General features: G+C 48.2%; 1 protein-coding gene across 4 annotated transcripts; it reads right to left on the reverse strand.

Annotated features, from left to right (window-relative positions):
• Window positions 1-615: 615 nt before the first annotated feature.
• IGF2BP1 (insulin like growth factor 2 mRNA binding protein 1) lies at window positions 616-48,591 on the reverse strand (the record flags this gene model as incomplete). Of its 4 annotated transcripts, none has more annotated exons than XM_080713528.1 (15): window positions 616-708; window positions 3,986-4,099; window positions 4,440-4,571; window positions 5,305-5,379; window positions 6,563-6,679; window positions 7,035-7,157; window positions 8,653-8,788; window positions 9,419-9,541; window positions 10,528-10,662; window positions 11,367-11,648; window positions 14,488-14,551; window positions 16,777-16,828; window positions 17,189-17,237; window positions 47,336-47,396; window positions 48,417-48,591. In XM_080713528.1, 15 exons carry the CDS (start codon window positions 48,589-48,591, stop codon window positions 616-618), a joined length of 1,731 nt encoding a protein of 576 aa, XP_080569654.1. The 4 variants fall into 4 exon arrangements, with proteins under 4 accessions (XP_080569654.1, XP_080569653.1, XP_080569655.1 ...); XM_080713527.1 differs by having other exon boundaries at window positions 6,563-6,682; XM_080713529.1 differs by lacking the exon at window positions 5,305-5,379.
• Window positions 48,592-71,117: the final 22,526 nt, after the last annotated feature.

The following is a 71,117-nucleotide window of genomic DNA, read 5'->3' on the forward strand; positions in this document are numbered from 1 at the left end:
TCCTTTTAAACGTGGATTACTACATATTCCATCATCTTTTCCCCCGCCTCTCCCTTCTCTTTATCCTTGCTGTTTCTATGGTCTGATTAGGGAGAGTGGAATTAAACTATAGATGAGGAGGGGTCTTCTCCAGTCAATACAGTAAACAAGGCAATACGTTAGTTCTCATTTTTCTCCAGTAGCAGTAAAGATAGAAAGAGTGGTGTCAGAGGCATGAGAACAGAGGCATTTTTAATCAATAAATCAAGTAGCGGGGAAGAAGGGGAGAGAGAACCTGGGGTCAAAGAAACAAACCTTGGAAGGTTTTTAAAAACCCGAAGGAAATTTTACTTCTCTTCCCCACTAGGGTCTGACCCACCCTCTTGGTAGGGTCTGGAGAACTTCCTCAAACAATCCACGTTTAAAAAAGCGCCCTGAGCTAGATTTCAAGGTTGGGCCGATTGGTCCAGGTCCGGGAGATCAGGGTTCCTCACTGCAACATCTCAAGCAGGTGGGCAAACCTGATCTCCAGCCCCGCCCGGGGTCCCCGATTCCCACTCATTCTCAGGTCTGCAGGGAGAGCCAGCTCTTGGCTCTGCCCGCTGTCCTGGAGTCCACGGGGCTGGAAGGGGCTGATCACTTCCTCCGTGCTTGCGCCTGGTTGCTCTGCCCCTTCTGGTACTGCTGCTTAACTTGGGCCAGGATGTCTCGAATCTTCCGCTGAGCCATCTGCAGGAGCAAGAATATGGGAGTGAAGACCTCCAGAGAGAGGGTCCAGAGGCAGGTGCAGAGAGAATGGCCCCCTGGGAAGACTGAGGGTCTGGGTGGCCCTGAATTTCTGTCTCTTCTGTGCCCACGTAGGAGCGGCACTGGGGGCTTTCTACCTCTGAGCTATATCCTCAGCCCTATTTTTCCTTCCTTATTTGAAATAGGGTCTCGCTACGTTGATCAAAGTCTCACCAGTTGCTGAAGCTGTCTTTGACCCTGCAATCCTCCTGTCTCAGCCTCCCCGACACTGGAATTACAAGCATCACCATGCCTGGGTCCACACAGGCTCCCTGAGCATCCACTGGGTAATACCTCAAGTAAGTGGGCTGGAGGTGGGCAGGGGAGCCCGGAAAGGAAGGAGGAATAGCATACACCCATTCATCAGAACTTTGTGTGGTACTGGGAAGGTTAAACCCTAGAGTGATCTACCCCTTAGCTACACCCCAGTCCAGTTTTAATTATTATTATTATTATTATTATTTTTTGCGGGCCTGGGGATGGAACCCCGGGGGCATTTGACCTCTGAGCTACACCCCCTGCCCTATTTTTTATTCTGAAACAGGGTCTCACTGAGTTGCAGAGGGCCTCACTGAGTAGCTGAGGCTGTCCGTGAACCGCGATCCTCCTGTCTCAGCCTCCTGAATGCTGGGATTACAAGTGTGCGCCACCACGCCCGGCTTCCAGTTTTATTTATTTTTTAATTTTTTTGGTGGTACTGGGGTTCCTCGAAACCCTTCTACCTCCGGGCTACGCTCCCAGACGCATTATTTCTTTATATATACTTTTTTATTTGGAAACAGGGTCTCTTAAGCGAGCACGGCTGGCTTCAAACCTGCGCAATCCTCCTGTCTCCGCCTCCCAAGTGAGGGGATTACAAGTGTGCGCCACCACGCCCTGCATCCAGTTTTATTTTGAAACAGGGTCTTGCTTACTTGTTGAGACTGGCCTGGAACCTTCGATTCTCTTACCTCTGTCTCATGAGTACTGAAATTACAGGCATGTGCTGCTGCTCCTCCTCAGATTTTTTTGTGTATAGCACTAGAGATTAAACTTGGGGCATTCTACCTCTGAGCTACATCCCCAGCCCAATTTCACTTATTTATTTATTTATTTATTTATTTATTTATTGGTAGTACTGTGGGGGTGGAACCCAGGGGCTTTCTACCTCTGGGCTACATCCCCAGCCCAATTTCATTTATTTATTTATTTATTTATTTATTTATTTATTTATTTATTGGTAGTACTGTGGGGGTGGAACCCAGGGGCATTCTACCTCTGACCTACATCCCCAGCCCAATTTCATTTATTTATTTATTTATTTATTTATTTATTGGTAGTACTGTGGGGGTGGAACTCAGGGGCTTTCTACCTCTGGGCTACACCCCAGCCCTATTTTATAATTTATTTGGAAACAGGGTGTCACTGAGAGCCTAAGTAGCTGAGGCTGGCTCTGAACCTATGCGATCCTCCTGTCTCAGCCTCCCAAGTGCTAGGATTACATGCGTGCGCCACCACGCCCGACTTCATTTTTTATTTTGAAACAGGGTCTTGTTAGGTTTCTGAGAGTCTCGTTAAGCTGCTGAGGCTGGTCTCAAACCTGGATCCCCGTCTCAGCCTCCCAAGTACTGAGACTGCAGGCGCATGCCGTGCCCAGCCTGCCTCAATTTAAAACTTGATAAAGTGACACCTATGTCACTGAACCCGAAACGGAACTCCCAGGACTTCCGGGCAAATGTATATTCCATGCTGTCCCAGAGTCACAAATGAGGAGACCCCCTCACAAATCCAACATGCACAGTACTAAAGAAAGGGGGATTAAGCGCTCAAATGTGGCTGAACAAAAACATGGTTAAATCAGAAACACCGTGAAACAAAAGAAATGCCAAAGGATACTCGCTTTTAACTCTTTATAATAGTTTCTTCACCAAGAATAAAGTTTTATAAGGGGTATCAACTACAAAACATGGGATTTGTGTCAGACATTTATTGGAATATCTCTTCCTTTCCACAACTGAGTGCTTGGTTAAAGAGAAAGCTGGGCTAAGTTGGAGAAACAATGCGGAGATTAGTGTTTATGAGTTAGGACTCCATCCGCCCTGCCTTGAGGGCTTACGTGGCTTTTCCTATAATACCCATTCAGATCAACTGAAACCACTTCAATAGTTATTCAAACTGGGTATGGTGGCTCACACCTACGATCCTGGTATTTGGGGGGCTGAGACAGAGGACTGCAGGTTAGAGGATAGCCTCATCTTAGTTTTAAGAAAATTCCACTAATTGATTCCTTGACTTGTTGAGGCTCAGCAAAAATTGATCCTTGTGTTCCAGGCCTGAGTCTGCCCCGATGCTGGATGGGGCAGGGCGGAAGATGAGTTCTAGGGAGAGGGGAGGGAACAGTCATTCTGGGGTGACTACGTTTGAAATCACACTCCAGGCAAGGTGCTACTACTGTGGTTATTATTCTATGAACAAAACTGGGCACTAGATATACTCACAGACTTCCTCTCATAGCCAGTGCAGAAAAAGGATTAGAGTGGAATTAAGGGCAGACACTTGGGAAACCATTAATATATAATGTGTAGCATATATAACAGGTGTCACCCAGGCATGGTGGTGCGCACCTATAATCCCAATACTTGGGATTACAGCCGAGACAGGAAGATTGCAGTTTGAGGCCAGTCTCAGCAACCTCCCAAGACCCATGGCAACTTAGCTGTGAGACCCTGTTTCAAAATAAAAAATAAAAGCTAGGCTTAGTCCCGATACTTGGGAGGCTGAGAAAGGAGGATTGCAGGTTTGAAAAAAATCTCAGCAAGCAATGCAACTGTCATCAACCTGGGGAGACCCTGCTAGGGTTGTAGCTTGGGGGTAGAATGCAAAAATACAAAAAATAAATAAGTAAATAAGGCAGGGGATGTATCTTGGAGGTAAAATGCCCTTGGGGTTCAGCCTCAATACCACAAAAATATAAATAATTAAGTCTAATAGTTGATTATAATATACATGTCACATGAAACTTGGCAAATTGGTTTTCCTATAGAGTCCAAAAAGGAATAAACACCTCTATAAACACCTGTGTATCTCCCACCCTTGCACCCAAAAGAGGGCTGACTCAGCCACCAGTAGGCCGATCTGGTGAGGCCACAGGACCTGCGCCCGTCACATAGGTCAACCTCTGGAGTTTCCCGTGAGCCCCCATGGCATTCCTGAGATCGAGGGCGGGCTGGACTGTATGTACCTGGCTGGCGTAGAAATGCCCGATGATTTTAACAATGACTTGATCGTTCTCATCTGGGGTCTGGTCTCTTGGCACAACCACTTCAGCTGCTGTTAGGTTCTGCAACTCGTTCACCTGGAGGGGCCAGAGAGGAGCTCAGGGTGCTACTGAGAAGACACAGCCGGGGACCGGGGTGTGTAGAGGCAGAAGTGCTGGCCTAGCACGCACAAGGCCTCAGATCCATCCCTAGCACCCAGGGGAAAATATAAATAAAAGCGCGGGTGGGACTGGAATAAGGGGCAGCAAGTGGGTGATGAGGGGGAAGAGCCAGGCGCTGAGCTTGGCGAATAGAATCAAGTCAACGGGCAAACAGGCCGCCCAGCACTTGAGCACAGGAGGGAGCAGGAGACCAGAACGGAGCTGTTGGGCTTGGACACCGAGGCCCAGAGCCTCGGCCCCAGCCCTTGGGGCTCACCGTTTTGCCGCCTTTGCCGATGACCCGGCCGGCGGCTGAAGCCGGCACACGGATGTGGGTCTCCAGCTTTACTTCCTCCTTGGGGCCAAAGAAGTTCTCCTCTTTGAGTTTGCCGTAAATCCTTCCCTGAGCCTGGGAAGAGAAGGTCACTGTTCAGCGGGCCACAAAGGGCAAGAGTGGCAAACACCATGTACCGCCCGCCCCTCCATCCAACCCATCCTTTCCTGGCCTACAGGCACAGCCCACCCAAGAACATCGCCTGCGGCAGGTGGCGTGAAAGGCCCAGCTGAGCGGCCTGTCAACAGCCCCCCCCCCCCGGCTCCTCTGCAGCCCCGGGGACCTTGGGAGCCTATGAGGAGTTAGGAGTAACTGAGTAACCACTTCCCAGAGGAACAGAGATCAGCTACAGGCCTGTGGGGACTGGGATGCTAGCCACCAAGGCCCTGAATGCCCTCATGCAGAAGGCAGCACTGTCCACACTCCCCAAGGGTCTAGAGAAAGCCCTCCCAGCTCTCTACGTCCACTTGGTCAGGTTAAGCTGTGACCCCTGGGCATCTGACCAGAGGTTCAAGAACCTAAGGATGTGGTGGGGCTGTGAAGGTCAGAAGGGAATCTGGGATCGAATGCAAAGACCTCCAGCTCCGTTCTTTCCCCTCTTGCTGTGTGGACCGTCGGGAAGCGAAGAGGGGAATGGCCGTCAACAGAAATTAAGTTCGATGCCACTTTGAAAGCAGCTTTGTAGCTGGGGACCCTGCAGAAAAGGCTGAAAGATGTGACAGGCGTCTGACAGGTAACAGAAGCTGTCTGGGAAGTTCCCAGCTTGAAAAAATTAACCAGCCTGAAAAAAAACAATACTGATGGAAACCTTGAATTGGGCCTCTGGGGGTCCGGTGATGATGACCATTCGAACTTTGGAGTCCGGTGTTTCGGGCGGAGCAATCTACAAAGCAAACAGCTGGTCAATGAGGGCCTGGCACTCCAAACCCTTCCACCGCACGCACTCCCACCGCCTAGTCTGAGGACAGGGGAGGAAAGAACAAAGACCCCAAAGCCCGAGTCACAGCCGTTGAGGGCACAGGTGGTCACAGGTGGTCGGAGACGGCTGCATTTCCTCAGTAGGGCCTCTGGCACCTCCCCACACCTGATCCTGGGGGGCAGGGAGTCTGCACTTCTCTTGGAGATCACAGCTTTCCCAAAGCTTTTGTGTGCTTGGGGAGTGGGGGGCGCTGACTGAGGATTGAACCTGGAGGCGTTCCACCTCGAGCTCGCCCCCAGCCCTATTTTTTCTTTATTTTGCAACAGGGTCTCACTAAGTTGTGGAGGGCCTAAGTAGCTGAGGCTGACCCCCAATCCTTCTATCTCAGCCTCCCAAGTACTGGGATGACAGGGTGTGCCTCCACGCCTGACTTCTTTGGAGATAAATAAAACACTTGGATTTAGGTTGGTGAAATTTAGTGGTACCTTTGATAAGAGGATGTGAAAGCTCTACCTGACGGGGCTGGGGTGCTTGTGTGGGGCCGTGGCAAGACCCAGTGCCCCGGAGGGAAGGAGCCAAAAGCTTGAGTGTGATGTAGGCTTCTACACAATTTTTTTTTTTTTTTTTGGTGTTACTGGGGTTCCTGGAAGCCCTTCTACCTAAGGGCTACACTCCCAGACCTATTTTATATTCTTTTTTTCTTTGGAAACAGGGTCTCTTAAGCCAGCGCAGCTGGCTTCGAACCTGCAAGATACTCCTGTCTCCACCTCCCAAGCACGGGGATTACAAGCATTCACCACCACGCCTGTCTACACAAGTTTTGATGGATGTGATGAGCAAACTGGACCCGGGGGAAGCAGAAGACAACTGAAGCTCACTGCATGTTCCTGCGGGGACTAGGGGTGAGGAGCCAGCCACACACGCAGATCAGGTGGGGCTGGGGCTGGAATCCAAAGCGTCTGATGCAGGACCCTAGCTCTTTCCACACTGCAGTCCTGCCTCCTACTCAAACCCATGAGCACTGTGGGCCACAGAGGGCCTAGTAAGCTGTGAGTTAGGGAAGGCCCTGAACTCAGAGACAGAATCCTCCAAAGCACATGGAAATCTGGAGCAAAGGCCCCAGGAGGTAGAAAAGCCCCAGAGTCACCTTGATGGAGGCGCTGGCGAACCTCGAGAGCTGCTTGATGTGCTGGCCCTTCTTGCCGATGATGGCTCCCACTGCCTGGGCGGGAATGAACACCTGGACCATCTCCTGTTCTGGAGCCTGCTGCGGAACACAGGACTCCTTAACCAAGGCCCAAGGCCCAAGACCCTTCCACTCGCCCGCCTTGCGGCCTTCAAGAAGGTACCAGCACCCAAAGGTGCCCTTGCAGGCCCTTTAGTTCCTCAGCTCAGGAAGGCTAAAGTGAGGAGGCCCCACAAGAGAGCAAGGGCCGCCAGCTCCCAGACAGCAGGCCCTGCGGTTAGCGTCTGCAGTCAGAGCCATGGGCCAGGAGCAACGCAGAGGGCCGTCCAAGATCCCTTCCCTCTGAGCACTGGACTCCTATGGGGAGTTGGGTTCCTCCAGGGAGGTCACTCACGAGACTAAGGGTCCCCTTGTGGTACAACCTTCCACTTACCATAAAGGAGCTGTAGGGAGCGGCCCCCGTGACGCTGCTGGGAGGCGGTGGGACAGCGCTGGACGAGGCTGGGAAGAGACCTACCGCAGCGAGGTTGAGGCCGGGGATCAGGTGAGATTGCAGCTGGAGAAGAAAGGCGAGGACGCATTCAGCTCTACCGGACAGGGCTGGGGCACTTGGTGTGTGGCCCTGGCAGAAGGCCGAATGCACCCGGAGGAAGGGGGCCAAAGCTTGAGTATGAGAGCAGGCTTCTGCACAAAAGCCTGTCTGACCTTAGCTTTTTTTTTTTTTTTTTTTTTTTTTGCAGTACTGAGGATGGAATCCAGTGAAATTCTGCCTTTGAGCTACACCCCCAGCCTTATTCTGTATTCTTTATTTTGAAACAGGATCTCACTGAGTTGCAAAGGGCCTCACTAAGTAGCTGAGGCTGTCCAAGAACCGCAATCCTCCTGTCTCAGCTTTCCAAATGCTGGGATTACAAGCGTGCGCTACCATACCCGGCTGACTGATGTGATGGGCAAACTGGACCAAGAGCTGGCACTTCCAACCAGAAAGAGCCAACGGGCTGTGGATGGCAGAGCCCCTGCCCCTGGCTGTTCTCTTTCACTCTAGTGAAGACAGAACAGACTCAGCCAGGGAATGTGAGGCCCTCGTTGAGAGCAGGAGGCCGAGCTCCGCTTGACTGAGGTTCTGGTCCTTTTGGGATACACACACACACACACACACACACACACACACACACACACCACTCTTACTCTCCTTAAAAAAAAAAAAGATGAAAATTACAGACCCTCTCTCCACTAAAGCGCACATCATCATAAACTTTACAGGATGGTCACATTGATGTGAAAAGGGAGAATCATTTAGAAGCTCACAGCTCTCAAGCCTCAGATTGAATGTCAATTCTAGGAGTCTACGAAACCCACCACTGGACCCCCACCGCCATTTCAGAGCCAGATGAAAAGCCCAGGTGATTAAATGTGGTTCTTGAGCCAGAAGCACTGGTGCACGCCTGTTATCCCACTTGCAAGCCTCAGACACAGAAGATTGCAGGTTCAAGGCCAGCCTTGGCAATTTAGGGAGACCCTATTTCAAAACTAAAAATAAGCCGGGCGTGGTGGCACACGGCGTGGTGGCACACGCTTGTAATCCCCGCTCTTAAGAAGTGGAGACAGAAGGATCGCACAGGTTCAGAGCCAGCCTCGCTGGCTTAAGAGACCCTGTTTCCAAATAAAAAATAGGTCTGGGAGTATAGCCCGGAGGTAGAAAGGCTTCCAGGAACCCCAGTACCAAAAAAAAAAAAAAAACCACTAAAAATAAAAAGGGCTGGGATAGTGTAGCTTAGAGGTAGAATACCCTTGGCTCAATCCCTAGTACCATCAAAAAAACAGCCCATTTCTGGGGCTGAGGTGTTAGTCAGTGATAGAATGCTTCCGTAGGCTCCATGGAGCCATGGGTTTGAGCCGCAGCATTGCAAAAACAAAACATTCCAGGAGTTGATGTCCAAAATCACAGAGCGCTGCTCCGAGGCCAGGGCAGCACAGGCACAGGTGCCCAGCCGCCTGGCCTCGGTGGCAGTCTCTCAGGGAAGGGTGCACAGAAGGGCGGGGAGACTCACGCTCATGGCGGCCACGTCATTCTCATAGGCCTCGCGGACTTTCTTCATGATCTCCTGCTCCGCCCTGCAGCAGTTCTCGATGGCCCCCTTCACAGTGATGGTTCTCTCTGGGTTGTACAGGGTGAGGTCCTGCAGCCTGGTAAAAGAGCAGAGCCATGGAATGCTTTTACTGGCAGCCCAAAAGCAGGCCCTGGCTGGGAGCGAGGCCCAGAAACCACCGAGTGCCGGGTCCCCCATTTCTACATCTATGGGCTATCTGTCTATCTTCTGGCAAATGACTCTCTCCAGCCTTCAGGGGGAGGTGCAAGGAGACGGGAATGCCCAGCCAACAGCCCTCCCCCTGGACAGCTGGTCACCAGCAAACGGGGAGGAGGCTTATGCCTAAGGGTCCTCAATGGCTCAAAGGAACAGGCTAGTCTCTGCTGACAGGCAGGCTGCCTGCGCACAAGCTGGCCCAACCCTTTACTGGTTTTTTAGAGCCAGGCAGACATCACATCCGTGAGATGTGCAGCAAGAGCGTAACGTGGAGGGAATCGCAGAGGCTGCCCCCGCCCCCCAGGACATGTGACAGTGGGGACGAGAGACCTCCAGCCGGTTCTCAAGTAAGGAAAGTGCACTTTGCCCATTTTGTATTATTTTTATGAGAAACAGCACCCAACATAAAGGGAAGATATTGAGGCTCAAAGGTGAAATGGCGCCGCCCCAGGAACCATGCAGGGAGCTCACGCCCCCATAAGCAGGGCCCCCCGGCAGTGGCCTTCCTTACGAGGAAATGGTGATTTTCGTCTCTGTGTCCTGCTCCACCTTCTTCAGGTTACGCCCTTCCTTGCCGATGAGACGCCCCACGAAGTTATTGTGGGCCAGGATCTTGAGGGGGACCTCGTCAGCCCTGGGGAGAAAGGAGGGGAAGAGCTCCTTTCAATGGCGGCCACTGTGCCACCCCCGGCATGGGGTTCCGAGGACAAACCACAGGATAAAAGGGTTAGAAGATCCTAAAAACTAGCAGGTCAATGATTGCTTATGAATAGAGAAATGAGGGGAGGGGAGACAGCGGAGGAGCAAGCACACTGGGAGGAAGGCTTTATCGTAACAGCGATCCCAGTTTCATTGGGCACTGTGTGTGTGTGTATACCCAGCACTATACCTGGCTTATGTATACTTTTAACATACACATACGTATATAAAACTCATAAAACGGTTTACTTTTAAAATGCGTGTAAGCCAGGCGTGGTGGCACAAGCTTGTAATTCTAGCATTTGGGAGACTGAGACAAGAGGATCCAGGCTTACAGCCTGCCTCGGGTACTTAGGGAGGCCCTTTGCAACTCAGTGAGACCCTGTTGCAAAATAAAGAATTAAAAATAAATAAATAGGACCGGATGTGGTGGTGCACACTCCCAGCATTTGGGAGGCTGAGACAGGAGAATAGAGGTAATCTTAGACAGCCTCAGCTAATAGTGAGGCCCTTTGCAACTCAGTGAGACCCTGTTTCAAAATAAATAAAAAATAGGGCTGGAAGTGGAGCTCAGAGGTAGAATGCCCCTGGGTTCCATCCTCAGTACCCAAAAATAATAAAATAGTAATAATAATAATAATAAACTAGGGCCAGGAGTATAACTCGAAGATAGAATGCCCCAGGCATGATGGCATACACCTATAATCCCAGTACTTAGGAAGGCTGAGACAGGAGGAGCAGAGGTACAAGGCCAGCCGCAGCAACTTAAAGACACTTTAGCAATTCAACAAGACCCTGTTTCACACATAATATGCAATAAACTCAGGCTTGGGGTGTAACCCAGAGCTAAAGAGCCTCTGGTCCGCTCACCCAGCGGCACCACAAGAGCAGCAGCCCGCGGGCCCCGCGGCGCATCCTTACGTTTTGGTATCCTTTGCCTCCTTGTGCATGATCTCCAAGATCATCTTACAGGCGGAGGAGCAGCCTTCAGGGGTCGAGTGGACGCTGATGGCCTTCTCAGCTGCGCCCGCGTTCTCCTTTCTATGCACGTCAATCCTGAGGACCAAGAGGACAAAGCCAGTTAGTCGTCCCCGGGGACAGTGCTGGCCTCCCGACCTCTCATTGGTCAAAGGCAGAACCGCTCTTCTTGGAAAGAGGCTAGTGCCGGGCAGTGCAGAGAAGGCAGGGTGGGGTGTGGCCAGGCTGTCACTCTGGCTCAGTTTTTGGCAATGGTGGCTGAGGCCTGGAAGGTCCTCTACCACAGATGGGGTGTGGGGTGGTCACCACGTCAATGCGCTACAGCTGCACTTTCCCTCCAATCCTACGTAACAACTAAACAAACAATAATAATGTGACCGGTTCTTTTCCACAGGGCACACTGGTCAGCTACGAATGAGAAAAGGGGTGGGCATGCTGGAACGAGACAGTCATGACCTCAGACAGAAGGCCCTGACGCTGGCCCGCACTACATGGCTGCTAAGCATTCTTGAAGGCAACTGGATCCAAGATGGAGTTGGGTTGTTACTTTCTATGGAGTTTATGGAATCATAGCACCCTTCTTACTAATGACAATAATGGTGCACCCCAGGTACTTCTCCCAACTGTATCTGCCCACCCCTTCCCAGGAGGTGGGAACTGGAAGCAGCGACCCCAGAATATCCAAGCAACATTTCCGAAGAGGAAAACAATGTTGACACCCACAGGGTGCTCCCAGGAGGCAGCTTCCTCCACCCGGCTCGCTCCCCAAAGCCAGGACTCACTTGGACTGGGTCTGTTTGGTGATGTTGCGGATGGTGGCGCCTTCCTTGCCGATGATGGCGCCCACATACTGGGTGGGCACTAGGAGCCGGAGGGGGATGTCTACCTGCTGCTGCTTGGCTGGCGCCCCTGCGGCCACAGGCGAGCCCTGGCGGGGCTGACCCCGGGAGCCAAAACCCCCTCGGCGCCCGTTTTCCGGGCCCTGAGCTATCTGCTCGTCCGGAATGTAGGAAACCTTCAGGGCGTGATTCTCCAGCTGGTGACCATTCAGCTTCATGATGGCTCTGGGGACAGAGGGAGAGTCCAGGGTCACTCCAATCTATACCAATCACATCAGGTGTTCTCCTGGTGCAAAGCACTCTACCGATTTACAGGTTGGACCACCACCTACCAACTAGAGAACCTTCCAGTCCCACGGTATAAGACAAAAAAGAAAAAAATATAGTGATTCCTATGGTTGCAATTTCCTTTCACAAAGGAAATTGGCTTCCGGTCCAATGGGGTGCTCCTGGGCTGAAGAAGAGCACCAAGGCGTACATCTAGAAGAAGCCACAGGCTCGCGGAAGGCAGCACAGACCCCAAGTGCTCCAGGGAGCAGACTCGCGCTTTCTGGCCGGGGACTCGCACCGAGGGGCCTGAAGCCCAACACTACTAGAATATGATTTGTAGATGATGAGGCCAAGAGATTGGCGTTTATGTTTGAAAATTCAAATGTGTGAATCCTGCCCTGAAATATCTTACAGAGATGTGAAGCAAAGATGCTCTGCAGAGTTAGTGAACGCCGCTAGCCTGTGTAGTAAGCGCTTCATGACCTTGTCTAGACCTAAGTCTCATCAGCCGCAAAGAGGGAAGTAGAGGGAAGTCGAGGCCTGCCTTGCACATCTGACTGGCAGCTACGACGTGTGGGTCTGTGGCTCTAAATGAGTTGGACTGTGTGCGCATTAGTACAAGGTCAGTGTCCAAATCCACCTATTTGCACGTGGACGTCGAATTGCCTGGCACCATTTGTTGTAAAGAATACTTCTAGAAGGGCACAGACAGGCTTATTATCACAGTAGTTGGGAGGCTGAGACAAGAGGATGGCCAGCCTCAGCTTAATGAGACTGTTTGAAAAATATAGAATAAAAAATAAGCCGGACGTAGTGGCGCACGCTTGTAATCCCAGCATACGGGAGGCTGAGAAAGGAGGATCTCGGGGTTCGCGGACAGCCTCAGCTATTTATGAGGCCCTCCGCAACTTAGTGAGACCCTGTTTCAAAATAAAGAATATAGGGCAGGGGGTGTAGTTCGGAGGTCGAATCCCTGTGGGCTCCATCCCCAGACCCGCAAAAAAAATAAATAAATAAAAATTAAAAATAGGCTGGGAATGTAGCTTAGAGGTAAAATGCCCCTTGGTTCAACCCCCAGTACTGCCAATTAATAAATAAAGATTACTCAAGGGCCGGGCGTGGCGGTGCACACTTATAATCCCCGCACTTGGGAGGCAGAGACAGGAGGATCACGCAGATTCGAAGCCAGCGGTGCTGGCATAAGAAACCCTGTTTCCGCCAGGCGTGGTGGCGCACGCTTGTAATCCCTGCGCTTGGGAGGCAGAGACAGGAGGATCGCGCAGGTTCAAAGCCAGCCGCGCGCGCTGGCTTAGGAGACCCTGTTCCCAAATAGGTCTGGGAATGTAGCCCGGAGGTAGAAGGGCTTCCAGGAACCCCAGTACCACCAAAAAAAAAAAAAAAAAAAAAAAAACCTTGTTTCCAAATAAAAATATAAAATAGGTCTGGGAGTGTAGCCCGGAGGTAGAAGGACTTCCAGGAACCTCAGTACCACACACACACACGCGCGCGCGCGCGTGCGTGCACGCGCGTTTACTCAATGTCCACAGAGGCCATAGGAACGTCTATAAAGTCCTGAGCCCAGCCCAGGAGGAGGCAACAAGTCAAAACAGCAAGAAAACTATCCAAGGAAGCCGGGCAGGGTGACACACACTGGAAATCCCAGCGCTTGGGAGGCTGAGACAGGAGGATTGAGGTTCCCAGACAACCTCAGCTACTCAGAGAGATCTTTACCAACTCGGTGAAACCTTGTTTCAAAATAAGGAATAAAAAATAGGGCTGGGAGCTGGGCATAATCTCAGCACTTGGGAGGCTGAGACAGGAGGATCGCACAGGTTCAGTCAGGCTCTCAGCAACTCAGTTGAGACCCCGTTTCCAAATAAAGTATAAAATAGGTCTGGGAGTATAGCCCGGAGGTAGAAAAGCCCCTGGATTCCACCCCCAGTACCACCAAAAAAAAAAAAAAGGAAAAGGAAAAAAGAAAACCATTCAAGGCAAAGCCCTGTTACTGGGTCCAATACAGATATAAACAGACAGTGCCCAAAATGTGTGGCCTGTCTGTGATCAGTGGGTCAGAGGCACAAGTGCTCAGCCAAATGGCTAAGGAGCTAGAAACTGTGGTTGTGGCAGGACTAAAAGGACCCACATCAAAGCTTCCACAGGGCAGGAAATGCAGTGAGGTCTCTGGCTGGCATCACATTTAAAGAATCCTTTTTGAAGCCCTCTGTTCCCCTCAGTTGTCACTAGGTGGCGCCATCAACACAAAAAAGGACCCTGCATCTCTGGGGCAATCAAAGCACTTTTCTCCCCATCTTCCCACCTTCCCCTGGGGAGAGCTTGAATCCCTTCCTCTCCTGTATTTTTGCTATCAATATTCTGCAGAATTTTTAAGCCTTTGGGATTCCTGAAATACAAGAAATGAAAGATATACACTCTAGCCGGGCATGGTGGTGCACGCTTGTAATCCCAGCATTCGGGAGGCTGAGACCGGAGGATCGTGGTCAGCCTCAGCTACTTAGTGAGGCCCTCTGCAACTCAGTGAGACCCGGTTTCAAAATAAAGAATAAAAAATAGGGCAGGGGGTGTAGCCCGGAGGTCGAATGTCCCTGGGTTCCATCCCCAGACCCACAAAAAAATAAAAATTTTTAAATAAAGATAAACACTTTGCTAAGGCCAACATCAGAACCCAGCATGCATAACCCTCACCCTCACTCCACCCATCATTCTGTCCACCCACAGGAGCCCAGATCCCAAGGCCCCACACAGAGACTCCCAGCGCCGCTTGCAGGACACTCACTGCCTGGTCTGCTCCCGGTTTGAATAGGTGACGTTCACCACAGCTGTTTCGCTCTCGGTGTTCACTGCAAAGACAGAAGGCCCATGTCAGCGTGGGGAGATCTGCAGCCCCACCAGTGAAACCACAACCCCAGCTTTCCTGAGTTCTGAGTCAAGAAAGCATCCAGTTAACTGCCCTGAATTTACTCGAGAGAGTAGAAAGAAAAGTCAAGGGCGTAGCTCCCCTATAGCCAAACACAGGTTTACACACCTAGCCCAGAGGCGCCCTTAGAAAGCTACTTGCTATTGGCTGGGTGGTGCATAACAGTAATCTCAGAATTTAGGAGGCTGAGACTGGAGATTCCCAAGTTCTAGGAAAGCCTCAGCAAGAAGTGAGCCGCTCATCAACCCAGTGAGACTGTTTCAAAATAAAAATAGAAGCCGGGAGTGGTGGCGCACACCTGTAATCCCAGCATAATAAATAGGGCAGGGAGGTGTAGCTCGGAGGTAAAATGCCTCTGGGTTCCATCCCCACACCCGCAAAAAAAAAAAAAAAAAAAAAAAAAAAAGGGTGGGAGCAGGGCGTGGTGGCCCAAATTTGTAATCCCAGAATTCTTGTAATCCCAGCATTCCGAAGGCTGAGACAGGAGGATCACACAGGTTCGAAGCCAGCCTCAGCTACTTAGTGAGGCTCTCAGCAGCTCTCAGCAATTTAGTTGAGACCCTGTTTCCAAATAAAGTATAAAATAGGTCTGGGAGTATAGCCCGGAGGTAGAAAACCCCTGGGTTCCACCCCCAGTACCACAAAAAAAAGAGGTAAAGAAAATGTGATTGACATAGGTACATAATATATTCATACAATGAAATACTATTCAGCCATTAAAAGAATAAAATCCTAGCCTGGCGTGGGGGCAAAAGCTTGTAATCCTAGTGCTTGGGAGGATAGCAAGTTTAAGGCCTCAGCCATTAGAACATTTCAAAAATAAAGATAAAAAATAGGGTTAGGGGTACAGCTCAGAGGTAGAATGTTCCAGGGTTCAATCCCCAGCTCCATAGAAAAATAAAAGAACTAAATCCTGTCATTTGTGATTACGTGGATTAAACTAGAGATTATGTTCAGTGAAACAAGCCAGTTAACAGAAAAAGTAGGTGATTGTTGTATGGGAAATATACAAAAGCTGACAAAGAGATAAAGTTGAAAATGGAACAGTGGTTAACAAAGGCTGGAGAGAACAGGGGAAGAAAGAATATGGAGAAAGGTTATCAAATTATACTAGATTGAGCCCTGCGTGACAGTACAGGCCTAAAATCCCACTACTTGGGAGGCTGAGACCAGAGGATCACAGTTTCGAAGCCAGCCTCAGCTACTTAGTGAGGCCCTCAGCAACTTAGTGAGACCCTGTTTCAATATAAAAACTAAAACTAGGGTTGGGGTGTAGTTCAAAGGCAGAATGTCCCTAGATCTGATTCCCAATGCCATGAGAAAAAAAAAAAAAAAAAAAAGGACAAGAAAAAATCAGAGGCCACCAGCCTCAACAATTTAGCAAAATAAAAATTACAAGCTAGGCGTGGTGGCACACGCTTATAATCCCAGCATTTGGGAGGCTGAGACCAGAGGATCATGGTTCACAGACAGCCTCAACTACTTAGTGAAGCCCTTAACAAATCAGTGAGACCCTGTTTCAAAATAAATAATAAAAGCCGGGCGTGGTGGCACACACCTGTAATCCCAGCATTCGATAGGCTGAGACGGAGGATCACAATTCGCCGACAGCCTCAGCTACTTAGTGAGGCCCTCCGCAACTCAGTGAGACCCTGTTTCAAAATATATAATAAAAAATAGGGCAGGGGGTATAGCTCGGAGGTCAAACACCCCCTGGGTTCCATCCCCAGGCAAGAAAGAAAGAAAGAAAGAAAGAAAGAAAGAAAGAAAGAAAGAAGAAGGAAGGAAGGAAGGAAGGAAGGAAGGAAGGAAGGAAATAGGGCTGTGAACAGCTTCAGCAAGTTAGCAAGACTCTTAGCAATTTAGTGAAACCCTATTTCTAAATAAAAAATAAATAAGGCTGAGGGGGGATCCAGCTTGGAGGTATAGTACCCCTGGATTCAATCCCAGCACTCCCCAAAAAGAATTAAAATTGCAGGATATCTATTTCTACCTCAGTTGGTCCCCAAGGGCCTGGGACTCCAGGCTGGGAAGAGAAACAAGCGCTCTGGGAATGACAGAGCCCAGAGCGGGCCGCGGGCCGGGCCCCTGAGCATTCTGCCTAGAATCTGCTGGTGAGCCCCCAGCCCGCACCCCGCCCAGCCTCACCTTGCTCACAGTTCTCTACCGTGCCATACTGAGCCAGCAGGCTGTCCAGCACCTGTTAGCACAGAGAAGAGAGAAGTGAGTGGCCCGAGAGCATCCCAGCACACGGCCCCTCGCAGCACAGCTCCAGAGGACCGGAGGGCAGGGAGCCTGCGACCCAGTGTCCGCGGGATCGCAACTGAGCCCCGGGTCGAGGGCCTGCTTAACAGCCCATTTGGCTGGTGGGTTCCTGTGACTTCTAGGCCCTGGGACACACTCTTCCCACCCCTTCCGGCCTTTCACCATGGGGACGCCCAAAAGGTGGAGTCCTGGATGAAGGAGGAGACTCAACCAGCCCAGGCATTTCTGCCAACTGCCCAGCCTCCACCATCCCACCCACCCACCGAGAGGCAACCTTCTTCCCCCAAGTACTTACTTCCCACCGGAGCTGAGGTGGGATATTTCGGATCTGGATTTTCCGACTCCTGAAAACAAAGGAGAGGTGAGATATTGAGAGCGCCCTGGAAGCATCACAGCCCTGCGACTGGCAGTGTTGACCCTCATCCCCGTTCTGGCATCTTCACCGCACCAGTAAGCGTTTAGGAGGAGGGCGTGGTCTCGCAGCCCATCATCCCAAGGCTGAGACCGGAGGACAGCAGGTTTGGGGCCAAAGGCCAACAAATTAGTGAGACCTTGTTTCCAAATAAAAAGTAAAACAGGGCTGGGGGTGTGGCTCGGAGGTAGAAAGCCCCCGAGTTCAATCCCTAGTACCCAATAAATAAGTAACTTTTTTTTTAGTAATGGAGGTTTGGAGTCAGAGTGCTTCATATCGGAGACCGCAGAGCCAAACGTTCCGAGCGGCGGGCAGCCCGATCCCCTTCAAAAGTAACCACTGTTTAGTCTCGATTTAAACTTCCTCACTTTTATTCAATCAGCATCTGTTACCACAACTATGTTCCAGACACTTGAGTACAAAGCTAAGTAAGACATTAATTGTAAATTAATCTAGCAAGTATTTAATTGGCACTTCTTGCTGTACATGCTTCCAGACGCTGGAAGCGCAGCAGTGAACAAAACCCGCCTGGCCCGGGGGTGCCCACCCCGCACTAGGGGAACAATATATGCCAACAAGTTACAAAGTGAGAGTGCGCTTAAGCCTTGGCACAGATATGGATTTAAACCACTTATTACCACTGATCTTGAAAAGATTATTTAACTTTGCTGAGGCCCCGTTCCCTCCCTCCACAAAGCAGGGATAATACCTATTCACAGGTGGTAGGTGGTGTTAGATAATATTCATAAAGAGCTTAGCAAAAGGCTCCAAGCACTTAAAGTGTAACACTAGCTGCATCTGTGAATATGAAGGCAGGAGCGTGCCACCACTGCCACCCGAGCGCCGCGCCGTCCTCCTCCCCGGTAACTGCACTGTCTCCTGCCCAGCTCCAAATGCCTCTTGGGAATGGAATTTTCTAGCCGGGCGTGGTGGCGCACACTTGTAATCCCAGCATTCAGGAAGCTGAGACCAGAGGATCGCAGTTCACGGACAGCCTCAGCTACTTAGTGAAGCCCCCTGCAACTTAGTAAGACCCTGTTTCAAAATAAAAAATAGGGCAGGGGGTGTAGCTCAGAGGTCAAAAGGTTCTGGGTTCCATCCCCAGAGGAGCATGAAAAAGGATTTTTCCCTGAGGAAGGCTCCCAGGTTCAGGGTTGACTTCCGTAGCAATGGCTCCCCTCTCAAATCAATACCCTAATCCCTGAGTTGAAGACATTTAAATTGATTTGATGTGTTAGTCAATTGTCATTTAGGTCTCGGTACATCCTCTATCAAACTCTTTATTTTTGGTGGTACTGAGGTTATAAACCCAGGGGCTTTTCTACCTCTGGGCTATACTCCCAGACCTTTAAAAAAAAAAAAAAACTTTATTTGGAAACATGGTCTCACTAAGTAGCTGAGGCGGATTTCGAACCTATGAGATCCTTGTCTCCGCCACCCAAGCGCCTCCCAAGCGTGTGCCACCACGCCCAGCCAAACTCTTCTGGACAAGGCCCAGCAAAATTCTAAAGTCTAGTGACAGGAACGAAAACTGGACTAGAGAGCCCCCGTGGTGGCCCCAGGCCTGGTGAAGCACAACTGTAATCCCAGTACCTGGAGGGCTGAGACAGGAGGATCGTAGGTTTGAGGATAACCTCGGCAACTTAGCAAAGACTCTCAGCAACCTAGTAAAACCCTGTTTGAAAACAAAACATAAAAAGGGGATGGGGTTGTAGCTTGGAGTTCCTAGAAGGCCCCTGGGTTCAATCCCCAGTGCCGCCGCCACCACCAAAAAAAAAGTCCATGTCTACCTGGGCTGCCCTTGGCCAGCTCACCCACATCACCACAGCAACCTTCAGTATCCCCAGGTATAAAAAGGTAAAGAGCCTGGGATGGTGGCGCACACCTGTAATCCCAGTATTTGGGCGGCCAAGACGGGAGGATTTCCATTTTGGGTGTAATCCAGGGGTAGAAGACAGGAGTTCCACTCCCAGTACCACCAAACAAAGAAAAAGGGTCTCTAAGACCCCTCGGGCTCTGCCACTCTGGGTGTGGAGTCATCAGAAGAAAGATCTTTTCAAAGGATGATATCTTGGGGAGAGGTGGGAGTGTTGAAGAGAACCTTTGTGACAGTCTACTTGGATTGGTTTGGGAACTAGACCTCAGGAGATCAGATTACCCAAAACAGAATAAAACCGATGGGAAATCAAAATCAATCCAGTTCAAATCAAAATCAATCTATCAGGCCGCCCTGTGATTCCGCCCTGTGATCCCATTCGAAGGCCAGGAAGAGGCTCCACACCTATCCTGCTCACTGATCGACCCAACTCAATGGGTCACCAAGGGGACGCTACCATTTTCAAACCACTGGAGCCTCGGGCCAAAAAGAAACTATTCCACCACTGGAAAAGTTGCAGGGATGACGCAGACCCTGACACCTCCCTCACAGGAACCCTTCAAGATGAAGGGCAGGCAGCCAGGGCTGCGACTGGGCATTCAGGCCAATAAGGACCTGCAGCAACCCTGCTGCAGGAGCCCTGGCTGAAGCATGCTCTTTCAAGAGAGCCCCTTACTCTAATCTAAGGTCAAAGGTCAAAACTTCCATTTTCCAAACTGTTTGGGGGGGGGGTGCTTTCTTTTTCTTTTCCGGGAGGGGAAGGGGAGAGGAGTGGCACTGGTGCAATCAAATCTCTGCTGGGATGTTAATCCATATCCTCAAAGCAATGGCAGGCAGTTTGTCTGGAATGTCTGGAATGTTCCAGGAGAGGGGGGGCGAGGTGGGCAGGGCCACCCAACCAATGAAAGAACAGACATCCTGGAGGCCCTTCCCCACCCCCCAGGGATCGCCCCCCACCCTGGGAACACACTCCCAGCCCCTCCCCCCTCCTTTCAGCAGAGCCCCCAGCCCTGATTAAAACCCCAGTGAGGGCTAGGAAGGACTGAGGCCAGGAAGAACCTTTGTCTTCTAGGCCCTCCGCCTGGTTTCTATTAAGTATGGTGCTACCTAATTTCTTTCAGGCCCAAAGCACAAGAGGTTGATGCTCAAAGCCATAACCCACATTCTCACCTGAGACCCCTTGGGCGATTCCGCATCCCACAGACGTGTGGGTATTTGGGGCTGGGCTCTGGGGACCCGGGAGGCTAAGTGAACCCTAACTAGTTACTTCTTAGCCCCACCTGGGTTTCCTCCAGGGGGAAGTGATAAGGTTTTTTTTCAGGCCATAAAAATAGGTGATGGCTTGAGAGACAAGGTGGCCAGATCCGTGGAGAGAGAGAGGTAGGAGGCCAGACAGCCCCAGAGCCAGAGTTATGAGAACACTTGCCAGGATATTTCCAGACTTCTGCACTGATGGGAAAATGTTGTGGCCTAGAACCCACGCCGGCTCCTCGCCTGCCACGCCAGGCTGAGCTGGGGCTGTGCCCTGGGAACCCTCTGAACCTGGAGTGCCATGCCTGGCCCCCAACACCAGCTGTTGGGCAAAGGCAGAACTCCCAGAGCCTTGATCCCTGTCGCCCCGTGTCTGCCCCAGCCAGTGGGGCAGTTATGAGACCCTGGGGGGAGCTCACGGAGCACAGCTACTGTGGAAGACCCAGCTCTGCCCTGCTGCCTGGCCGGGCTGGGGGTGCGGGGGCCACTGAGATGCAAGGAAACCCAGGGAAGGACCGGGAGCAAAGGCTCTGCCTAGGAAAACAGGGGCCCAAGAAAGGGATGGGGGCTCTCCCTGAGCCAGAAGCTCACGCAAACCTTTACGCTTTAGGGTTCAGAGTAATGTAGAGAGAAAAGCCTGACTGAAACTTTAAATGAAGAGCCAGCCTTTGAGGAGTGTTTGGGGGGGGGGTCCCCATGCAATCCTCGATGGCCCCCAAGGGTGCTGTTTTACAGACCAGGGTCCTGAGATTAAAAGGTTGAAAGATGTTGTCCAAGTCACACACCCACTAAGAGCCTGAGTCAATATTTGAACCCAAGTCTGTCTAATTCCAGGCTCTGCACTGACCCTGCAACTACATTTGGGAGACAAAGGAGACAAGAAGCCTTTTGCCAAAATATAGCTGTGTCAGGCTTGAAGACCTAACACTAAAAATACTCAGCGTTCACAAGACACAGTCAACAGGGGGCCTGCAGTGGGCGTTGCTGTCCAATAAGCCAAAATGTCCCACATATATATACACACATATGTTTATATATATAAACATATGTGTGTATATATACACACACATATATACCTATGATTTTTTTGTGTGTGGTACCAGAGATTAAACCCAGGGATATTCTTCCTCTGGACTACATCCCCCATTTTTCTTTTTCTTTTTTCTTTTTTTTTTTTTTTTTTGCGGGTCTGGGGGAGCACCACCATACCTGGCTCCTTATTTATTTATATATTTATTTACTTATTTATGGTACTGGGGATGGAACCCAGGGGCATTCGACCTCCGAGCTACACCCCCAGCCCTATTTTTTATTCTTTATTTTGAAACTGGGTCTCACTGAGTTGCAGAGTAGCTGAGGCTGTCCACGAACAGCAATCCTCCAGTCTCAGCCTCCCAAATGCTGGGATGACAAGTGTGCACCACCACGCCCAGCTCCCAGTCCTATTTTTTATTCTTTATTTTGAAATGGGAACTCCTTAAGTTGCAGAAGGCCTCACTAAGTAACTGGGGCTAGCCACGTACCTGTGACTCCCCTGTCTCAGTCTCCCAAGTACTGGGAATACAAGCGTGTGCCACCAAGCCCAGCTCTGTTATTTCTTCAAGATCATACTGTGAGCCGGGTGTGGTGGTGCACACTTGTAATCCCCGGGCTTGGAAGGCTGAGACAGGAGGACAGCACAGGTTCGAAGCCAGCCTCAGATGGCTTAAGAGACCCTGTTTCCAAATAAAATATAAAATAGGTATGCAGGAACCTCTAAAAGTGAAGGAGGAAACCGCCAGAGGCAATTAAAGAACAAAGCCACAAGGGGGCCCTGGGGGTACAGAAAAGGCCTTGGGCCAGGGCAGTGACCCGAATTTCAAGATAAAAATAAGGAGCCAGAAGACAGGCATGCTGGCGCACACTTGTAATCCCAGCATTTGGGAGGCCGAGACAGGAAGATTGTGCAGGTTCGAAGCCAGCCTCAGCTACTTAGTGAGGCCCTTTGCAACTCAGTGAGACCCTGCTTCAAAATAAAGAATAAAAAATAGGGCTAGGGATTTAGCTCGGAGATAGAATGCCCCTGGGTTCCATCCCCAGTACCATAAATAAATAAGGAGCCAGGTATGGTGGTGCTCACTTGTAATCCCAGTATTCAGGAGGCTGAGACAGGAGGATCACGGTTCTCGTACAGCTACTTAGTGAGGCCCTTGGCAACTCAGTGAGACCCTATTTCAAAATAAAGAATAAAAAAAAATAGGGCTGGGGGTGTAGCTCCGTGGTAGAATGGCGCTGGGGTTCCATCTCCAGTACAAAAAAAAAAAAAAAAAAACTGGTTGGGTGTCATGGTGTACGCCAGTAATCCTAGTACTTGGGAAGCTAAGACAGGAGGATCACGGGTTCGAGGACCGCCTCAGTAAGTAGTGAAACTCTCAACCTAGTGAGACCGTTTCCAAGTAAAAAATTAAATGGAACAGTGCTGGAGAAGTAGCTTGGAGGTAGAATGCGTCCAGGTTCAATCCCCATACTACAAAAATAAAAAACAGAAAAGCCAGGTGTGGTGGCATACACTTGTCATCTCAGTACTTGGGATGCTAAGACAGAAGGATCAGCTAGTGAGTGAGGCCCTCTGCAACTTAGACCCTGTTTTAAAAATTAAAAAAAAAGCTAGGCGTGGTAGCACACACTTTTAATCCCTGCGCTTGGGAGGCGGAGACAGGAGGATCACACAGGTTCGAAGTCAGCCGCTGGCTTAAGAGACCCTGTTTCCAAATAAAAATTTTATAATAGGTGTCTGGGAGTGTAACCCAGAGGTAGAAAGGTTTCCAGGGACCCCAGATCCAAAAATAAAATTTAAATAAAAAAAATTAAAATTAAAAAACTGTGGGAGTGTAGCCCGGAGAAGGGTTTCCAGGAACCCCAGTATTATCAAAAAATAAAAAAAATAGCCGGGCATGATGGCGCTCATTTGTAATCCCAGCATTTGTGAGGCTGAGACTGGAGGGTCGCGGTTCATGGACAGATTCAGCCACTTAGTGAGGCCCTCCACAACTTAGTGAGACCCTGTCTCAAAATAAATTATAAAAAATAGGGCAGGGCGTGTAGCTCAAAAGTCAAATGCCCCTGGGTTCCATCCCCAGACTTGCAAAAAGAGACAGAGACAGAGAGAAGGGAAAGAAGGGAAGGAAGGAAGGAAGGAAAGAAAGGAAGAAAAGAAAAGAAAAGAAAGGAAAAGAAAAGAAAGTGAGCCTGGCTGGGGTGGTGGCGCATGCTTGTAATCCCAGCATTCGGGAGGCGGAGACCAGAGAGGATCGCGGTTCACAGACAGCCTCAGCTAGTTAGTGAGTCCCTTAGCAACTCAGTAAGACCTCGTTTCAAAAATAAAAAGACTAAGCCAGGCGTGGTGGCGCACGCTTGTAATCCCCGCGCTTGGGAGGCGGAGACAGGAGGATCGCGCAGGTTCGAAGCCAGCCGCGCGCGCTGGCTTAGGAGACCCTGTTTCCAAAATGAAAATGTAAAAATAGGTCTGGGAGTGTAGCCCCAAGGTAGAAGGGCTTCCAGGAACCCCAGTACCACCAAAAAAAAAAAAAAAAAAGACTAAAAAATAGGGCTTAGGGTGTAGTTCGGAGGTAGAATGCCCCTGGGTTCCATTCCTGGTACCATATTAAAAAAAAAAAAAAAAAAAAGAGGAAAGAAAAAGAAAGGAGGAAGATAGACAGGGGTGTAGCTCAGAGGTAAAATGTTCCTGGGTTTCATCCCCAGTACTGAAAAAGAAAGGAAGGAAGGAAGGAAGGAAGGAGAAAAAATAAAGCCAGGCACGCTTGCAATCCCAGCAACTTGGGAGGCTGAAACTAGAGGACTGTGGTTCGTGAGCTACTTCTGAGGCTCTTTGCAACTCAGTGAGACCCTGTTTCAAAATAAGAAATAAAAAAGTAGGGCAGGAGGTGTAGTTTGGAGGTAGACTCCCCAGTATTGCAAAATAAATAAATAAATTGGCCTGGGAGTATAACTTGGAGGTAGAAATGCTTTTGGGTTCAATTTCCAGTGCCACAAAAAATAAAATAAAATAGGGGTCCATCTTCCGAATAGAAAAGATATTAAGTAAAAAGCAGCCTGAGGAGTGGGTTTGGTGTTGCAACTAGAATGCTACAAAAAAGTGAGCAAGAAAGTTGCCCCAAATCTGCAGAAACGTAACCGCGGGCACTATGGGAGAGGTCCGGATCCCCAGTCTCCAGTCCAGAAGCTGGCTACCGTGATCTCCCTGCACTGCGGGTCTCTGGAAGGAGTCCAGAGGCTGGAGCTCCCCACCCCACAGAGGCGGTCTTGGCGAGCACCACACACTGTGCTGTCCCCACGCAGGGCAGTCACTGGCCATGTGCGGCCTCTGGGCACCTGTGATATGGCTGGTGTGACCGTCGAACCACAAGTTTTATTTTAACTATTTATATTATTTAACTTTATCAACTGTATATTTTATGAATTCTAAACACTGACCAACAATGAAAACTTAACATCTGAATTTGGCAATGGATTAGATGTAAAATAAAATACACAATGGATTCATTAAACGTTAGTACTCCAAGAAAAAGAAAATATTTCATTAACCTCTATACTGACTGTATATTGAAATCTCTTGATGTATTGGGTTAGAAATATCCTCTTTCTTTCTTTCTTTCTCTTTCTTTCTTTCTGTATAGGAGAAACAGGGGCATTCTACCCTCCAAGCTCTAAACCAGCCCTTCTTATTTTTATTTAATTATTTATTTTGCTTACTAGGAATTAAATCCAAAGGCATTCTAACTCCAAGCCGTATTTCTAAATTTACTTTTTATTTTGAAATAGGGTCTCAGCCGGGCGTGGTGCCTGCCGCACGCTTGTAATCCCAGCATTTAATCCCAGCATTCGGGAGGCTGAGATCAGAGGATCACGGTTCACAGACAGCCTCAGCTACTTAGTGAGGCCCTCGGCAACTTAGTGAGACGCTGTTTCAAGTTAAAAAGAATAAAAATAGGGCAGGGGGTGTATAGCTTGGAGGTTGAATGCTCCTGGGTTCTATCCCCAGACCCGCAAGAAAGAAAGAAGAAAAAAAGAAAGAAAGAAAGAAAGAAAGAAAGAAAGAAAGAAAGAAAGAAAGAAGGAGGGGGAGGGAGGGAGGGAAGGAGGAAGTCGTCTCACTAAGCTACTAAGGGTCTTGTCGAATTGCTGAGGTTTGCATCGCACCTATGATCCTCCTGTCTCAGCCTATCAAGTGGCGGGATTACAGGCGTGCACCACTATGCCCAGCTGGGTTACAAATATCTTTTAAAGATTAATTTCATGGGAGGCTGAAGCAGGAGAATCACAGATTTAAGGACAGACTCAGCAACCTAGTGAGTGAACCTCTGTTTCAGAACAAAATACAGAAGGAGCTAGGGGTATAGCTTGGAGGTACAATGCCCCTGGTTCAGTCCCCAACATCACACACAAATTAACTTCACCTGCTTTTTCCTCAATGTGGAAACTGTAAATAAAAGCTTCCACTGTGGCTCCTGCTGCATTGCTCTTGCGGAGCAGAGCTGGGCAGTGAAAGGCCAGGCTCCTACTCTCATGGAGCCCCCAGTTCTGTGGGGAACCCCAGGCTGGTTTGGTCTGGGCAGGGAATGGACAAGGCTGAGTGGGGAATGAAGGAGAGCTGTCCAGGGGGCCCTGCCCCTCAGACAGCGATGACTGGGTCAGCTCTTCAGGTTCTGCAAAAGCTGGGCCTCTCTGGTAGTTTCTGGCAGGTGCCCCAAAGGACCCATCTCTACCTTTTCAAGATTACCATGGACAGAGTCCTTTCTTCCACCCCTTCTTATCCCTATACTGAACAGAGAAGTAGTGCCAAAAAAAAAAAAAGGCCAGGAAAACTGAAGGGGGCGGACCTGGCACACTCCTGGCAGGGCAGTGGCTGAGAAAGAGGCGGGGCCCGAGAGGGAGGAGAAGCTGGCCGGGTGCCCACGGCTCAGTGCCAGGCTGATCCAGAGGCAGGGCAGCCAGACAGGCGGGCCAGCGGGTGGCTGGCGGGTACGGGCTAGGGGCTAGAAAAGTGACCTACTGGGAGGTGTGGGACGCAGCAGAGCAGATGCCACCACGAGAATAAAAGTAGGGTGTGCCGGGCGTGGTGGTGCACGCTTGTAATCCCCGAGCTTGGGAGGCAGAGACAGGAGGATCGCGCTGGTTCAGAGCCAGCCTCGCTGGCTTAAGAGACTGTTTCCACATAAAAATGTTAAAAAAAAATAGGTGTGGGAGTGTATACTGGAGATAGAAGGGCTTCCAGGAACCCCGTACCACCAAAAAAAAAAAGTAGGGTGTGGGGGAACTGGAAGGCAGGGACACCACTGGAATGCAATTGTGGTGCTTGAAACGCATGAAGGCGTGCGCAGACACAGTCCCACGGCCCCTGGTGCACGCCCTGATGTGTACCCAGATGCAGGCATCCGGCGCGGAGGCTGGACCTTAGGAAGGAGAAGCTGTCTCTGGGCTGAACCCTTAGGCCCTTCTCCATGGGGGGCTCTCCTACTTGATGAGCAGGAGAGAAGCGGAGACCACAGAGCTTCTTCCAAGCTACAGAAAGACGCGTCACACACGTACACACCTTAAACTGTCACTAAGAAGTTCTAGTTGAGGATAACCAGATTTCTATTTTGAGGCTGGAGAGGAGGAAGCCTGACCCTGGGCAGTTTTGCGTAGATGGACAAAGAGGGAGGAGGAACAAGACTTGTCGACTTGGTGATGGGGCTAAAACTCGGCTCTCCCGGCAGGTACGTGCTTCCTTTCCCCAAAGAGAAGTGCCAGTTCAGCAGCAGCTCATGAACCTGACGTCAGAGGCAGGAAACGTGCCCATATTCTGTATGGCTAAGTGCGTGCCAACTGGCTTCTCCTGCATGCGGCTCTAATTTGGGCACGAGATTTAATTTGCAGAAGAGCTAACTACCCTATAATACGGCTGGATGGCTGTCAGAGATCTGTTAACGGGGAAAAGAGTAGTCAACAAAGTTCTTATCTTGCAAAGCGGGGCAGCTGGCTAGGTCCAGGGTAGGCAAGGAAGGTATGAGCGGAGGGAGAGGACTGCCCGTGCACGGAGCGGGCGAAGCCACGAGCGCTTAGCTGCAAGCGCTCATCTCGGGAACAAATGGGTGGGCTGATGAGAAAGGCCGCAGGTTTCCCCCCTCCCTGCCCATCTGGGCAGCGCCAGAGGAAGCCAAAACAGAAGCTCTGGGACGGCAGATCTCTTTCCAGACAAATTCCAAGCCAGCCTGAGCCAACTGGCGCCCCTCCCCCAGCTTGCTTTGCCTAGAATCTCGCTCCTTAACCTCAGGGAGGGGGGGAGGGGGGGCGGGCTGGCCAAGTGGAGCTGTAGGATGGGAAGGGGGAGCCAAGAATCTGGGGTGTGAGATGCACAGAGGAAACCATCAGGAAGAAAAACAAAAGTACAAGGACATATGGAAAGGCGGTGACCAGGGTGAGGTGACCAGGGTGAGCGGTGGTGCAGGGCCTGCCTGGTGGAAGCGGAGATGGCCCGCCCCAGGGAACCCGGCTTCCCCATCCTCCTCAGGCCGGCTGGGGGAAGTTTCTGGAATTTTCCCTGGGGTGGAGAAAGTTAATAAACTCTGACAGAAGGAAAGACCATCCCCGGGTTCTGGCAACAGTTCGCCCAACTCACTCCCCAGTACAGAAATGTCAGCATCTATCTGGGAAGCCGAAAAGTCACTGGGTCTGGCACTTTGGAGCCAGGGTGCCTTAGGAATGGAGAGGTGGTGGCTTTCCTCCGAAGTGTGCAGGGCACAGCTCAAAATGAGGATTTGGGGGTGTCCTCAGAAGCAAGAAAAAGAAAGCTAGGTCAGCCTGAAAAGTAATCAGGCTGGCCAGGTGTGATGGCGCATGCTTGGAATCCCGGTACTTGGGAGGCTGAGACAGGAGGATTGCAGGTTCGAGAACAGCCTCGGCTACTTGGCGAGACCCTGTTTCAAATTAAAGATTGAAAAACAGGGCTGGTGATGTAGCTTGTAGGTAGAATGACCCCAGATTCTACCCCCAGTACCGTATTAAAAAAAAAAAAAAGGTAATTAGGCTTTTGCAATTCACAGCCCTGCCCTGGGAAATAGACCCGTTTCTTTCTTTCTTTTTTTTTTTTTAAGGGCTAGGGATGTCGCTCAGAGGTAAAATCTCTGGGTTCAACTCCCAGCATAAAAAAATTATTAATAATTTATCCTCTTACTGAAAAGAAGCTCTGGTGGTCTCCCATTCTGACCTGTAGATGACCAGAAACTTCAAAATGTGGGGCGTTTGCTTCTATTTAGTGGCCATTTCTTAGAACTCTCCCCTGGCTGGGACATCCATTCTGAGTACTGTCTGGCCTGGGTAGGGGCAAAAGGCCCTCTCTGGAGAGGGATTCTGTGCCACAGGGGCAGAACAGGGCCTTCCAAGATGGTTCCCAAAGCCCACGGCAGGGAGGAGGTGCAGTCCCAGCAGCCTAGGGGACCCTGGACAGCCCTCCCCTGCAGAGGGTTGGAAAGCCAGGCAGCCAGGATGAGGGAGGAGAAAGCCAGTGCCTGGGAAGGGCGGCAGCAGCTGAGGGTGGGGGAGGGCAGCAGCAGCTGGGGGGAGGAGGGGAGTCTTCATGAACGGGCAATTGAGAAGGTCTGAGCAGCTGAGAGGCCAGGCCTGTGCCCCTCGAGCGGCCCCTTCCCCCAGCCCCTCTCACCTAACCCAGGGAAAGCTGGATGCTCAGGCCCACTCCAGCCTCTGGGTGGGCTGCAACGCAGGGTACAACGGGGTGGGGGGCACAGAGGATGCTCCTCTGACCCCCTGCATTGCAGTCTAGAATGTTCGGCCGCCAAAGCACACTTGATAGAGACCCTACCCGAGTCGCTCCAGGCCTGTCCTACAGGGCCCTAGGCTGCCGGCCCCGGGCCGGAGGGGGAGGGGACCTGCACCAGGGGCTGCTGGGTGGGGGTGGGGACCAGGACTTTGCCCTTTGTGTGTGTGTGTGTGTGTGTGTGTGTGTGTGTGTGTGTGTATGTGTATCTCACACTCTCCCCAGAGCCACCGGCCGAAACCCGACCCCATCAGCGAGCCAACGCGGGGCAAGCTCCCCCTCCGGGGTCTTTTAGTAAATCCAGACCCGACCTCCCTGTGGTCAGGGCTGTGACTGAGGTGGTCCTGTGGGGGAGGGGGCCCCGCCTGCAAACAGGCCTGCAAGCTTTTAAGTGGGAACGGGATGGGGGTAGGGCGCTTGGAAGAGGCTGGAAGTGGGGCCCAGAGGCTGGAGGGGGAATGGCTGGGGAGGCCGCATTCCTTAGAGACCTCGGCAGGGCTGCGGGAGGAGGCAGGACCTGGCTGGGAAGGCCTCCCACTGAGAAGGCAGGAACCAGGGCCTGGGAGTGGGATGCGGAACTTGGGGCCTCCTCTCCCCTGGAGAGACCAGGTCTCCACCGCCAGCCTTCCGGGAGGCTCTACCGAAACCTCACAACAGAGTCATCCTTGCCCCCCAGCAGAGTGGGGGCTCAGCATGCCTTTATCTGCTAGCCCTTTTGGGGTGTCACCAATTCACAATCTTGTTAACAGTGCACCTTGGCAGAGCTCGTCAGAGTTTACAAAGAACCTCTTCACACACATGCTCTGTGATAAACCTGGAACAACCAAAAGAGGCTTGTTCTGAATCTCCTAACCACCGCTGAGAATATTGTTATCTCCATTCTGCAGGTCAAAAAAAAAAAAAAAAAAAAAAGGGCTGAGAAAAGTGACGTGGCTAGCTCAAGGTGACTCTGGCCGGCAAGTGTCACTGCCGGGCCTGCTTGTTCCTGCTTGCCAGAGGAAAGTTTCGCTGAATTCCTGCTCCTTAGATAACGCGTATGGGCTATGAATTATTATTCTGTAGACATGTGACAAAGGTCACCTCTTTGTCCCTTCCTGCAGAGAGGAGGGGGAGGGGAAGAATCTCAGTCCCTGCCCTTCCCCAAGGCCCCGTCCTCCCTCTAAACACTCCCCAAAATGGGGGAAGGCAAAATCTTCTGCCATGATGGTACCTTCCAGAAGTGTCAGAGGTTCTTATAACTCTCCAAGCCGGGCATGGCTCCCGTGGGTAATGCCGGCTGTACTTGAGAGGCTACAACAGGAGGATCACAGGCTGGGACAGCCTTGGCAGGTAGTAACACTCTCCTCAACCTAGTGAAAGACCCCGTTTCAAAAATAAAAGGCTGGGGATGAGGCTCAGAGGTAGAACGCCCCAGGGCTCAATCCCTAGCACCACACACACCAAAAAAAAATTTTATTTCTCCAAGCTTACTTCATGAGGTCTCTGGAGATGGCGAGGATCCTGACCCCAGATCCCACAGCTTACATTCTGGGAAATGGGCAGGCTGAGCCTTCAGCCTCATTTGCACCGACCCTGGTCTTTCCTTCCTCGGTTTACTCCAGTCCCCCCTTTGAGAGACTTGAATTCCAGCAGCAGAATCACCTTCCTGTCTTAGCTGTCCACGTGATAGGAGATGGCTTGGACCCCTCCATCCCACCAGGGAAAGGAAAACACCAACACCCAGCAAGCAGGCCCCATGTGCCTGGGAAGGCAAGGAGGCACAGGGCAGAAAGACATTCATTCTGAACACGATTTTATTTGCAAAGCTTATGCTCAACAAAGTTCCAGAAAATTCAACCTCTGCCGGGCACGGTGGCATATGCCTGTAATCCCAGGACTTGGGAGGCTGAGACAAGAGGATGTCCGTGGCCAGCCACAGCAACTTAGCAAGACCCTGTTTCGAAAATAAAACAGGATAGCCGGGCATGGTGGCGCACGCTTGTAATCCCCGCGCTTGGGAGGCAGAGACAGGAGGATCGCGCAGGTTCGAAGCCAGCTGCGCGCACTGAATTAAGAGACCCTGTTTCCAAATAAAAATGTAAAAATAGGTCTGGGAGTGTAGCCCATAGGTAGCAGGGCTTCCAGGAACCCCAGTACCACAAAAAAAAAAAAACAAAAACAAAAACAAAAACAAAACAGGATATAAAAAATAAAATAAAATAGGATATTAAAAATGGAGTACACTTGTCATGTCAGCATTTTGGGAGGCTGAGACCAGAAAATCGCAGTTCAAGGACAGCCTCAGGGACTTAGTGAGACCCTTTGCAACTCAGTGAGACCCTGTTTCAAAATAAGAATACAAAATAGGGCTGGGCGTGTAAGCTCGAGGGTAGAATACCCCTGGGTGTCATCCCAGTACCGCAAAAAAAAAAACCATAAAACAGAAGCCGGGTGTGGTGGCCCGCGCTTATAATCCCAGCATTTGGCTTCCAGGAGAATCGAGGTTCCCCGAGAGCCTCAGCTACTTAGTGAGGCCCTTTTCAAAATAAAGAATAAAAACTAGGGCTGGGGGTGTCGCTCAGAGGTAGAAGGCCCCTGGGTTCCATCCCCAGTACTGCAAAATAAAAAATAAAAATAAATAAAAAGCAAAATAGGTCTGGGAGTGTAGCTCAGAAATAGAATGTTCTTGGGTTCAATCTCCAGTACCACAAATGAAAAACACCCGGGACCCACCCCACCTCTAAGATAGCACAGCTGCGGTTCAGACCCGGCGCACCTCAGAGTGGAAAGCTTGCCTTAGGATGCGTTCTATTTGCACCCCTCAGCTTCTTCCGTGGAATGAGAATAGTAAATGCCTTCAGGGTTCTTATGGGACTTCAGTGCTGAGCGCTGGAGTGGATCCAAGCTCCCCGTCACTGTACAAAGCCAATATTTTGACCTTGATCACCTCTCAGTACTGAGGAGCAGAAACTCAATGAGGGAATAAACAGGGCCTGCCCTACCTTCCTGAACTTCTCTCCCCATTGAAAGAACCTCCCTTCTGGAGAGGGATGAATTGTCTTCCCACAAATAGCTCCCAGTCTGTCCTTCAGGCCAGGCACTCCTTAATTCACTCCTCAGTCCATCCTGCCTATCTTCCACACCCAAAGCTTGGCTGCCGCTTCTTCTATTTCTATTCCCTTAGTGGGCATGCCCCACTGGGGTGGGGGGCATCACTGGACTTCCCCGGGGGCCCCACACCTTTCCTGGATCTAAATAGAAAATGCTGCCTGGCATGGTGGCGCACAATGGTAATCCCGGCGTTCGCGAGGCTGAGACAGGTGGATGGCGGTTCACAGACAGCCTCAGCTACTTAGTGAGGCCCTTTTCTCAACTTAGTAAGACCCTGTTTCAAAATAAAGAATAAAAAATAGGGCTGGGGGTATAGCTAGGAGGCATAATGCCCCTGGGTTCCATCCATCCCAGGTACTGAAAAAAAAAGAAAGAAAGAAAGAAAATGCTAGAGGGTCAAGGGCTCCTTCTCTCAACCCCTATACCTGCCCCTTCTCCACCAAGAAAAGAAGACCCAAGACTGCTAAATAAAAACCCAGAAAGTAAGCCAGGCTTGTGGCGCACCCTTGTAATCCCTGTACTTGGGAAGCTGAGACAGGAGGATCAGGGTTCGCAGACAGCCTTAGTTACTTAGTGAGGCTCTCTGCAACTTAGTGAGACCCAGTTTCAAAATAAAGAATAAAAATAGGGCTGGGGATGTAGCTCAGAGGTAGAATGCCCCTGGGTGCCCCTTAGCAACTTAGCAAAACCTTGTTTCAAAATAAAAATAACAGCCAGGCTTTGCGGCCTATGCTTGTAATCCCAGTACTTGGGAGGCCAAGACAGGAGGATGACGGATGGGTTCAAAGACATTATTGGCAACTTTAGACCCACTGTAAAACTTAGTGAGACTCTGTTTCCAAATAAGAAATAAGATTGGGCTGGGAGTGTAACTTGGAGGTAAGAAGGCTCTGGGTTCAAGTCCCAATAACAAAGGGAGAAAAAAAAAAGATAAGAAAAATTAAAATGGCTGGAGGCATAGCTGAGAAATAAAACATTCCTAGAATCAATCCCCAGTTCCACCAAAATAAAAAAAAATTGGGGGGGGGGGCTGGACACAGTGGCCCAAGCCTGTAGTCCTTACTACTCAAGACCATAAGGTTTGAGGCTCACTTGAGCCCAAGAGTTTGAGACTAACCCGGGCAAAATTGCAAGACCCAGTGTCAAAGTAAGGGGGTGATTAAAAAAAAAAAAAAAGAACAAAGAGAGGAAAATCTAAAGCTTTCTGAAGAAAAAACATGATAGATTTTAATGTTTTCCACCATAAATCCAATGTCTTTCTCTTGCTCCTCATATGTACCTAGTATCTAGTAAAGGGAAGGGCATGCAATAAATTTTGTTTGTGTAATACTAGAGATTAAACTCAGGAGTGTTCTACCTCTGAGCTACCCCCAGACCTTTTTTATTTTGAAACAGGGTCTCACTAGGTTGCTGAGAGTCTCAATGAGATACTGGGGCTGGCCTCAAACCTGTGATTCTCCTGTCTTGGCCTCTCAAGTATTGGGATTATAGATTTGAGTCACCACACCCAGCTGTGCAATAAATTTTGTGTGTGTGGTATTGGGGATATAACCCAGAGGCATTCTACCTCCTAGCTATACCCCTAGCCCTGTTTTTTTCTTCCATAATTTTGAAACAGGGTCTCACTAAGTTGAGAAGGGCCTCACTAAGTAGCGGAGGCTGGCTGAGAACCTGTGATCCCCGTCTCAGCCTCCCAAGTACTGAGATTGCAAACGTGGGCCACCGTGCCCAGCTTGCAATATAAACTTTTAATAAGTAAAAGTGGATGGATGTGTACGCGAGCACATGAATACATAGGTGCCTCGAAGTAACAGTCTCAGTGGCCATAGGCAAGTAACCCACAACTAAATATTTTCTACATGAATTTTGGTTGTAAATTAAAAATATGTAATGGCCAGTTGGCTGAGTGGAGAATACACTCTGCCTGCCCTCAGGCAAAAGTTGCTGACAGTGGAATTTATTTTGTTCCTTTGAAGAGGAGGGCAAAGGAGCTTGGGACTAGATAGGTGGCATTCCTCTTTCAGTTAGAGTTGAAAGGAAACGACTTTTTCAAGATGGCCCCGGCGAAGGGGAAAGGCAGAAAAGTAAAACAAAGATGAGCTCACAGGAATCCGTGGGGTTTGTGCAGATCCTTCTGCCTACTCCCAGAGCTCATTCTGGACAGGATTCCCTCTACCCTGTACCAAAAGCCTGCAGCAGCAACAAGGTCTCTAGATCAAATGGCAAGAAAGAAGCCAGGCCTGGTGGTGCACACCTGTAAGCCCAGCACCTGGGAGGCTGAGACAGGAGGACTGGAGGTTGGAAGTCAGCCTCAGCAATTTGCCCTAGGCAACACCGTGAGACCCTGTTTCCAGAGACAAAATTTAAAAGGGCTGGGGTGCAGCGTGGAGGTAGAATGCCTCTGAGCTCAATCCCCAGTAACCCCCTCACCCCCACACACAGAGCAGTAACTGGGGGAAAACCCTGTAAGATAGTTTTTGTTAGCTAAATTTTCCTTCTTTTACATGAAGTAAAAGTTGCTAAATCGTTACATCAAAGTGAACCCTAGCCAGACTGTGTGGCCCATGCCTGCAATCCCAGGAGGCTGGGTCAGGAGGATGGCAAATCCCAGGCCAGCCTAGGTAACCTAGTGAGTCCCTAGCTCAAAATAAAGAGGACAAAGCATCAGGCTGAGCACTTGCTTGGCACGCAAGAGCCCCAGAGTTCAGTTCCTAGCACTGCAAAAAGTAGAAATAAGCCAGTCATGCCGGGTGTGGTGGCGCACGCTTGTAATCCCAGCATTTGGAAGGCTGGGACCGGAGGATCACTTCGCAGACAGCCTCAGCTAATTAGTGAGGCTCTCTGCAACTCAGTGAGACCCTGCTTCAAAATAAAGAACAAAAAATTGGGCAAGGGGTGTAGCTCTGAGGTCAAATGCCTCGGGGTTCCATCCCCAGACCCCAGACCCGAGGGGGAAAAAAAAACAAAACAAGCCGGACTGCCAGCCTCAGCAATTTACTGAGGCCCTTGGCAACTCAAGTGAGACCCTGATTCAAAATAAAATAGGGAGCAGGGCGTGGTGGTGCACGTTTGTAATCCCAGCATTTGGGAGGCTGAGACCTGAGGAGTCTGGTTCTAAGACAGCCTCAGCTACTTAGTGAGGTCCTCTGCAACTCAGTGAGACCCTGTTTGAAAATAAAGAAAAAAAAAATAGGGCAGGGGTTGTAGCTCAGAGGTCAAATGCCCCTGGATTTCATCCCCAGACCCACAAAATAAATAAATAAATAAATAAATAAATAAATAAATAAATAAGCCAGGCGTTGTGGCACATGCTTGTAATCCCCGCGCTTGGGAGGCTGAGACAGGAGGATCGCACAGGTTGGAAGCCAGCCTCAGCTACTTAGGTTCTCAGCAACTTAGTAAGACCCAGTTTCCAAATAAAATATAAAATAGGTCTGGAAGCATAGCCTGGAGGTAGAAAGCCTCTGGGTTCCACTCCCCAATACCACCATAAATTAAAAAATGAATGAATGAATAAATAAATAAGGCTGATGGTGTAGCTCAAAGGTAGACTGCCTCTAGGTTCCACTCCAGTATTACAAAAAAAGTAAATACATTTTAAAAAAATGAGCAAACCCTGGGCGTGGTAAGAGCACTTGACTGCCGACAAGACCCTAGGTTCCATCTCTAACATAGGGGAAGGGGAAAAAAAAGTCTGCTGCCTCCCCAGCCTGCCTCCTTGCTCAGAAAACTCTGGCTGCAGACACCAACAACCACAGGTCTCTGAAGAATCATCTTTGCCCTGTAATTTAGAGCTCCATCTCCAAATCCTGGTAAAGCAACTGGCCTCTATTACTGTAAGTAGGACTTCTCCTCCCAAACAACTTGGAGACCTTGAGGAGGAAGTAGAAGAAATATTTCTAACTCTAAATAGACATCCTTAAAAAAAAAAGTTTCCTTCACCCAGCAGCACTCATTTCAGTTCCTGCCTCCCCTCGTTTTCTCCTCCTCAGAGAACTTAATGGAAGTTGCTGAGCCCCAAGCAATCCCAAACACAACACACAATCCCTGCATAAACTAATTGTAAAACCCTTTATAGCAACTGATTAAAGTCACAAGCCTGTTAAAGAGCCAGAAACCACATCCAGACTGGAAGCCCCTCCCCTCCCCACCCCAGGAAGACAAGGTCCAACCTCCTTCCCAGGCTGGAGCTGTGGCCCTGTGTGCTTGGCCCGTGGAGGAGGAGGTTCGGTGTTCTCCATTTGAGGGGGGAGGGCTAAAAAGAGGAAGTGGACCTGATGGAGTTCTGAGTATCTTTGGGGGCAGTTTCCAGGTGAGGGGAACAGGCTGAGACCCTGCAGCCAATTCAAGAGAAGGGAGGGAACTGTATCCAGCCACCTCTGGAGCCTAACAAAATAGGCATTAAGGAACTGGGGGTCCCATTTGGTTAATGTACCAAAAACAAGCCATCACATGACCATCTCCCACCAGGTAAGGCAATTTGCTCTTCCTCACGGCTCTCCCCTTCATCCTGAATTCTCACTACCTTCTCATCTGTAGATTCAGGGGTTTCCACACACACCAATGGGGGCTTCCCTACCCTACACCAAAAGTAAGCACCCTACATGCGCCTTTGACAATAGCCCTCAAACGTACTGTTTTGGCTAGGAACCTGGCCTGGGTTCTGGGCATGGGCAATAAATAAAAGGCTCGTTTCTCCTGAAAAACAAACTAGCACTCTCCACCATCTCGCCCCATCCATCTCTCCAAACCTGTCTGTGAGGCCGGGCATGCATACAGGGGCACAGGGAGAGTTACCAAGGCACCCTACACAGATCCCTCAGCATGCCTACCCATGAATGTTCCATATAAACACCAAATTCACAGAGGTACACTAAACCCCCTAACTAACCCAGTGCCTAGGATATGCACTCCAAGTCGTGGCACACAGGTGAAAGATGAAACCTCTCTCATAGGCACTTTTTTGGTTTTGTTTTTTGTTTTTGCGGGTCTGGAGATGGAACCTGGGGCATTCTACCTCCAAACTACACCCCCAGCCCTATTTTTTATTCATTTTGAAACAGGGTCTCACTGAGTTGCGGAGGGCCTAAGTAGCTGAGACTATCCCACAAACCACGATTCTCCTGGCTCAGCCTCCTGAATGCCGGGATTACAAGCGTGCGCCACCACACCCGGCTTGTTTTATTTCTCTACTAGGGATTGAACCCAGGGATGAGCTACCTCCAAGCTACACCCCCAGCCCTTTCTATTTTATTTTGAAACAGGGTCTCACTAAGTTGCTAAGGCTGGCCCTGGAAACTGCAATCTAGTCTCAGCCTACCATGTACTGGGATTCCAGGCATGTGCCACCTGGATTAGCTGATTCTCCTGGAGGTAACCTATACTTGATGGGGCAGAGCAGGGCCTTGAAAGGAGGATAAAGATTGGCCAGAACCAGAGGCAATCAGATTAATATCTAAAAGAAAAGCATCCTACCCTATTATAACAGCCACTACTAACTAGTTAGCATCCCTTTTATAGCTATAGAAATTGGCCTCCAGCTTTTGAACACTGGATTTCCTGGAGGAAGACCCTGAAAAGGGTTGAGTGAAGGCCTCTGGGTGGGTCATAAGACTCTGACCATAGAGTTCTAGAGTCTTAAGAATTTTGAATAAAGCTGGGAATGGTGGTACTTGGGAGGCTGAGAACAGAGGATCATAGGTTCAAGATCAGCCTCCACATCTTAGCTGACCTGTAGCAACTTAGTGAGTGAAACCCAGTTTCAAAATAAAAAAATAAAGACAGGTATGGTGACGCATGCTTATAATCCCAGTACTTGGGAGGCTGAGACAAGAGGATCGCCAGGTTCATGGCCAGCCTCCACTACTTAGTGAGGCCCTCCACAACTTAGTGGGACCCTGTTTCAAAACAAAGAATAAACTCAGGCATAATGGCGCACGTTTGTAATTCCAGCATTTGGGAGGCTGAGACAGGAGAATCATGGCTTGAGGACAGCCACAGCTACTTAGTGAGGTCCTTTGCAACTCAGTGAGACCTTGTTTCAAAATAAGAATAAGCCCTGCATGGTGGTGCACCCTTGTAATCCCAGTATTTGGGAGGCTGAGACCAGAGGATGGCAGTTCGGACAGCCTCGGCTACTTAGTGAGGCCATCCACAACTTAGTGAGACCATTTCAAAATAAAGAATAAAAAATAGGGCAGGGGGTGTAGCTCGGAGGTCAAATGCCCCTGGGTTCCATCCCCAGACCTGCAAAAAAAAAAAAAGGATAAAAAATACAGCTGAGAAGACAGGTGTGGTGGAGCATGCTTGTAATCCCAGCATTTGGGAGGCTGAGACTAGAGGATTGCGGTTTACAGACAGCCTCAGCTACTTAGTGTGGCTCTCTGCAACTAAAAAAAAACAGTTGAGGGTATAGCTTGTTAGTAGAATGCTCCTTGATTTGACCTCCACACACAAAAAAAATTGTTTTCTTAAATGATATCTATTTTCTTTACCTCTCTTGCCAAAGAACTTGGACCCTACAGTCAACCTTTCCATATATGAACACATTTCTAAACTGTCTGATTTCAACCAGGCGTGGTGGCGCACGCTTGTAATCCCCGCGCTTGGGAGGCTGAGACTGGAGGATCACACAAGTTCGAAGCCAGCCTCAGCTACTTAGTGAGACCCTGTTTCCAAATAAAATATAAAATAGGTCTGGGAGTATAGCCCGGAGGTACAAAAAGCCCCTGGGTTCTACTCCCCAGTACTACCCAAAAAAAAAAAAAAAAAAAAATCAAAATTAAATTGTCTGATTTCTCCTCTTAAATATTCCAACTCATAGCCGGGGCGTGGTGGCACACGCTTGTAATCCCCACACTTGGGAGAGGCAGAGACAGGAGGATGGCGCAGGATCGAAGCCAGCTGCACTGGCTTAAGAGACCCTGTTTCCAAATAAAAAAATATTTAAAAATAGTTCTGGAAGTGTAGCCCAGAGGTAGAAGGGCTTCCAGGAACCCCAGTACCACAAAAAAAAAAAAAAAAAAAAAAAATCCAACTCAGCCAGCATGGTGCTGCATGCTGGTAACCCCGGTACTCGGGAGGCTGAGACAGGACTGCAGGTTGGAAGACAGTACATAGGAAGACTCTCAGCAAACGAGCAAGACCCTGTTTCAAAACACAAAAAAATAAAGATTCAAACTTTTTCCAATCAACTAAACCATTCAATCAAAATAAGGATTTTGAATGCTCAGATCTCACTCCTGGAGCCGGGCAGGTGTAATGGTGTGAGCCTGTAATCAGCACAGGTTCCAGGAAAGCCTCCACAAGTGAGACTCTTGGCAACACAATGACCCAGTTTCTTGTTTGTTTGTGGTACTGGGGATTGAACCCAGGGGCATTATGCCTCTGAAATACACCCTATCCCTATTTTTTATTCTTTATTTCTGAAAAAGTGCTCCCTAAGTTACAGCGCGACTCACAAATTACTGAGGCTGCAATCCTCCTGTCTCAGCCTCCCAAATACTAAGATTACAAACCTGTATCACCATGCCTGGCTTGACCCTGTTTTAATAAAACAAAAAAATAAAAAGGGCTGGAGTGGCGCTCGGAGATAGAATGCCCCTAGGCCCAATTCCCAGTACCACAAAGAAAAAAAATCTCACATATTATAAGAAATCAAAACATTTTGATGATTTTTTTGGGGGGAGGAAGAGTACTGGGGATTGAACCCAGGGGCATTCTACCTCCAAGCTATACCTCTACCCCTATTTTTTATTCTTTATTTTGAAACAGGGTCTCACTAAATTGCAGAGGGCCTCACTAAGTAGCTGAGACTGTCCTTGAACCTACCATCCCCCGTCTCAACCTGCTAATTACTGGGATTACAAGGGGGCATCACCAAACCCGGCTCCCCACCCCTATTTTTTATTCATCATTTTGAAACAAGGTCCCACTAAATAGCTGAGGCTGGCCAAAAACCTGTGTGATCCTCCAGTCTCAGCCTCCCAAGTACTGGGATTACAAGCGTGCACCACCAAGCCCGACTGATCAGTGATTTTTGTAAACTGAAATAAATTCAAAATTTTAAAAATTGGAAATTCTCCTTAACTTTTTTTCTAATGTAAATGGGTTAACTAGAATTCACACAAAAGACACGGTTGAACCCTCATTTGAACCAGGAGCAAAATTCTCAGTCATGCCCTACCAAATAGTCCTTTCTACGCCTTCAAGCCACCAAAACACACTTGTCTAATAATCAGACTGAATTTCATTCCAAAGCCGTTTCCTGACAGCCAGCCATGCTGTGCGGCTGGGAGCGGGGCTTCTGTGACGGGACTGATCTTTCTCCAGCGGTTTGCATCTGCTGTTTGTACTGCAAACATGTTTCCTCTGACTCTACCATGATTACGAGGTCCATACCTACTATTCCCTGTGATATATCCATAAGTGACCATCCACTTCATATCACCAGTTTGCTTTTAGGGGTAAGAGTTTCAGCCTGTCGTTTTTATTGCAAACTTACTGTGCAAAGGTAGGAAACAGCTCTACAATGTTCGCAGTATTAGAAGGACCCTTTCCCATCTACTAACAAGTGCACAGTCCCCTTTGACCAAAGCCTCTAGCACCATCCACCATCTTCTGCTAGGATAGTTACCAAACAGGGACATCTTGCTGGCAGCCACTCTTGTAACTGCATGTTGTTATCTTGTAGGATCATCTGGATCATTTCTAACCAAATCAAACTTTATCAATCACCAAATGAGCCTGCACTTTTTGTTTTGGTGGTGATACTGGGAACTGAGTCCAGGGGCATTTGACCTCTGAGCCACATCCCAACCCATCAAAAGTTTTTCTTTCTTTTATTCATTCATTCTTTTTTTTTTTTTTAATTTGTGTGTGCTACTGGGGATTGAACCCCAGGGCATTCTACCTCCAAGCTCCACCCTCAACTCTACTTTTTTTATTCTTATTTTTGAAACAGGGTCTTGCTCCGTTGATGAGTCTCCCTACTTGCTGAGGCTGTCTAGAAAGGGATTCTCCCATCTCGGCCTCCCAAATACTGAGATTACAGGAAAGCGCCGCTACAGTTATTCAAAGGTTCTCTAACAGGACACCAAACACTAGCTGAGACCCTGAAAAAGACCCTCAAGGGTTTCACCAGTAGCCAGGGGAGGCCAGGGTATTGCACTCGGCTTTTCTTAGACTATATTAAAATTATGAGGCCCACACCTACTTCTTGTGATTTACCCACAATCCACACACATTCAGTATCAGCAGTCTGTGTCTAAGGTGAAAACTTGTTCCATGCCAACCTGCTAACACCGCCCTGACCTGTTGTTGGTCTTGTACAACACAATGGAAACCCATCCACAGAACCTCATTACTATCACTGCTGGTTATGGTTGAGGTCTTGGGAGATGCAGTGGGGGACGGGAGATTACAGATCCTAACTGCCCCCCCTGTTCCCCAGGACCAGAGTTCCCCGCATCTCCATTTTCTCTCCAGTTCTTCTGCCTCTTTCCCATTACCCACTCTCTTCCCTCAGGTGACACCCTGGCCTTTTGCCTTAGAATAAAAGGTCCCCGAAGGTCTGGGACCTGGGGTGCCAAGGGCCAAGGCAAGGCGCTGCAGCCTGGAGTCTTGGGGACCCTGGGAAAGGAAGTGTTCCTCAAAGAGGCAGGCTGCGGATGTTCTCTGCCAGGGTTTTGCTGGGAGGAGGAAAGCGGGCAGGCGGCCCCTGGGCTGAGCTGAGCCATAGGAGCTGGGGCTGGGGCTGGGCAGGGCAGGGCGGCGGGTTCCAGGAAGCCCTCCGGCGCGCTGCCACTCGCTCTTGTTTCTTTTCCTTTTTTTTTTTCTATTTTCTTTCTTTTTTTTTTTTAAAGAGGAAGGGCAGGCAGTCAGCTCCGAAAGCAAAAAAAAAAATCGCCTCGCCCAGCGCTGAATCAATCTACCACGGTCTCCCGGACCTGGTGTCCCCGCGGGTGGCTGGGAGCCTCCAGCCGCTCCTCCTTTTAAAAGAGAAGCGGGAAACCCACGCCAATCGCTGGTCTATCTCTCTCTCCTCCCCCTTTTCTCTCCCTAACACCCCCCCCTCCACATCCCAAAATCTAATCTGCACTTTCTGAACGACTTTAGTCACATTGGAAGAATCTTTTAAAAGGATAGGGAGAACAAGACCAAATTTAAATTCCAACAGCTGGGAAAATGTCCAAAAGCCTTCGGTTCATTCATTTCTTCTAAGACCCCCATCGCCACCACCCAAGCACACAAATCAACAGAGGTATGACCGATAAAGATCTTTCAAGACGAAATTTCTTAACAACAAGTAAATAGCTTTTGCTGGTCTCCCCCACACACTTTCCACTCAATCAGCTGAAAATTTTTTTTTAATGTTTAAAGTGTCTACTCACTAGTCTACCTCCATGCTATCTTTGAACACTGGCGACTTCATGTTAAAGTAAACTTAAAAAATAAACCTTAAAAAGTACCCAAACAAAGTAGATTAAAATAATACATATTATGGTAATTTTAAAAGATTAGAAGCTCGGGAACCTTTGAATCAAGATTCTTCCAGATGCTAATGTTGTGTATGTCATCTCGGAAACATGATTATAAGAATGTTTACCTTTTTTCCACCAAAAGCTATGCCATTAAAACTATACATTTGGAGTAGTTAACTATACTTTGAATAAATTAGTGATGAAAACTGCAATTCTCTTCCTTCACTACGAAAAAAGTTCTCCATCGGAGAAACCATCAGAGTAAAATTCCATCTTTCAAATTTGGGTCCAAAAATCAGAGGTTATGGACACCTACTATGCTCTCAAGGGACAGTCAAATACTAGGATTAGCAAAGTCTCATCTTGAAATACTAGCTGCACCAAATTAAAGAAACTAAGGATTTTTCCAGCGATCAAGAAAATTCAATTTATGAATTTATAAAGTTCAATTTCTAGAAGGAAATTAACATACAGATAAAGAACCCAAGTTCTACTTTTCCTCCAAATAATGTAAAAAAGTTTAAGATGTAAACATCTTTTTTTACTTAAAGAGAAAAATAATAAAAAAAAAACCAATTGGAAACCTTTTTGATAAAGTCATAAATTATTTCTGCTTTAAACTTACTTGTTGAATACTAGTCACACATATCGTTCGCTTTTCTTTTTTTCTGGTTTTGGGAATAGAACCCAGGAGCCTCTGAGCTATGCCCCTACCCTATCTTATTTTTTTATTTTGAAACAGGGTCTCACTAAGTTGCTGTGGGGCTCACTGAGTTGCTGAGGCTGGTTTCAAATTTGTGCTCCTCTGTTTCAGCCTCCAAAGTACTGGGATTACAGGCAGACACCACCCCATCAGGCAGTATCTTACTTTATATGAGTTGTTAATTTTCTTTTTGATTTGGATAATCCATTTTTACAACCATTAAAGTAAAAAGTGCCTTAAAAAAAAGAAATCAATCCACTCTGGAATCCCCCCCCACGGTTTTTTTTTGTTTTGTTTTGTTTTTAGCTAGCTCTTCTTTCATTTTCAGCCCCTAAGTACAAGGTTTATGATCAGTATCACCCTCATTATTATATGCATTTCTGAAATAAAAAATCATCTAGCTTGTTTTGGAAACAGCAGTGAGTCAACTTTGTCTTCAGAGCCTCTCCACAGCACTTATAATATTTTTCTTGCCATTTACTTTACAGATTCTTAAAGCTGCTAACTGCAGAAAATTAAACTATAAAATAGGAGTTAAATTAGAACATTCTCTTGAGAATTCTCACCCACTTATATGAATGGGTATTGAGACTAATTTTCATTTTAATAGTTAAAAACTTAGGTGAAAGAAAAGTGTTAACCCACCTCATTTTAAGTCAACTTAGGGAAAGAACCACCATTAATTAACTTGCCTAAAGAAACCACCAAACCTAACTTTTCCATACATTCCACCTAGAAATATGCAGCATTAGCATATCTATTTTCTAAAACAAGTAACACCTTTTATTTTGATGATACCAGTGGACAGTAAAAATCTTAAAGGTCACATTCCTCCAGAAAAAAGCATACCACAGTGGCAAGTGCAACAAAAGTTTAATTCCCTTAAAGCACAAATCATTTCCCGAAATAAACAGCCTCGCTAAGATGGTACTCCTTCACCCCAACCACTCAGAAGGAAACATACAAACTCTTCTCAACTATTTTTAAAAAGCCTTGGGTTTTTTTTCTCCTTAGTACCAACTTTTGACAAATTCTCCCAAAAAACCAAAACTGCTAACCAAATTCCAACAATGGCAAAGAAGAAATCTGGGAAGGGGACAGAGAAATTCAATGTCACCATGCTAAAATTTCAAATTATTTGCAGCTTTTTCAGTTTGGATGTAGTGCCCAGTCTCTTGAGTCCTTAAGAAGGTATAAATATGTTTATCAAATAGATTCAAAGTAAGAACAAAACGTATAGTACCTTTTTTTAATACTTTTATTGGTGCAGTATAGCACAGTACCTTTTTAAAATACATTTATTGGTGCATTAAAGCAGTAAGGGAGACATACATGCACAAAGCACTTGGTAGGTATATAGTAATTTTAAATGAGAGCTGTTCAGCGGTAACTTCTGTAGCACATCGGTTTTTTGAGGGGTTTGTTTTTAATTTCTCCCCTTAAAAAGAAGTAACTTTTACGTTGTTGGTTTTTTGAGTCTCTTAGAAATTTAAATCATAACTCATTGGAAACTGAGTGTTATCAAGAAGAGTTCTATTTTAAGTAGTGAAAACCCAAGTATATATATGAATATATATGCATATATATATATATATATATATATATATATATACACACACACAGAATATATATGCTTTGTTCATTTTGCTCAGAATATGCTAGTCTTCATCAACTAGTTTCTCTTCTGTATATCCATGGGATTGACAGAGCCAGTGCCAAGCCCAACTTTAGCAATACTTGCAGACACAGACTAAAGACACATACCACAACATGCTTCCTCAGAGCGCAAAATGATAGAACAAACCAACTTTCGGAAAACAAACTTTCTTTTTTTTTTTTTTAAATCCTGAGACTTAAATTGATTCATGCTAGAATAAAATAAAGTCCCTTCTTACCACCACCATACCCCCCCCCAAAAAAAAGACAACTGACTCAATGTTTAGACTAAAAAAAAAAATTATTTCAGGAAAGGGGAGAACACAGAAAAGATCTAATTTAATATGGGTTTGAAAGGGAGACTTTTTTTTTAACCCAGTCTTATTGAAACCCCCTCCCCATTCTGACTAAAAAGAGCCCTCAGTAATGCGTTTTGGAGGGAACAAGAAAGCCTAAAAATGGCTTAAAGGCAAGCAGATGGCTTGAGGAAAAAGATCCATAAATACAGGGCACCATGAAAATTAAAATATAAATGTTTTGAGTTCCATTTCAGCACATTTTGCTATTTCTCAAGCTTTTCACTTCATTCTTTTTAAAATTTAAACTATCCTCAAAAGCAAAAAAAAAAAAAGTCCCCCACATATATCAGAATTCCAAGTTTTCGTGATTATTTCTCGACGCTCAGCTTCCAAATGAAATATCCATAATCTCAATAAATTTTATTGGTGTCAATGTATCTGTTTCTTATTCTCATCTCCAGAACTTCTTCCTTCCAATTTTATGGCCTTTTTACTCCTAATTCTAATTGCTTTGCCAATTTGAGTATTTCAAGCATTTGAGATTAAATCAAATTCTATAAACATAGTAACAAGTTATATTGATCTATAGATACACAACAGTTACAAGCTAAACCACTGAACAAAATTACCTCCAGTTAAACTTTCCAGACCTTTTAACAGCCCCCCAACTCTCCCCAAAAAGCACAGCCACCCAGCCCTCACGGTCCCACCAAAAAAAAGAAACAGAAATTATTCTGAAATTCAGCAAGTTTCCAGTTGAAAAATGGGGGTTGAAGGGACGGAAGATTTACTGGGAGTTGCTTCCAGCCAGCCACAAGAGAGGAAACTGCACTGTCAACATGTTTAAAGTCTGATGTGGGAAAGTAGAAAGCCTGCCCTTACCCCTTCCCAGCCCTGCAGTTCAACAGAAGATTTTAGAATTCAGTGAAAGATCTGAAACCCAACACGAAGCACCACAGACGTACCCCATTTTGCTAAAGAGGATAGAGGGTACTGCACTACACACCACACACACACACACACACACACACACACACACACACACACACACACACACACACACACACCCATTCATCCTCTGAGTTCTAGACCCTCCAAAGAGCCCCAGCTCACAGCCTGAACACAAAGCTCTCACCCCAGATGGTCCCCTGGTAACAATGGGCTGAGGAGTGGGGGTGGGGAGGCTCAAAAAGGATAGTACAGCCAAAGAATATTCTTTGGAAAATCCAGTTGGGGGTGGGGGGGCGATATAAGATGTGAGAGACTTGGGGTAGGGGTCTGTGTATGTGGTGGGGGAGTCTTTTGCCAGTTACAGAAACATAAAGCATAAGAGGATTCTTGGAGGATGGGATGGGGCTGGAAGCGCATTCCACATTTCCTAGGTAGCAGAAAAGGATACCCCCTAAATCCAAATGATGGTGTGGGGTAAGTGGGGGTGGGGCAGGGAAAAACGAGGCCTGCTAGGAAGTTGCAGAAATCGCCATTGTTGGGAGTCTAAACTCTCCCAAGATTTTAAGCTTCCCCACAAAAATGGCCCCACACTTGGCACCAACCCCACAAGGTTTGTACCCTATTGATTTCCCCCCATTCATTCTCCAAGAAACATCTTTAGCGCACCCCAACCCCAACTTCTTTTTTCTTTTTTCTTCTTTTTTTTTTTTTTTTTTTTTTTTTTACAAGCTGTAAACCATCCATTACAAGATCTTGGCCAATCTTCGCTCCCAGCCCCCAACATCCGGAGTTGAGGGTGGGAAGGCCAGGAATGGGTTTCTTCCACTGGAAACATCGTGGACCCCTGAACACCGCCTTTCAATCCACACCTTCAATACTCAGCCCCCTCTAGCAGCGTTCTTCCCTACCTTTGTTTTTTGGGGACCGAGTGTTCAATCTCTAGGCGTTTTCCTTGCAGTTCTACTTTCCCTGAAAAGAAAAAGAAAAAAAACCCATGAGCAAGCGACGGGGACACGAGGGCAGTTTTCAAGAGTTTGCTGGGAGCTTCCAAGGAAGTCCAGACAGTGTCTTCCATAGATCCGTAGGAAAAGGTGGTTCTTGGAATGGTGGAATCTACGATTTCGTTTATGTTTTCTTCATTTTTGTTTTGTCCTATTTAATCACGAAGGGTTTAGTCGAACGAATCGATCAGAAAGCCCAAACTGGGGAAGGTGCGAGGGCGTCTGTGCGAGCGCGCAGCCTGCACGGATCCCAGATGTGGGGAGTAGGCTCCAGGATTCTCGGAAAGTGTGCGTGGCGGGGGGAGGGGGCGGGCGCAAAATGAAACTTTATTTTTCTCTTGCGCCCTGGAGGCGGTTTCGGGCGGCGGGGCGGTCACCTGTCGGGGCCGGGCTGCAGGCTGGGGGCCGGCGGGGAGGGTCCCTGGCGGGCCCTGCGCGCGCCTCCGGCCCAGCCCGGCGTCTCGGGAGGCAGCATGGCGACCCGCGCCGCCGCCGCGCCACCCCGCTCACGCCCCACTTTCAAATCAAAATGGCTCAAGCCCCAGGCCCGGGGCGGGAGGCGGGAGCCCCTTCCTCCCAGGCCCCGCTGGAGGGCTGCAGTGCCCACGAAAAAAACACGGGGAAACCGGGGACGGGGCGGGCACCCCCTCCGCGCCGGGAACAGGCCCGAGGCTGCAGGAGAGGCGCGGGGGGGGGGGAGGTCCAAGCTGGGGGTCCGCCCGGGGGCGGGCGAGGAGGGGCAGGACGTGGCAAGAACACCCCCACTGGGGTCCGCCGCGGGACCCCTCCCCCACCGCGCCCGCCCCGTCGGGGGGCGCCGGGCCATTCAGACCCAAGCTTATCTCGGGCTGGAGGGACCAAAACCCCGAAGGCTTCTGCAGGGGAGGAGGGAGGGCGGCCATGGGGGGCCGGGAAGGGAAAGGAGGCGCCGGGCTCCGGGCGGCGGGACCTGGCCGCGGCTTTTCCGGGGCGGGGGCTGCGCCCTTACCCGAGAAAGTTTCGATGGCCTTCATGGCCCAGTGCTCGTCGGGGCAGTCCACGAAGGCGTAGCCGGACTTGACCAGGAACTGGCCGCTGTAGGAGATCTTGTGCTCCGCAAAGACTTTCTCCAAGTCGGCGGGGGTCACGCTCTCGTTGAGGTTGCCGATGTACAGCTTGTTCATGGCGGCGGCGGGGCGCGGGCCGGGGGCGCGGCCGCAAACTTCGCAGGCTCCGCGCGGGGCGGCCCGAGGGCGCGGGCTGCGGGGCGAGGACGCGGCGCCTTCCTCCGTGCGGTCCCGGCGAGCGGGCTGGTGTGTCACGTTTCTCCGCGGCCGCCCTGGCGCCGCCTCTAAATAAAATCGACTTGAAAAAAATGGAGCGGAAAAAAAAAAGGCGAAGCCACGTGGTGACAGCCCCCACCCACCCTGCAGGGGAAGACCCCCGACGCCGCCGGGCCCCGGCCCTCCGACCCCGCCGAACGCGGCCGTATCGCGTCCTGGGGGGCTCTGGGCTCAGCCCCGGGGGTGAAGTGGGGCGCCGGGGAGGAGGGACAAAGTCCTCGCAGCTCTGCCCGCCCCCTCCCTCTTGGCAAAAAAAAAAAAACTGGCCCCTAGGGAGGCGCCCCGCCCCCGCCCATCCCCCACCCCAGCCTGCGCTCGGGGAGGGGGGCTGAGCCCCAGATCGCCCCAGTATTTGGGAATAGGACGCAGAGTTATTTTTTATTCGTTTCGGGGGGCTGGGATGCCCACCCCACCCCGGTGAATGCTAGCGACTGACGGGCGGGGGACGGCGAGGGAGACAAAGAGAAGCCGAGGACTCTGGGGTCTTCGGGAAGGGGTCGCGCGAGCCGGCGATTTGAAAAGAAAGGCGCCTTTTCCCTAAGATTTTTAAGTGGGGGGGGTCTCCGTCGGCCACGCCCCGCCCCACCCCCACGGGGCTCCCCGCCGCGGGGGGCTCCTGGCCCGGGACCCCGCGAGCGCGGGACGGGGGCGCCGGGAGCGCGGGGGTCGCAGGCAGCGGCGCCTGGGGTCCCCGCTAAGGAAGGCGGCCGGCGGCACCCGGGGTCCAGCTGGCGGGGGTCGCTCGGCCCGGGCGGGGGCGCCTGGCCGGGGTGCGGGGACCCTCGGGGCGCGGGGCGGCACAGGTGGAGCGGCGGGCGCGGGTCCGCTCGGGCGCGGGGCGGGGGTCTCGCAACTTTGTTTGGGGTGCGGGGTGCGCGCGGGCCGGAGCGGGCGGGAGGCGGGGGCCGGCGCCAAGCCCCGCCCCCGGCCCCAGGTCAGCCCGCGGGGGAGGGGGCGATTTCCGCTCGGCGCGGGGGGAAGCGCGGGGCGGGCGCTTGGGGAGGGGGCGCCGGCCCGGGTCGCCCGCGCCCGGGGAGGGGGACGCGGACCCGCCCCGGTCCCCGCGCCCGCCTCCCACCCGCGGGTGCCCGCGCCGGGGCGGGAGCCGGCGGGGCCCGGGGCGACACGTGGGCGTCCCCCCCGTCCGGGCGTGGGGGAGGGGGCGCGGAGCGCGGGCCCGCCAGCCCGGGGTCCCGGAGCGGGGCCCTCGAGTTTGGGGACTGGGATGGCGCCGGGGGGTGGGCAGAGCGCGGCCCGGGGCCCCGACGCGGGAGGGGCCGGGGCTGGGCCCCAGGGACGCCGGGCACCCCGAGCCGGCGCGCGGGGGTCCGCGGGAGGGGCTCGTTTTCTCTGGGCGCGCGTGCCGCGGGGACAGGTGAGGAAGGGGCTCACTCTCCCGATCCCCCCGGTCCCGACCCCATTGTCTCAGTCGCCCGCGGCCCCGGCCGGCTCCGTAACACGTGTTGACTGCACCGATCTGTAATGCCTGGCGTTTTTTTTTTTTAGTTATTATTTTTCGTTTGCAGGGTTATTGAGCCACCTCCCACTTGGGTTCCCGCCCTTCTGCCGGCTGATCTTATGCGGTTCAGAAAGTCGGGAGTTTAAAAAACACGACACCCGGCACCTTTGTCCCCCTCCCCATTTTCCCTGCGCGCTGAAAAGAAATGGGGCTGGGACGTGGGGGCGGGGAGAGGGCTTCCAACTCGGCTGCTCTATCTCCACCACCTCCAGAACCCACCCTCCCAAACCGGCGTTTTGTTCTAGCCGGCCACGTGTTGGTCGGATTTTTTGTTTTTGTGACATTTTTCTACCCGTGAAGCAACAGGAATTAAAGATCCTATAAGCTATTAGTTGCAGAGTAGGAGAAAAAAAAAAGAAGAAAAAGAATGTTTTGTGTCCAAGAAGGTGGGGGACGTCTGTTCTCAGCCCTCACACCTCCTCCGACCCTCCCCCCTGGGTCTGTCTCTTAACATTTGGTCAGCTCTTGGTCACAAGTATAATTTTTCAAGCAAACCAGAGAGAGTGAGAAACGGTTCCTGCCACATAGTAGGCACTCAAACATTTTTTTAAATGAAAAATAAGCTAAAATAATCTAAAGAGCAAAGAAATTTCAGGAAAATTAGAATCCAGGAGAGATTTTTTTCCCCTCCTTGGCTAGAATGTGTGCGTCTATTGCCTGGGGACTTTTTTTTTTTTTTTTAATGTGTGTGGATTTTTGAAAAGGCTAAAAGATAATCTCAAAAAGGCTGTTGCATTCCTTGGCCTTTTCCTAAGTAGTAGCCCCGAACTCCTTATATCTGTTCTGTTATATTGGGGAACAAAGAAGATGCCCTAGGCAGGGACCCCAGTTTCTAGAAACTTTAGGTGCTGTTCCCTTCATTGAGTTTAAATCTCTAGGTATTGACAAGTCACTTCTCAGATTTTCTCCCTGGGGAACAAATCTACTACACACTCTAAAACAAAATACACTTCAAAAAAAAAAAAAAAAAAACCTGCATCCAGCCCTCAGTAAACACCTGCAAAATTGCAAAATGCACCCCACTTTTTACTGTCCTGAATTCAAGGGAAAGGAATATTTTTAAGATGATACTTGAATTCAGTTTACTTTTAGATTGACTCTTCCTTTTTAAAATAAAAAGTCTTAAATGTTAGCTGAAACTCGCCAGTTTTCAGTAGAGGAGAAAATAAAAATCGACTTCAGTCTACTTAAAAATCCTCTTAAATTATTTAATTAACAATGTAGCAATTATTGCTCGATCAAAACTGATTAATTCTTTTTTCTAATCAGCTGTTTCACTGAATTCTAATCCTCCCCACCCCAACCCCCCAAAAAAGGGCTTCTGTGTGTGTGTGTATAGTCAGAGGCTGCAAAAGCTTCCAGAGGACAAGAAAGACGACTGGGGTGAGATGCAGTTCTTGGCCCCCACATCAGTTTTGCCTGAGTGACCTGGCTATTTTAGGCTGGGATTGGGGGAACTAAATGGTGTTGGCTGGTTCATTTCTCCCTTCTGAGTGAGCCCAAGCAGGAAAATTAACCTAAAGGAAGGGGTATTTCTTATCAAGACCCACTCCTAGGCTAGGTTTCTCCCTTTCTTGTTTTTTGGTTTTGTTTTGTTTTTATATTAAAGACAGCTAACCAATGTTCTGTTTCCAATTTTTTCAACATTACTTTTTTGGGAGAAATTAGTTTGTAAAGTTTAGTGTGTGTAATAGGAATGATTATTATTCACTGAAAATAATAGTGGTTATTATTATTTATTATTATACTTTTCCTTCTTGCCCTTCTCTTCCTCCTCCTTCATTTGTCTTAAAGAAGTATTTGGTCTAGTTAGGGAATTCAGCCCTTCTCTGAATTCAGAAACACTGAAACTTGATTTCATTCTAAAGATAGGGTTCTGATCCATTTTCCCCAACGGTGACATGCAAATAAATGCAGAGAGGGGGAAAAAAAAAAAAGTCAAGAGAATAAAAGAACTTTTAAACAATAGAAATAGAAGATTTAAAAAGTCCACAATTCCAAAACATCAATAATTTAACCATTTTGGAACAAAATTAATTTTTTTAAAAAATCGTTCTTTCCAGCCCTTGTCCATCTGTCATTGTTTTACATTTTATCATCTTACTTTTTGTGCCTTAGTTTTTCTCTTGCTGTTGAAGACTATAAAATTTTTTCATGCAGCCTCAAAGTTTCATTCTCATTTTTATTCAGTTCAGTAGATGTGAACCATTAATCATTACCTACCTGATAATAAAATTACATCAAATTTCTAACTTAATTTTTTTTACTTCTGTAAATATTATAGTATAGAAATTTAGGGGCAGATAGTTGTTTTCTCTTTTGGATTAACTCCTCTGGATGAATCCCCAAAATGTGTTAACATTTTAAGTCTAACATTTATCAGTAACTTTACTATGTTAAAAATTTACCATATTTTGTTAAAGAAAAGGCACAAAAAATGTGGAAAACAAGGAAAATACAATAAGACAATTTTTTTTTGTATTTCCAATGAATCAATTTTGAAATAAAAGCGGTTGCTATGAAATGCAGAAAAAGAAAAATTCACATTTTCTTACAGGTTTGACTTCAAAGTTTTTGGAAGAGTTTGTTTTTTTCCCTTGGGTTAGTTTTTATTTTGTTTATTTTTGTGTGGTTTGGTTGTTTTTGCATTCTTACTGCCTTGGGATGGTGTGTCTCTTCCTGCAATGTGAAGTCTTAGTGTGGTTCTTTTAAATGCCTGTAAACTTTGAGAAAGTGTAAATTAGTCCCAGTTTAAAAACACATGCAGCATTTTCTCCTGTCAAATAAATAAGGGTAATTATGTGTTTAGGATGTCTCATAAAATGTAAGGGAACTATAACTAGAAAAGGAAATATTCCTCCTTCAAACGCTTATTCATTCAGAAGTGTTCAATATGTTTCAAACCTTTAAAAGAAAGGTATTCATTACCCAGAGATAGAAGGACTCAAGGGAAAGAAAGGACTTTAAGGACAATCATTTGTTTTACTGTGGGTCACACAGTGTGTGACAAAACCTCAATTTTTTTTTGTTTTTTGTTTTTTTTTGTCTCAGGTTTAGAAAGTAGAAACTTTAAGGCAAGGAAGAGAATAACTTATTCTATTAACTTTTTTTTTAATGGATGTTTTTAGTTCATTTTTTTTAACAAATCAAACTACTCCACTATTGAAAAATGTAGAAAAAAATACAGAAATAGTCAAGAATATTCTTTATGCTACACTATTTTGTGTGTGTTTAACTACAGAATCATTTGGTTAAAAAAGAATGAACAATTTTGTTTAGTTCCAACAACACAAAATGTAATCTAGATTACTGGTTTATTTCAAGGGAAACTGCACAATTCAAGAAAAGACGAATGTTGTTTTTCAAAATAAAACAAATTATAAAAAGCAACAAAGGAGAGGGAAGTCATACCTAAATATTATTTAAGATAGAAATATTGGAAATATTAATGAGATGATTTTGTCCTTGGACATACCTTCTTAAGTATTTAATTATTTTAATTCAAAATGAATCAGTTACAATGCCAAACTGCAAGAAGTTAATTCATTAGGTTTATCTACACATCTATGTATCATAAGACTAGAAAGAATTTTCCTAGCTAAAAAGCAAATTATTTTTGCTTGCTTTTTAAAATTGTTACTCCTGATAAGCTTCATTGACTTTGCTCCTGTTTCTAGTTAGTATTTTTTTCCAGACTGTCTCAAATATTTCAGAGTTCTTAAGAAAAAGAATGTTGCTAAGGCTTTTTACTTTTTAAATGTTTTAAAATCAATATGCATATTATTTTTTCTAGTTATCTCATTAACACAAAAAAATTTACCAAGAACACTTCAGTCTGTCTTCATATACAAAACAGTTTTATAAACAAAAAGGACCCAGCCTACAATGTGTGTGTATGTCAGTTTTGTTTTTTTAAACTGGTTGGTTGACAATGAATTGGGATCGAATTTTAGAGGTGATTTTTTTTTAATTTTCATGAGCTAACCTAGAAAAAAGTTTTGATTCACCCATTTCTCTCATAAACACTCTCAAATTTTAAAAAGTTATTGATATGACAACTTTACTGGCACTCTGACATAACCTGAAAATATTTGTTCTACATGTACATGATAAATCATGGAATACATTCTTATGACTCTTCCTTTCTAAAACGTGTTTATAAAGTGAGTAAGAAAGAAATACTGGAGTTCTTTCCCAAGTGCTTTCCAGAGAGGTTCCTAATCCATCTCCCCTTCCTCTTCCTCCGCCCCTTCCCCGCCCTCCCTCAGCTTTTTGTCCTCCATTTTTCTTCCTGCTCCCGACACTATCAATTCCCTTCCCGCTCCCCCTTTACCTTTACTCTTTTTTATTTTTTCTTTGTTGCTTCTCTTCTCCCTTCTCTGATTCCCCCGCGCCCCTCTCCCTCCTCTCCTTTCTTCCCTCTTTTTAATCAATAAGCTTATCCACAAGCCTGCGCTTTGCTGCGCTCCTAACCGGTCCTGAGCCTCACCCATTATTACCTCCTTCTTATCATTCAAACTGGTGATGGGGCACGATGCCCTGAGGTGTTTGAATTCTTTTTATACACCAAAAGGAAGGCCTTCTTACATTTTTAAGGAAACCCCAGGGGGATGTTAGAGCCCAGAATTCTTCCTCTCCTGTCCTCTCCTGTCCTAGCAGTGCTCATTGCCTATTCCTTAGACACCTCTACTGCTTTATATCATTTTTCTATTTGTGGTTAAGCATTTTATGTATCAAGTCCTTGAGCTCAAAAACAATGTATCACCCAGGCAGCCTAACACAATGCTGACCAGTGCCCAATAAAAATATATTGGTTTGGGAGGCTGAGACAGGAGGATCACAGGGTTGAGGCCAGTCTCAACAACTTTGAGAGACCCTGTTTCAAAATTTATAAAAGAAATAAAATGAGGGCTGGCCGTGTAGCTCAGAGGTAGAATGCCCCTGAGTTCAATCCCTAGTACCTATATAAATATAAGAATATATAGATGGGCAGGCATGGTGGCAGACACTTGTAATCCCAGTCCTTGAAGAGAGCACAGAAACCAGCCTCAGGCTCCCAGTACTTGGGAGGTGAGACAAGAGGATCACACAGATTTGAAGCCAGCCTCAGCAGCTTACCCTCTCACCAACATAGTGAGACCCTGTTTCCAAATAAAATATAAAATAGATCTGGGAAGCCGGGCGTGGTGGCGCACACTTGTAATCCCAGCACTTGGGAGGCTGAGACAGGAGAATCGCACGGGTTCAAAGCCAGCCTCAGCTACTTATTGAGGCTCTCGGCAACTTAGTGAGACCCTGTTTCCAAATAAAATATTTTTTAAAAAGGTCTGGGAGTATAGCCCGGAGGTGGAAAGCCTCTGGGTTCCACTCCCAGTACCACCAAAAAAAAAAAAAAAAAAAAAAAAAAACAACAACAAAAAATAAAATAAAATAGGTTTGGGAGTATAGCCCGGAGGTAGAAAAGCCCCTGGGTTCCACCCCCAGTACCACCAAAAATAAATAAAATAGATCTGGGAGTGTAGCCCAGAGATAGAAAGCCCCTGGGTTCCATCCCCAGTACCCTAACCCCCCCCCAAAAAAAAGAGAAACCAGCCTCAGCAATTTAGTGAGGCTTTCAGCAAATTAGGGAGATCCTGTTTCCAATAAAAATAAAATGGGTCTAGGGGTGTAGCCAAGAGGTAGAAGTTCCCTAGGTTCTAGCCCATTACCACACACACACACACACACACAGATTTTATATCTTATGAACCAGGCTTGGTGGCCCACACTTGGAATCCTAGTACTTGGGAGGCTGAGACAGGAGAATCACAGGTTCAAGGCAAATTAGTGAGACCCTTGAAAATTTAGCAAGACCTGTTTCCAAATAAGGCAGGCGATGCGGCTCAGTGATAGAATGCCCCGGGTTCAATCCCCAGTGTACCTCAAAATAGAATAATGATAATAGAGCCGGACATGGTGACACACGCTTGTAATCCCAGCATTTGGGAGGCTGAGCCTGGATGGTCGCAGTTTGCGGACAGCCTAAGCTACTTAGTTTGTCCCTTTGCAACTCAGACCCTGTTTCAAAATAAAGAATAAAAAATATAGGACTAAGGATGTAGCTCAAAGGTAGAATGCCCCTGGGTCCCATCCCCAGTACCAAAAAAATAAATAAAAATTAATAATAATAATTAATAATAATAATAAGGATAGGCACTATCTCAAAGGTAGAATAATTCTGGGTTCAATCCCCAGTACCAAAAATAAATATCTTTGGATATCCAGCAGCGACTACAGGGACAGTATGATTGGGTAAAATAAATGTAGTTCAGCCTGTTAGTACCTTTACTTTCATCTGGTTTTTTTTTTTTTTTTTTTTTTTTGGTGGTACTGGGGTTCCTGGAAGCCCTTCTACCTCTGGGCTACACTCCCAGACCTATTTTTACATTTTTATTTGGAAACAGGGTCTCCTAAGCCAGCACGCGCGATCCTCCTGTCTCTGCCTCCCAAGAGCAGGGATTACAAGTGTGCGCCACCACGCCCGGCTCATCTGTTTTTTTTTTTTTTTTTTTTTTTGTTGTTGTTGTTGTTTGTTTGTTTTTTTGTGGTACTGGGGGTGGAACCCAGGGGCTTTTCTACCTCCAGGCTATACTCTCAGACCTATTTTATACTTTTTCTTTTGGTAGTACTGGAGGTGGAGGCTTTCTACCTCAGACCTATTTTTTATTTTACTTGGATACAGGGTCTCACTAAGTTGCTGAGGCTGACTTCAACCCTGCGAAATCCTCCTAAGTCAGCCTTCCAAGCGCAGGGATTACAGGCGTGCGCCACTACACCTGGCTTTTCATCTGTTTTTGTTTGTATTTGTTATTGTTGGTGGTGATTGGTTTGGTTATTTTGTTTTGTTGGTGATACTGGGGAATAAACTCAGGGTTATTCTTTTTGATTTGGTAACAGGATCTCACTAAATTGCTAAGAGCCTTGTTAAATTCCTGAGGCTGTCCTGGAACTGGCAGTCCTCCAGTCTCAGCCTCCCAAGTACTGGGATTACAAACGTGCACCACCACACCCAGTTTAAAACAGGGTTTGAGCCGGGCGTGGTGGAGCACGCTTGTAATCCCAACAATTTGGGAGGCTGAGACCAGAGGTTCACGGTTTGCGGACAGCCTGAGCTACTTAGTGAAGCCCTCCACAACTCTGTGAGACCCTGTTTCAAAATAAAGAATAAAAAAAGCCGGGCGTGGGTAATCCCCGCTCTTGGGAGGGGGAGACAGGAGGATCACGCAGGTTCGAAGCCAGCCGCACGCGCTGGTTTAGGAGACCCTGTTTCCAAATAAAAATATAAAATAGGTCTGGGAGTGTAGCCCGGAGGTAGAAGGGCTTCCAGGAACACCAGTACCACCAATAAATAAATAAATATATAAATAAATAAATAAATAAATAAATAATAAAAAGTAGGGCTGAGGGTGTAGCTCAGAGGCCGAATGTCCCTGGGTTCCATCCCCAGACCCGGAAAAAAAAAATAGTCTCACTAGGTTGCTGAAAGTCTCACTGAGTTGCTAAGGCTCTTGAAGCTGTGATCCTCCTGTCTCAGCTTCATAAGTAGTGGGATTACAGGCACGCACCACCATGCCTGGCCATTTGTTTTTGTTTGTTTGTTTGTGGTACTGGAAATGGGAACCAAGGGGCGGGCATTCTACCTCTGAGCTTTACCTCCAACCCTATTTCAGTTCGTTCGTTCTTTCTTTCTTTCTTTCTTTCTTTCTTTCTTTCTTGTGACACTGGGGATGAAACCAAGGGCTATTCTACCTCTGAGCTACACCCCCAGCCCTATTTTTTATTCTTCATTTTGAAACAGGGTCTCACCAAATTGCAGAATGCCTTAGTGAGGCTGTCCACAAATTATGATCCTCCTGTCTCAGCCTCCCACATGCCATTCCACACAATTCTTTAGTATTTATTTATTTTCGGGTCTAGGGATGAAACCCAGGGCATTTGGCCTCCAAGCTACATCCCTGCCCTATTTTTTATTCTTTATTTTGAAACAGGGTCTCACTGAGTTGCGGAGGGCCTAAGTAGCTAAGGCTGACCGCGAACCGCGATCCTCAGGTCTCAGCCTCCCGAATGCTGGAATTACAAGCGTGCGCCACCACGCTCAAGTTCACAATTCTTTATTTCAAAACAAAGTCTGAATAAGTTGCAGAGGGGCCTCACTAAGTAGAGGCTGGCCAGGAGCCTGCAATCCTCCAGTCTCAGACTCCCAAGTACTAGGATTACAAGTGTATGCCACCACACCTGGCTCTTTTTTTGTGTGTGTGATACTGGGGATGGAACTCAGGACTATTAGAGCTAATCCCACTACTTATTCAGCAATTTAGGGAAACTCTGTTTCAAAATAAAAAATAAATCGGTTATGGTGGCACAGGCTTGTAATCCCAGCATTCGGGAGGCTGAGACTGGAGGATTTCAGTTCCTGGACAGCTTCAGCTACTTAGTAAGGCCCTCTGCAACTTAGTGAGACCCTGTTTCAAAATAAAGAATAAAAAATAGGGCAAAGGGGGTGGAGTTCTGAGGTTGAATGCCCCTGAGTTCCATCCCCAGTACTGAAAGAAAAAATGAAAGAAAGAGAGAGAGAAGAAGGGAGGGAAAGGGAGGGGAGGGAGGGGGAAGGGAAGGGAGGAAGGAAGGAAGGAAGGAAGGAAGGAAGGAAGGAAGGAAGGAAGGAAGAGGTGTATAACTTGTGATAGAACAACCTGGGTTTCATCTCCAGTACAAAAATAAAAGTAAAATGAATATTGAAGTGAACATCCTGGAGTCCTTGCAGAAGTCAAATAAGGAATTCTTTGGAATCACCCACTGCCCCAGAAGATGCTACCAGGCAATCTCCTCCCATCTTCCTTTAGCATTCAGGGTTGAGATTAGCAGCAACTCACCCTGATCGCCACGGAGGTGCCTCGACTTTAGCTAAAAGGCTCATTAACTATCTACCTGGCCGGGCGTGGTGGCGCACGCTTGTAATCCCAGCATTCGGGAGGCTGAGACCTGGAGGATCGCGGTTCGCGGACAGCCTCAGCTACTTAGTGAGGCCCTCTGCAACTCAGTGAGACCCGGTTTCAAAATAAAGAATAAAAAATAGGACAGGGGGTGTAGCTCGAAGGTAGAATGCCCCTGGGTTCCATCCCCAGACCCACAAAAAATAAAATAAAATAAAAAACAAACAAACAAACAAAACTATCTACCTCTATTCATAATGAATAGGGATAATACATGCTGGAAATCTAGTGCCCTGCCATAAACACCGGGGAGCAAGCGCTGCAGTTCACACCTGGCTGGGTTGTCCTGCATCTTGTAGACAGGAAGGAGGGAGAAACCCACTCCCTCCCGCTGTGACATCACCACCCGCAGGACCGCAGGACCTGAGTTGCTTCCTTTCTCTGAGTGGTTCCTGCGAGTCCTACCACCTGGGACCTCCTTATTATTTCTCCAGCGCCAAATGGCTTTGTTATTTTTGTTTGTGGCCATTGTTGTTTTAGTACCAGGAACTGCACCCTGGGACATTCTACCTCTGAGATACACCCCTGTACCCCTAGCCCTTTTCTTTTTCTTTTTTTTCTTTTTTTCTTTTTAATTGGTACTAAAGGTTGAATCCAGAGCTATTCTACCTTTTCAGTTACACCCTGAGCCCTGTTTTATTTTATTTTATTTTCCAGTGCTGGGGTGAAACCCGTGGCACTCTACCTCCAAGTATACCTCCAGCCCTAATTAATTTTTTCTTTTTTTGGGGGGTGGGTCTGGGGATAGAACCCAGGGGTATTCTACCTTCAAGCTACATCCCCTGCCCTATTTTTTATTCTTTATTTTGAAAGAGGGTCTCACTAAGTTGCAGAGGGCCTCACTAAGTAGCTGAGGCTGTCCGTGAACCGCGATCCTCAGCCTCCCAAATGCTGGAATGGTGGGATTATAAGCGTGCGCACCACTCCTGCTATTTATTTATTTATTTATTTATTTATTTATTTATTTAATTTTCAGGTCTGCAGATGGAACCCAGGGGCATTTGACCTCCAAGCTATAACCCCTGCCCTATTTTTTAATTCTTTATTTTGAAACAGGGTCTCACTAAGTTGCTGAGAGCCTCACTAAGTAGCTGAGGCTGGCTTCGAACCTGTGTGATCCTCCTGTCTCAGCCTCCCAAGCGCGGGGATTACAAGCGTGCGCCACCACGCCCGGTGAATCCCCTTGAGTTCAATCCTACAAAAAAAAACAAAACAAAACAAGCTGGGCGTGGTGGTGCATGCTTGTAGTCCCAGCATTTGGGACACTGAGACCTGAGGATCGCAGTTCCTGGTTCGTGGACAGCCTCAGCTACTTAATGAGGCCCTCCTCAACTCAGTGAGACCCTATTTTAAAATAAAGAATAAAAAATTGGGCAGGGGATGTAGCTTGGAGGTCAAATGCCTCTGGGTTCCATCCCCAGACCCACCAAAAAAAAAAAAAAATTGTGAATAGATAAGCAAATTTGTGATTTTACTCATAAGAAGGAAGAATACTACTCAACTCTAAAATTGAACAGACTGTTGATCACACTGCAACATAAATGAATCTAAAGGATGCTTATTGGGGGGGGGCTATCCTGTGATCTCTGTACTTGGGAGGCTGAGACAGGAGTGCTTCAAGTTTAAGGACAGCCTCAACAAGTAGTGGGACTCAGCAAACTAGCGAGACCGCTTCAAAATAAAAATAAAATAGGACTGGGAGTGTAGCTTGGAGGTAGAATGCCCTTGGGTTCAATCTCCAGTACCATAAAATAAAATAAAATAAAATAAAATAAAATAAAATAAAAATACTGATCTGAGCTGGATATCATGGTGTACTCCTGTAATCCCGGTGCTTGGGAGACTGAAACAATTTATATGCTTCATAACAATGATATATTTCCTTTCTTTCTTTCTTTCTTTCTTTCTTTCTTTCTTTCTGTATTTTTTGTTTGTTTTTTTGTACTGGGATTGAACCCAGGAGCATTCTACCTCTGAGCTACACCCCAGATCAAGCATCTTCCATAACACAACAACAGTGTTGCCCAACTTATTCTCAGCCTCATTATATGGTGGTGCCCCCCCCCCCCCAGGTAGTCATGATCGCCTGCCCCGCCCGGTGCTCACAGCCACAGGCTGCCCACAGTGAACCAGGAAGGCTGGTGAAACCAACACTGAACTCAAGTGCCGGGAGCATGTCACTTCTCACGTCCAGAACTAGGTTTGGTCTTTCGTTTTTTGGGGGTTTGACTCCAGAGGCATTCTACCCACACCCCCAGTCCTATTTTATTTTTATTTTGAAGTAGGGTATCACTAGATTGTTGAGGGTCTCATTACTCGCTGAGGCTGTCCTCAAACCTGCAATCTTCCTGCCTCAGCCTCCCAAGTACTGGGATTACAGGCGTGTGACAGCAGGCCCCGTTTAGTACATTTTATATAATTTCGTTAATTTTAATTAATTCAATTTTCATTTAATTTCTCTAGAGATCATTCTAGAGAATACCACCAGCCGACACTTGTGGGATGCCTTCTATTAAGTGAGGCACTGACCCGACACTTCTGGGTCAGGCTGCCCTGGCAAACTTCATTGTTACCTTCAGTTTAGAGCTAGCCAAAACTGGGCGTGGTACACAGGTTTGTCATCCCAGTGATTGGGAGGCTGAGCCAGGAGGATTGCAGGCTCATGGACAGCTTCAGCTACTTAGTGAAGCCCTCTACAACTTAGTGAGACCTGTTTCAAAATTTTAAAAATGACGGGCGTGGTGGCACACACGTGTAATCCCCGCGCTTGAGAGGCTTGGACAGGAGGATCGCGCAGGTTCGAAGCCAGCCTCAGCTACTGAGTGAGGCTCTCAGCAACTTAGTGAGACCCTGTTTCCAAATAGAGTATAAAATAGGTCTGGGAGTATAGCCCGGAGGTGGAAAAGGCCCTGGGTTCCACCCCCAGTACTACCAATAAATAAATAAATAAGCCAGGTGTGGTGGCGCACGCTTGTAATCCCCACGCTTGGGAGGCGGAGACAGGAGGATCACGCAGGTTCAAAGCTAGCCACGCTGGCTTATGAGACCCTGTTTCCAAATTTTAAAAAAAAGTATAAAATGGGTCTGAGAGTATAGCCCGGAAGTAGAAAGGTTTCCAGGAACCCCAGTACCACCAATACTAATAATAATGATAATAATAATAATTAATTAATTAATTTAAAATAGGGCTGGGTATATAGCTCAGAGGTAGAATGCCCCTGGGTTCCATTCCCAGGACTGAAAAAAAAAACTACCAAAAAAGGATTAAGTGAGCAAATCCAAAAAAGAATTAAGTGAGCAAAGTGCGGGGAGCCCGACTGCAGCTGTGGGTCCCTGGGAGGGGGTAGTCCTTCTAGGAACAGGATGACCAGATGAGTCACCGCTGCTTCAGGGCCTGCTCTGCTGGAGGTATGAGGAGGTCACAGAGGGAGGCTGGCTTTCTGAGTCACCAATGAGTTTGAAGAACTTGGGGACTTCAAAAGCTGAGTCCCTGCAGGGAGGCTGAGGCGGTGCTGAGTCACCCTGGCCCGGGCTGTCTCTGTTGGCCATGGGGGAAGGTGGTGGCCCTGAGTCACTTGGGGCTGCAGGAGGGCGCAAACCCGGGAGGTTCCTGTACTCCCTGGCTCTCCCTCCCAGGGCCCCACTCAGAACCCAGCAGGGGCTGTGTCAGAATTTCCTCACTGTGATAAAATGCCCAATAAATCAATATAAAGGAGGAAAGAGTGTGGGCAGCACAGTGGAATCGAAACAGCCTGGGAGGTTGAGGATCAAAAGCAAACCAGGGAGACCTTGTCTCAAAATAAAAAATGAAATGGGCTGGGGATATATGTAACCCAGTGGGAGAGCGCCTGCATTCCATCCCCAGCACCACACGTGCAGGGCGTGATGTTACACACATTAATTAATTAATTAATTAATTTATATTTATTTTTATTTATTTATTTATTTTGCAGTACTGGGGATAGAACACCCAGCCCAATTTTTTATTCTTTTTTTTTTTTTTTTTTGCTGGTACTAGGGGTGGAACCCAGGGGCATTCTACCTCCCAGCTGCATCCCCAGCCCTATTATTATTATTATTTGTGTGTGTGTGTGTGTGTGTGGGTCTGGCGATGGAACCCAGGGGCATTTAATCTTCGAGCTACACCTCTGCCCTATTTTTTATTCTTTTTTTATTTTTGAAACCGGGTCTCACTGGAGGGCCTCACTGAGTAGCTGAGGCTGTCTACAAACTGCGATCCCCTGGTTTTAGCCTCCAGAATGCTGGGATTACAGCTGGGCGTGGTGGTGAACGCTTGTAATCCCCACGCTTGGGAGGCTGAGACAGGAGGATTGCGCAGGTTCAAAGGCAGCCTCAGCTGGTTTAAGAGACCCTGTTTCCAAATAAAACATAAAATAGGTCTGGGACTGTAGCCCGGAGGTAGAAGGCCCCTGGGTTCCATTCCCTACCACCAAAAAGAAAGAAAAAAAAAAAAGAATGCTGGGATTACAAGCGTGTGCCACCATGCCTGGCTTTAGTCACCTTATTATTTTTTTTTCTTCTTTTTTTGGTGGTACTGGGAGTGGAACCCAGAGGCTTTCTACCTCTGGGCTATACTCCCAGACCTATTTTATACTTTATTTGGAAACAGGGTCCCACTAAGTTGCTGAGAGCCTCACTGAGTAGCTGTGGTTAGCTTCGAACCCGTGGGATCCTCCTGTCTCACCAAGCTCGGGATTATAAAGGTGTACCACCACACCCGATAGTCACCTTATTTTTGAAACAGGGTCTCACTGAATTGCGAAGGGCCTGACCAAGTAGCTGAGGTTTTCCACAAACTGTAATCCTGCAGTCTCCGCCTCCCAAATACTGGGATTTCAAGCATGCACCACTATGCCCAGACTTCTATTTTTTTTTTTGGTGGTACTGGGGTTCCTGGAAGCCCTTCTACCTCTGGAGCTACACTCCCAGACCTATTTTTACATTTTATATTTGGAAACAGGGTCTCCTAAACCAGCGTGCGCGGCTGGCTTCGAACCTGCGCGATCCTCCTGTCTCTGCCTCCCAAGCGCGGGGATTACAAGCGTGTGCCACCATGCCCGGCCCCAGACTTCTATTTTAAAATAAAAATAAGACTGGGCGTGGTGGCACACGCTTGTAATCCCCGCGCTTGGGAGGCAGAGACAGGAGGATCCACAGGTTCAAAACCAGCCTCAACGTGCCGGGCGTGGTGGCGCACGCTTGTAATCCCGGCACTTGGGAGGTGGAGACAGGAGGATCTTGCAGGTTTGAAGCCAGCCGCACTGGCTTAAGAGACCCTGTTTCCAAATAAAAATATAAAAATAGGTCTGGGAGTAGCCCGGAGGTAGAAGGGCTTCCAGGAACCCCAGTACCACCAAAAAAAAAAAAAATTTTTTTAATTAATTAAAAAAATTTTAAAATCACATTAAAAAAAAAACAGCCTCAGCTACTTAGTGAGGCTCTCCACAACTTAGTGAGATGCCCGTTTGCAAATAAAGTATAAAATAGGTCTGGGAATATAGCTCAGAGGTAGAAAAGCCCCTGGGTTCCACCCCCAGTACCACAAAATAAAAAATAAAATAAAATAAAATGAAAATAAAATAAAATTGGGCTGAGAAGCCGGGAATGGTGGCATATACTTGTAATACCAGAATTTGGGAGGCTGAGACAGGAGGATCTGTTTGAGGACAGCCTCAGCTACTACTTAGTGAGGCCATTTGCAACTCAGTGAGACCCTGTTTCAATATAAAGAATGAAAAATTGGCCGGGCTTGGTGGCGCAAGCTTGTAATCCCAACATTTGAGAGGCCGACACCTGAGAATCAAGGTTCGCAGACAGCTTCAGCTACTTAGTGAGGCCCTCTGCAACTCAGTGAGACCCTGTTTCAAAATAAAGACTAAAAAATAGGGCGGGGGGTGTAGCTCAGAGGTCAAATGCCCCTGGGTTCCATCCCCAAACCCGCAAAAAAAAAAAAAAAGAATAAAAAATAGGGCTGGGGTGGGCGTGGTGAAGTATGCTTGTAATCCTAGCATTTGAGGAGGCTGAGACCAGAGGATGATTCATGGACAGCCTCAGCTACCTAGAGAGGCCCTTCACAACTCAATGAGAACCTGTTTCAAAAATAAAAAAGACTAGCCTGGCATGGTGGCACACGCTCGTAATCCCAGCATTCAGGAGGCTGAGATAGGAGGATCACGGTTCGTGGGCAGCCTCAGCTATTTAGTGAGGCCTTCTGCAACTTAGTGAGACCCTGTTTCAAAATAAAGAATAAAAAAAATAGGGCAGGGGGTGTAGCTCGGAGGTAGAATGTCCCTGGGTTAGGGACATTCCATCCCCAGTACCAAGACCAACTATGAACCCAACACTGAGTAAAGTCCCCACCGATGACGTCAGCGCCTCAGGGCCCCTCAGCTCCCACAGCCCCACCTCGAAACAAGGCTGCCCTGGACAAACCCCTGGACACAGGAGCCTTTGTGGGGCCCTCCAGACCTGAGTTCCTGCAGGCTGAGAGGCAGGAGGCCGCTTCTCTGGCCCTTCACCCCTTCCTCACTCACTCTGTGAGCCCTTAACATCCAGACTGCCCCAAATCCCCACTGTCGGAGGTGGGGCCAGTGGGGTGTCTTCCTGCCTCCTATCCTGTGTCCTCTCACATTCTGAAATTCTCTGTGGCTGAGCTGGGGAGATGGCTGCTGCCTCCCACTTTCCTCCCCTCCGTTCAGCGGAGGAGGCCATAGGTCAAGACACAGTGGCCAGGGGGCGGGCTGAGCTGCAAATTCAATGTGTGTGTGTGTGTGTGTGTGTGTGTGTGTGTGTGTGTGTGTGTAGATTAGATGTGGGGATTAAACCCAGGGTCAGTCTATCTCAGAGCTACCTCAGAGCTGCTACACTCTCAGCCCTATTTTTTTTTTTTTTTTTTTTTGCAGTACTGGGGATGAAACCCAGGGGCATTCTACCTCCAACTTACAGACCCAGCCCTATTTTTTAGTCTTTATTTTGAAACAGGGTGTCACTGAATTCCAAAGAGCCTCACTAAGTAAACTAAGGCTGTCCATGAACCGAGATCATATAGTCTCAGCCTCCTAAATTCTGGGATTCCAAGCGTGTGCCACCATGCCCGGCTCCAACCCTATTTTTTAAATTTACTTATTTTGAAGCCAGGCGTGGTTTGAAGCCAGCCTCAGCTACTTAGTGAGGCTCTCAGCAACTTAGTGAGACCCTGTTTCCAAATAAAATATAAAATGGGTCTGGGAGTATAGCCCGGACCTCATTCGACCTCTGAGCTACACCCTCTGCCCTATTTTTTTTTTAATTTTTTTTTGTTTTCTATCTCTAAGGTTTCCCCTCCATTATTTTATTTTTATTATTTATTATTTATTATTTATTTTTTGGTGGTACTAGGGGTGGAACCTAGAGGCTTTCTACCTCCGGGCTATACTCCCAGACCTATTTTTTTTATATTTTATTTGGAAACAGGGTCTCACTAAGTAGCCGAGGCTGTCTTCGAACCTGTGCGATCCTCCTGTCTCAGCCTCCCAAGCGCAGGAATTACAAGCGTGCGCCACCACACCCGGCTTGCCCTATTTTTTATTCATTATTTTGAAACCGGGTCTCACTGAGTTGCAGAGGGCCTCACTAAGTAGCTGAGGCTGTCCGTGAACCGCGATCCTCTGGTCTCAGCCTCCCAAATGCTGGGATTACAAGCGTGCGCCACCACACCCAGCTGGGATTACAAACCTGCGCCACCACGCCCAGCATTACTTATTTTGATTTTGAAACAGAGTCTCACTAGGTTGATCAGTTTCACTACTTGCCGAGGCTGCCCTAAAACCTATGATCCTCCGGCCTCAGCTTCCCAATAACTGGGATTGCAAGCACACACCAACACCACATGCCTGGCATTATGGAAGTGTTTTTGTTTTGTTTTGTTTTGTTTTGTGGTAGTGGGAATGGAACCCAGGGGCCTTCTACCTCTGGTCTACACTCTCAGACCTATTTTATATTTTCTTTGGAAATAGGGTCTCACTAAGTTGCCGAGAACCTTACTAAGTAGCTGAGGCTGGCTTTGAACCTATGCAATCCTCCTGTCTCAGCCTCCCAAGCGCAGGGATTACAAGCGTGCGCCACCACGCCCAACTCCTGGCTTGCTTCTTCCTTCCTTCCTTCCTTCCTTCCTTCCTTTCTTTCTTTCTTTTTTCTTTTTTTTCTTTGTGGGTCTGGGGATGGAACCCAGAGGCATTTGATCTCCGAGCTACACCCCCTGCCCAATTTTTTAGTCTTTATTTTGAAACCAGGTCTCACTGAGTTGTGAAGGGCCTCACTAAGTAGCTGAGGCTGTCCGCAAACCACGATCCTCTGGTCTCAGCCTCCCAAATGCTGGGATTACAAGAGTGCGCCACCACGCCTGGCCTCCCAGACCTATTTTATACATTTTTTAAAATTATTTGGAAACAGGGTCTCTTAAGCCAGCACAGCTGGCTTCGAACCTGCGCGATCCTCCAGTCTCCACCTCCCAAGCACAGGGATTACAAGCGTGCACCACCACACCCAGCTAATTATTTTGAAACAGGGTGTTGCTGGGCATGGTGGTACACACTTGTAATCACAGCATTTGGAACACTGAGACAGGCCAGCCTTATCTACTTAGTGAGGTCCTTTTTATTATTTTTTTATTTTTTGGTGGTACTGGGTGTGGAACCCAGAGGCTTTCTACCTCCGGGCTATACTCCAAGACCTTTTTCATATTTTATTTGGAAACAGGGTCTCACTAAGTTGCTGAAAGGCTCACTAAGTAGCTGAGGCTGGCTTCGAACCCGTGTTATCCTTAGTGAGGTCCTTTTGCAACTCACTGAGACCCTGTTTCAAAATAAAGAATAGAAAATAGGCTGGGGGTATAGCTTGGAGATAGAATGCCCCTGGGTTCTATCCCCAGTACCACACACACACACACAAAAAAAAAAAAAAAAAAAAAAAGAAAGAAAAAAGAAAAAAAGAAAAAGAAAAAGGAAAAGAAACAGGGTCTCACTAAGGTGGGACGCACCTCATTGAGTAGCCGAGGCTGAGGCTGGCCAGGAACCTGTGATCCTCCTACCTCAGCCTCCCAAGTACTGGGATTACAAGCCTGTGCCTCCACACCAAAGCTTGCTTGCCACTTTCAAAGCCCTGGGCATGATCCCTATCACTACAAACAAAACACCAAACTAAACCAAAGTAAATCCACAAAACCTCCATCCGGCCCTTCCAATTCGCCCTTCCAATCCGCAGAAGCTTTCCAAGGCCCATCTCTTCCATTTTCTGCCTCTCACTTGCCCTGTGGGGGCCTGTGGACACTCCCCGGGTCTTGGGCCTCTCTGATCTTCTCCTCTAGCTCTCCCCACGTTGTCCTGCTGATCCCGAGGAGCGCAGAGCTAGCCGAACAGAGTGGGCTTGTCGGGCCCCCTCCACCCCCTCCGCCCCTCCCAGGGCCCAAGCCACATCCTCTCTGGTCTGTTTGTCCATTTTGGGACCTGAAGGCCAAAGATCAAAGGGGAACTAGGAGCCCGGCATGATGGCACATGAATGCAATCGCAGCACTTGGAAGCTGAGACAAGAGGATGGCAGGTTTGAGGAAAGCCTCAGCAACTTAGTGAGACCCTGTTTCAAAATGAAATACGCCAGTCGGGCGTGGTGGCGCACGCTTGTAATCCCTGCACTTGGGAGGCTGAGACAGGAGGATCGCGCAGGTTCGAAGCCAGCTTCGGCTTGTTAAAGAGGCCCTGTTTCCAAATAAAATATAAAAATAGGTCTGGGAGTGTAGCCTGGAGGTAGAAGGCCCCTGGGTTCCATCCCCAATAACACCAAAACACACACACACACACACACACACACACACACAGAAGCGTGGTGGTCTATGCCTGTAATCCCAGTATTTGGGAAGCTGATACAAGAGGATCATAGGTTCAAGGACAGCCTCTGTAAGTAGTCTTATCAACCTAGGGATACCCTGCTTCAAAATGAAAATAAAATAGGGCTGGGGTATAGATCAAAAGTAGAATGCCTCTGGAAGTAAGGAAAGAAGGAAGAAAAGGAAGGAGAGAGAGAAAAAAAAGGAGCCGGGAGTGTAGCTTGGTAGTAGAATGCCCCTAGGTTCAATCCCAGTATATATACTTAAAAAAAAAAAACAAAAAACCAGGTGTGTTGGCACACCCTTGTAATCCCAGCATTTGGGAGACTAAGACAGGAGGATTGCGGTTTGAGGGCAGCCTCAGTACTACTTAGTGAGGCTCTCTGCAACTCAGTAAGACCCTGTTTCAAAATAAAGAATAAGCCGGGTGTGGTGGCTCATGTTTGTAATCTCAGCATTCCGGAGGCTGAGACTGGAGGATCACACTTCGCGGACAGTCTCAGCTACTTAGTGTGGCCCTCTGCAACTCAGTGAGACCCGGTTTCAAAATAAAGAATAATAAAAAAAAATAGGGCAGGGGGTGAAGCTCAGAGGTTGAATGCCCCTGGCATCCCCAGACCTGCAAGAAAGAAAGAAAGAATGAAAGAAAGAAAGAAAGAAAGAGGGAGGGAGGGAGGGAGGGAGGGAGGAAGGAAGGAAGGAAGGAAGGAAGGAAGGAAGGAAGGAAGCTGGGCGTGGTGGTGCATGCTTGTAATCCCCGCCCCTGGGAGGCTGAGACAGGAGGATCGCAGGGGTTTGAATCCAGCCTCAGCTACTTAGTGAGGCTTTCAGCAACTTAGTGAGACCCTGTTTCCAAATAAAATATAAAAAAGGTCTGGGAGTATAGCCCGGAGGTAGAACGCCTCTGGGTTCCACCCCCAGTACCACCAAAAAAAAAAAAAAAAAAAAGAAAGAAAGATAGATAGGACTTGGGGTGTAGCTCAGAGGTAGAATGCCCTGGGTTCCATCCCCAGTACTGCAAAAAAAAAAAAAAAAAAAAAAAATGGAGGGGGACTAGTAGATGGTTGCAGAATGGGCCAGGATGGGCACATAAGGAGCACAACTGGCCTTCCGAGAGCTCACCCCCAAAACATACCCACAGAGGACCCAGTCAGAGTTCACAGTCCTTGGACCCCACCAAAGCACCCTTGACTGGTGCGGCACCAAACTTGGGGGTCCCAGGGTTCATTTCCTCGGATACCCTGTGCTTTCAGCCTGGAGCACAAGCCCTGGAGCCCATTACCTGTTGCTCGGCAGGAAGCCAGAGACTGCAGCCCCCACACCGCTCTGGAGGTCAAGTCTGGATTGACATCTAATCTCTGCCCATTAGTAGCCTGGAAATGGAACTTGGTGAGCTTGCTCCGGGAGGAGTTTTTCTAGGTGGTGAGCGGCAGGTGTGTGGGCAGGGTAGGTTTCTAGGAGGCGGAGGTGAGTGTCCTTCCTAGGGCCAGGGACCTCTCATCCCACACAGGCACTTAACTTCACGCTGGATCTGCTCCCAGGCCAGCGAGTCCACCCGGGAAGCGGAGGGGCTTTGCATAGGAAGAGGGTGAGCTTGGTGCGCCAGGGAGAGTGGAAGAGGGGGAGCCCTGGGAGAAGGCCTTAGAGTCTGCCCAAACACAACCTGCACCCTGCCTCTGTGGACTGAGTCACGCGCTAAGTGCTTGGAGAAAGGCACAGAAAAGCATTCCTGGAGCTGAGGGGCCCCCAGGGTGCGCACCGAGGGTGCATGCTTGTGATCCCAGTACTTGGGAGGCTGAGACAGGGGAGTTCCAAGTCCGTGGATAGCTTGAGCAATTTATTGAAGTCCCTCTGAAACTTAATGAGACCCTGTTTCAAAATAAAAGAATAAAATGGGGCTGAGGGGTATAGTTGGGAAGTAGAATGCCTCTGGGTT

Source organism: Muscardinus avellanarius (genome assembly GCF_963383645.1).
Source record: "Muscardinus avellanarius genome assembly, chromosome: 16".
Classification (NCBI taxonomy): Eukaryota; Metazoa; Chordata; class Mammalia; order Rodentia; family Gliridae; genus Muscardinus; species Muscardinus avellanarius.